Source organism: Neovison vison, chromosome 2 (assembly GCF_020171115.1).
Source record: "Neovison vison isolate M4711 chromosome 2, ASM_NN_V1, whole genome shotgun sequence".
In the NCBI taxonomy this organism is placed as follows: Eukaryota; Metazoa; Chordata; class Mammalia; order Carnivora; family Mustelidae; genus Neogale; species Neogale vison.
In genome coordinates, this window is record NC_058092.1 from 157,254,636 (window position 1) to 157,326,724 (window position 72,089).

The 72,089-nt window shown below is 43.2% G+C and overlaps 1 protein-coding gene across 1 annotated transcript; it reads right to left on the reverse strand.

Moving 5' to 3' along the window:
* Positions 1 to 20,882: 20,882 nt before the first annotated feature.
* Positions 20,883 to 55,685, reverse strand: LOC122899230 (ERO1-like protein beta). Its single transcript, XM_044236814.1, has 3 exons — positions 55,632 to 55,685; positions 24,443 to 24,562; positions 20,883 to 21,050 (listed from the first exon to the last, which is right to left on the reverse strand). Exons 1-3 carry the CDS (start codon positions 55,683 to 55,685, stop codon positions 20,958 to 20,960), a joined length of 267 nt encoding a protein of 88 aa, XP_044092749.1. The 3' UTR covers positions 20,883 to 20,957.
* Between the last annotated feature and the right edge of the window lie 16,404 nt (positions 55,686 to 72,089).

Consider the following 72,089-nt stretch of genomic DNA (forward strand, 5'->3'; position numbering starts at 1 on the left):
ATACTAAACTAAACTAAATTTTTTTTAAAAAAGGAATTCAAAAAATAAAAATGCAAAAGAAAAACATAGGTGTATGTATCAAAAAGTCAGGTTAGAAAGGTATTATGGAATTTGATGTACTTTACAGCTCGCTGTGATGGTAAATAGGTTAAAAAAATTACCTATGAGTAAAAAAAAAAAAAAAAATATGAACCGGAATAGTGGAAACGAGTGAACAATACAAGCTTTCCTATGAAGTAGTGGTGGTTCTCTTGTAGTCCTTTTTTTTTTTTCTTTCTTGGTTTGTTTTCTGGGGGAGGGGCCTGCCACGTGGGTGGTCAGTCAATGATGTTTCCTGAGTTGAGTCCCCCCGCCCCCCTCAAGGGGGTGGGCTCTGGGGAACCTGTTTTTTTTCAGGCTTTTGTTCTCTGGCGGTTTTTTTGCTTGTTCACTTTTTTCCCTCTCACCTTGACCGCCTTTGATGGTTTTTAGTATTAGAAGAAATCAAACCGCACCCTGATCTCCATCTCAGTGAGAAGCCTCAGTCTGGGTTGAGAAGCTGAATAAATTCCCCCTTGGCCGCTGGCAGAGCAGGTTCCAATTTGCAGACCCTGGGGACGCAGGATCTTTTGCTCGTCCCCAAAGCCAAGGCAGTGGCGGCTGTCTGGGAGCTCCCGACCACCAGAGAGGTTCCATGCAGTGATCGCACACTGAGATTTTGCCACCGGCCTGGGCTGGGAGTGCCTGGCTTGCGCGCACCTCTTTTCAGAGGGGCTATGGGTCAGGCGCACGTCTGGGGCACTGAGAACGGGGCGCGGGTCCGTGAGCCCCAGCCTGGGCTTTTGTGCGCCTCTGTCTGGGGAAGAGTTACGCGCGCATGCGCGGCTTAGGCTTTGAAACAATGGCGCGGTTCAAGGAGCGCCCGCCAGGCCTCAGTAATTCAGGGGTGCTCGAGGGAGGTGCGCGCGTATCTCGAGCTTTGTGGTAGGGCTGGCGCTGTTCCGCAGACCCGCGCAGCTCCCAACCCCTCACATGAGCCGGAACCCACGCGCTCGGGCGCACTGGCGGCTTAGGGACCAGGAGCGGTTTCTCCTCCGCACTCTCTGCCTCAGCGCCGGGGAGGCCGTCTGGGATCGGGGACTTAAGCCCCTCTCCCTAGCCGCCCTGATTCCCACAATTTCCCCCCACGATCCTTTGCTCTTTTGGAGTGTTTTCAACCAGTCTCCGAGTTACTGCTGGTCCCCAGACGCAGGGCACTCTTGCTCGGATTGGGGTATTACTTTCCCACCAGTCGCCACTGGTGGCTCCCTCCCCCTTTGGTTTATCTTCCGATATCAGTCTGCCATTCCCATTCCTCTTTACCTGCTCACTGGCGTCTTCTGCCCCTGTAGAGATCCAGACGTGTATAATTCTGATCTCAGGCTGATTTCATGGGTGATCGGAGTTCTTTGGTAGGTAATCAACTCACTTTGGGGTACCAGCTGAAAAGACGCCTCTTCCTACTACCCCGCCATCTTGTCCCCCCCTATTATTTTAATTTTTAAGGAAATTTTATTTTTAAATTCTGTGGCCTTGGTATTCTTCCTCCTTCTGGTGGTAATAGTTTTGCTAATACTTTCCCTCTCCTGACCGTCAGTAAGCTGAGTCGTATGGGAAATGGTGAAGCCACTTATAATTGCTCATTTAATCTCATTGGCTATGTATGATTACTGCCGTGTTATTGTTGAGAAACTGTACCTCAGAAAAGATCAGCAACCTTTGGCAACGAGGACCTTTGGGGTTGGTCTTTTTAGAAAGTTAACCAGGGACCTGAAATCTCTTTAACATTTCTACTGATACTACCATTGAGCAGGGACTCCTGACAACACCTTCAGGATCTTCCTTCCTTCTCAGGGTCTGGTTACTCTTTGTAGGTCACAGGTGATTATCATAAAAGACACCCCCACATACACACATAGGGCAAGTTGGTTCCGGTTATTCTCCAATCTCTGGCTTTCCCATGCCTCTATACTTTTAGAATTTCTGTGAGCCTGTTCACATGGCCCCATATCTATCCCTCCCTACCTAGCCCCACCTATCATTTCCTCATTCTCCCTGGAACAGTAACCCTAACTGCCCTCAGCGAATGGGACGATGACCGCTCCGGTTGCTTCCTGCTGAAATGGGGTGGTGAGCTCTGCCACAGTTAGAGTCTGTCCTGGGCTAGGTCCGGGGATCCAAGGGATGGCTCCAGGGGTCATGATGGGCAGCAAACGGTCCGTGCATCAGCACATACAAAAGGATGAGCATAAAGCAAGTATTAGGCCCTAAATTATGATCACATCTATGAGATAAGAGCCCCAATTTCCAATTTTGTCAAATAGATCTGTGGACATCTTGATCTTAATTGATCACAGATGTCCCCTATTAATTGGGACACAGACCAGGAGTTAATTGTAATGTTAAAACAACATGTGTAGGTACCTGGGGGCTCAGTCATTAAGTGTCTGCCTTTCGCTCAGGTCATGATCCCCAGGTCCTCGGATTGAGGCCCACATCAGGTTCCCTGCTCGGTGGAAGCCTCCTTCTCTCTCTCCCACTCCCCCTGCTTGTGCTTCCTCTCTTTCTGTGTGTGTGTGTGTGTGTGTGTGTCTGTGTCTGTGTCAAATAAATAAATAAAATACATAAAAAAACAAAAACAAACACATGTGAGGAAATTTTTCACATCCAAAATGGTGGAGCAATAGTAGACAGTCTCCAGAATTCCTTCTCTGACTTCATTTAACTCTTGGCTGTGTGCATCCAGGACCTGAGAAGTACCATTTTGAGTCCTTCTGAGCAAACATCTGGTTTTGCCTATTATATGCTCAGTCCTAAGTAGGTTCTGGGAGCTAAGTAAGCTCTGAGGCTCTCTTTAACCTGGGGAGCTGTTAGATACATGGTTAAAGCCTTTGTTTGCAATTGTAGGAGGTGGCTTCTAGGGTAAATGACTATCAGAGATGGAACCATCCAGGATCCCTGCTAGTTTAGAAAGTTTTTACCCATTTTAGTTTTGATCTTAAAGATACTGAACACATGTATTTGTCCTAGAAGTCCTCTTTATGAGACTCCTGGAGGATGAAACTTATTTTGCAAGCAAATAAGAACAATTATAAATGACAAAATTCAGAAATGGACATTGTTAATGAGAACTCATTAGGATGCAATTGACAAAGGAACTCCATTATTTCTGTGTCACATAACACTTCAATAGCCAGAATGTCCAGTGATGACCTTATACCCAGACTGTAACTACCAAACAAGTCTGATTAGTCAATAAGACTGTGTTCACGACTTAAATCTTGGAGAAGTTTGTTAAAACATTAGAAAGTTTTAAGGCACCTGCCTAATAAATAGGATTAGGGATTTCAAAGACCTGATAAAGGCAAAACATAGAAACTGGTTTTTCTCGGCAGCCAAAGAGAAAATAGCTGTTTACATTCTACCAAAAAGAGCACCAACAACTCAAGAAAATGTTTGTGTTTTAACAGGGATAGCAGAATTTCAGTCTTACACTGATGTACTTATATCATCTATTCCAATCTTAGTCTGTCCTGACCACACCGAAAATTCCTTTCCAAAGATTTCCCTTCACAAACCTATAACTTTGTTTTGCATTCTGAGTTTATCCCAAGCCATTTCTCTGCAAACAACCAGTTTCATTTAGGACAGAATTGCTTTCTTTTACCTTCAACACAAATGCATTCCCATGCCTTATATCTTTCTTACACATCTCCTACTTTTCTACACACAGAGTGGCCAAATTTTGCACTTTTAGAAATCTTAGTTTCCAGGGGCGCCTGGGTGGCTCAGTGGGTTAAGCCACTGCCTTCGGCTCAGGTCATGATCTCAGGGTCCTGGGATCAAGTCCCGCATCGGGCTCTCTGCTCAGCGGGGAGCCTGCTTCTTCCTCTCTCTCTCTGTCTGCCTCCCTGCCTACTTGTGATCTGTCAAATAAACAAATAAAATCTTAAAAAAAAAAGAAATCTTAGTTTCCAGTAAAACACTAAGTAGTAACCAATGGTGAACCATTACACCAGAATTCTTCAGATGGCAAATTTATGAACCCATTGAGCATAAAACATGTTAACCAGAGATGTAAATATCCTCAGTTTCTTCAGAGTAAGTAGTTAGAGGCACAAACCTACATCCAGTCATCAGTGACTGAACACCTTAATCTATTGGGAAAAGACCTAGAGATCCAATGAATTTAATCCCAAAGACCTTGAAAGATATTTTCACAATTTCCTATGAAAACTTTGATGAGACATAGAATTAACCATCATTTTAGCCATCTTTTTGCTAACAAATTAGAACAGAGATAGCACGAGCTTATTTGACCTTCAGCAAACCTTGGCAGAATATGAGCTTCACATTTAATGATGATAACTTTAAAGACATGTAGTTTAAATCCCAAGTTTTGTTCCAGCTGGGTCCACTTTTCAAAGTGTGTTTGTTCCCCATTGTCAAGTTTCACCTGAGACACAGGAGGGGAGACCTGAAGTGGGCCTGTATGCAGGCCGCTTCCAAGGTACAGAAACAGGAGGGGGGTGGGGCAGACAGACGGGGCAAGTGCTGCTGGGAGACAGAGCAAAGGTTTCCCAGTTCTAAAGCTCATCCATTTGGACAGATGCATAATTGCCTTGTTATCCCACCAACAAGTGGGGTTAGGCAGTCTCTGTCTGACCAGAGAATACAGGGAACAAAACAAAGGGAATTTCAGCAACTGCTTGGAAATATTCCTCAAAGTCCAGGACCTGAGGCCAACTAACCACAGTTGGCTCCAATTATCGCCATTAACCTGAGAAAAAAGAAGCCTTCACATCTAGTAGTAGGAACAGTGAGGGGCAAGGGGAGAGTCAGCATCCCCTTGGTGGGAGGCCTGTGTTTCCTCCAGCAACCTGGGTTTATTGGGAGGAGGATTATTTAGACACTGATCCAGTAGGTCAGGAGGGAGTTTACTAGCCAACATGTTTGGGTAAACACCTTCTGCAAGAGGCTGTTATGTCAGGGCCCTGATTTGGAGTCCTGAAAGCCTGGATAGATCCAGGATTCCTTAGTCTATCTGCCCAGTTTCCCACTGTGGCCATACAGTGAGGCTTACAGGAACTCAACCTTTTCCTAAACTTGCAATGCCAGTTGTCTCCAGTGGGTTAAAAGTCACCTCAGAGGAGAATTCTTGGGGACTGAAGAGACCATGCATTGTCGCAAAGGTCACGCCTGATTTTACCTTGCCTTGAAGAACCTGTCCCGTTTAACCCCTGGAAAACACTAGAAAGTTTGTTTGTTTGTTTGTTTGTTTTAACCCTAGAAAGTTTTACAAGGGAATTACCCAGCTTTGCAGCACCTAATCCAGGAGTCTCCGTGGAGAATGGTTTCCCATCTTGCGATCCTAGTAGGCATTACCTGGTGCATGTTGGGAAGGTGACTGTGAAGGCATCCTTACATCCAGCTCTCCCCTGTGAACCAAGGCGTCCCCTGGTTTCCTACCCAGTGTGAAACAGTGGCTTAACAGGAGTAGCCACTCTGAGTCGTTCTGTCACCTGATCTTCCTTTTCTCCTCTGGATGTACCCCTAAAAAATCTGGCCTAATCATAAAGGCTGAGCGAGGTTAACAGTTTAAACTTGGATTCAGTTATGTTCCCTCACCTTACCCCTGGGCACTTTTTCTGTCCCTATACCTGAGGTCCCATCCATAAGCATGGCCCTATTGAGGGGTGCAGACCCCGAGATTTAGCATCATCATTTCATATTTCTCTTGTTGAAACAAGAAAGTCCAACTACATGACCCACTAAAGTTCCAGCCACTAAGGCAACCAGTGGAGGAATTGCTGGGGTCTGCAGCAACCTCCTTCATGCCGCGTGTTGTCCAGTAAATTCCCACGAAACATTGGGCTCCCTCTGACTTCTCATGTAAGGGAGATAGCTCTAATCTCGCTTGCTGATAACCTGGGTTTTGATCCCTGGTCATGATTAAACCTAAACTGTACCTAACAGAGAAAAGTATCTTACTAAGCAACAAAAATTGAGGAAAAGATTTTCCTCCTATGTTCTCACAAAAAGAAATTTTTAAATGAAAAACAAACAAACATACAAACAAAAACCCTTCCATCTACATAGGCAAAGTTCTTCCTCCATCTGACAAAGTCAGCGGGACCAGGGAACCCATAACATTCCTAGGTGCTTAGAGAAGGGATGGCGGAGGATAAAAGGACCCTGAATGGAGTCCCTGGCTGGAGTGGCCTGCTGATCCTCGGAGACTGGAAGGACCTGACACAACGTCCCTGAGGCAGAAGATCCTTTAAGAAAAGGCAATGAGCAGAAAGCAGGTGCGACAGGTGAGGCCAGCATTCCCTCCGTCGGGGGAAGGGGGACCGACCACACCTTTCTCCAGAAGCCTATCACCGAGGCCTAAGACCGGCGCCTGCGCGGTTCGCCTCCAGCCGGCCCAGAGGTGCGGGTTTTGCTGTTTATGGGAAGAGGTCGGCTGAGGGACAGCCCTCTCTCAGGAAAGAGTTAGCTATCTGCTCCTCCTCAGGTGGACGTGGTCCTGGGTTTTGGCACCAAAATGATGTGGGAGAGCGAGATTTTGTCTCGGGAGCCGAAGAATGAATCTCGAGGACAACAGAGTGAGTAAAGCGGTAGAAGTTTATTAAGTGAAGATGTAGAAAAAGCTCTCAAGAGCGAGAAGGGTCCCCACAGGGTTGCTGACAAAGGCCTTTAGGGTTGGTCTTCTTAAAAAGCTAACGAGGGACCTGAAATCTCTATAACATTTCTACCGATATCACCATTGAGCAGGGACTCGTGATAACCCCTTAAGTGGCTTCCTTCCTTCTCAGGGTCTGGGTGTTCTTTGTTTGTCCCAGGTGATTATCATAAAATATTCCCTCCTCCCCCATTTAGGGCAGGGTGTTCCTAGGGCAAGGTATCCGGGTTATTCCTCTATCTCTGGTTTTCCCGCACCTCCACATGTTTGGGATTTCTGTGAGCCTGATGGCCTGGCCTCGTCCATCTCTCCCTACCTAGCCCCACTTGTAACTTCCCCACTTACAGGTCCTATGTTAAGCTGAGCTGTAGAGAGAGCTGGAGTTTAATAGACACAAAAGAATTAAAACAATGTTTACTTTTTATTCTGGATGGAAACAGTGAGCTGAAAGTCCTAACCATTGCCTCCCAAAGCCTCTAAATGTATCAGTGCTGTCTCAACAAGATTAACGAGAGCTTGCCATACCAATGAAAAGAAACAATGTTGCAGTCTCAGCTTTTTTTTTTTTTTTTTTTTTGGTTAAAGTTTACAGAGAAACTTAAGTTCATTAAGTGTTCCTAATGGGAAAATATGTTATATGGATACAAAGCCAAACTTCAGTTGGTATTGAGAATATTACTGTTCCTGATTATCTCCCCATCACTGTTCTGGTAACATTGTCAATGTCATCATTTTCTTGACAAAAAGACTTATCCCCAAACACGTATATATTATAGTAATCCGAGTGTCTGAAGCCAATGGTTACAGGCAGTTATGTCCTTAATTCAGTGATTCACCTTGCAGCAAACAAATACACAAAATGTATGTTTTAGATACAAGCAATTAACATGTAAACGCTAATTAAATCAACTGTCAGAGCTCAATAACAAAAGTACTAAAATGAAACTCAAAAGATTTAATCTCTCCTGCCTAGCTACTGAAAATAGTGTGTATAAATATAACAAAGTACAATTCTTGCAGAGCAGAAAGCTGAAAACCGAAAAGGTAGTGGCTTTCCTCATGCTAATGTACTTAATAATTTATTTTTCAAAAGAGCCTGTAAATATATTGTATTCCTACAAATTCCATCTAATGAACAGAACAAAACCTATTTCTTCCATACTTTTCTCAAATAAGCCTATTTTTTAACTGAATAACTATCCATAAACACCTTAGTAAGATCAGATTAAGTTCTTATCTCAGATGATCCTTTTGTTCTTTTTTTTCCAATTTATTTATTTTCAGAAAAACATTATTCATTATTTTTTCACCACACCCAGTGCTCCATGCAAGCCGTGCCCTCTATAATACCAACCACCTGGTACCCCTACCTCCCACCGCCCCGCCACTTCAAACCCCTTAGACTGTTTCTCAGAGTCCATAGTCTCTCATGGTTCACCTCCCCTTCCAATTTACCCAAATTCCCTACTCCTCTCTAACGCCCCTTGTCCTCCATGCTATTTGTTATGCTCCACAAATAAGTGAAACCATATGATAATTGACTCTCTCTGCTTGACTTATTTCACTCAGCATAATCTCTTCCAGTCCCATCCATGTTGCTACAAAAGTTGGGTATTCATCCTTTCTGATGGAGGCATCATACTCCATAGTGTATAGGGACCACATCTTCCTTATCCATTCATCCGTTGAAGGGCACCTTGGTTCTTTCCATAGTTTGGCGACTGTGGCCATTGCTGCTAAAACATTGGGGTACAGATGGCCCTTCTTTTCACGACATCTGTGTCTTTGGGGTAAATACCCAGGAGTGCAATGTCAAGGTCACAGGGAAGCTCTATTTTTAATTTCTTGAGGAATCTCCACACTGTTCTCCAAAGTGGCTGCACCAACTTGCATTCCCACCAACAGTGGAACCTTTTGTTCTTAAACACTATTTAAAGAATCAGTCATTTATCTGGCACATAAACTAAGGCAGAAGAATGCCGAGGAAATTAACAGTAGTATAAATAACATAAATCCTCAGAGTCATTCCAAATAGTCCTTAGACTTATGAAATGACTTCAGAGTCTGTATTCTCCTATTATCTGTATTTTTTTGTTTTTTTCCAATTTATTTATTTTCAGAAAAACATTATTCATTATTTTTTCACCACACCCAGTGCTCCATGCAAGCCGTGCCCTCTATAATACCCACCACCTGGTACCCCAACCTCCCACCCCTCCGCCACTTCAAACTCCTCAGACTGTTTTTCAGAGTCCATAGTCTCTCATGGTTCACCTCCCCTTCCAATTTACCCAAATTCCCTACTCCTCTCTAACGCCCCTTGTCCTCCATGCTATTGGTTATGCTCCACAAATGAGTGAAACCATATGATAATTGACTCTCTCTGCTTGACTTATTTCACTCAGCATAATCTCTTCCAGTCCCGTCCATGTTGCTACAAAAGTTGGATAATCGTCCTTTCTGATGGAGGCATAATACTCCATAGTGTATATGGACCACATCTTCCTTATCCATTCATCTGTTGAAGGGCATCTTGGTTCTTTCAATAGTTTGGCGGCTGTGGCCATTGCTGCTATAAACATTGGGGTACAGATGGCCCTTCTTTTCACGACATCTGTATCTTCGGGGTAAATACCCAGGAGTGCAATTGCAGGGTCGTAGGGAAGTTCTATTTTTAATTTCTTGAGGAATCTCCACACTGTTCTCCAAAGAGGCTGCACCAACTTGCATTCCCACCAACAGTGGAAGAGGGTTCCCCTTTCTCCACATCCTCTCCAACACACGTTGTTTCCTGTTTTGTTAATTTTGGCCATTCTAACTGGTGTAAGGTGATATCTCAATGTGGTTTTAATTTGAATCTCCCTGAGGGCTAATGATGATGAGCATTTTTTCATGTGTCTGATAGCCATTTGTATGTCTTGATTGGAGAAGTGTCTGTTCATAACTTCTGCCCATTTTTTGATGTGTTTGTCTGTTTCGTGTGGGTTGAGTTTGAGGAGTTCATTATAGATCCTGGATATCAAACTTTTGTCTGTACTGTCATTTGCAAATAACTTCTCCCATTCCGTGGGTTGCCTCTTTGTTTTTTTTGACTGTTTCCTTTGCTGTGCAGAAGCTTTTGATTTTGATGAAGTCCCAGAAGTTTATTTTCGCTTTTGTTTCCTTTGCCTTTGGAGACGTATCTTTAAAGAAGTTGCTGTGGCTGATATCAAAGAGATTTCTGCCTAAGTTCTCCTCTATGATTCTGATGGATTCCTGTCTCACGTTGAGGTCTTTTATCCATTTTGAGTTGATCTTTGTGTACGGTGTAAGAGAATGGTCGAGTTTCATTCTTCTACATATAGCTGTCCAGTTTACCCAGCACCATTTATTGAAGAGACTGTCTTTTTTCCACTGTATATTTTTTCCTGTTTTGTCAAAGATTAATTGACCATAGAGTTGAGGGTCCATATCTGGGCTCTCTACTCTGTTCCACTGGTCTATGTGTCTGTTTTTATGCCAGTACCATGCTGTCTTGGTGATCACAGCTTTGTAATAAAGATGGAAATCGGGTAAGGTGATGCCGCCAGCTTTATTTTTGTTTTTCAACATTTCCTTAGCGATTCGCGGTCTCTATTGACTCCATACAAATTTTAGGATTATTTGCTCCAGCTCTTTGAAGAATGCCGGTGGAATTTTGATAGGAATGGCATTAAAAGTATAGATTGCTCTAGGCAGTATAGACATTTTAACAATGTTTATTCTTCCGATCCAAGAGCATGGAATGGTCTTCCATCTTTTTGTGTCTTCTTCAATTTCTTTCATGAGTGTTCTATAGTTCCTCAAGTATAGATCCTTTACCTCTTTAGTTAGTTTTATTCCCAGGTATCTTATGGTTCTTAGTGCTATAGTAAATGGAATCGATTCTCTAATTTCCCTTTTTGTATTTTCATTGTTAATGTATAAGAAGGCCACTGATTTCTGCACATTGACTTTGTATCCTGCCACGCTGCTGAATTGCTGTATGAGTTCTAGTAGTTTGGGGGTGGAGTCTTTGGGTTTTCCATATAAAGAATCATGTCATCTGCGAAGAGAGAGAGTTTGACTTCTTCATTACCAATTTGGATACCTTTTATTTCTCTCTGTTGTCTGATTGCTGTTGCTAGGACTTCTAATACTATGTTGAACAAGAGTGGTGAAAGTGGGCATCCTTGTCTTGTTCCTGCTCTCAATGGGAGGCTGCAAGCTTTTTCCCATTGAGGATGATATTTGCTGTGGGTCTTTCATAGATAGATTTGATGAGGTTCAGGAATGTTCCCTCTATCCCTATACTTTGAAGCGTTTTAATCAGGAACGGATGTTGGATTTTGTCAAATGCTTTTTCTGCATCAATTGAGAGGACCATGTGGTTCTTCTCTCTTCTCATATTAATTTGTTGTATCACATTGATTGATTTACGAATGTTGAACCATCCTTGGAGCCCAGGGATGAATCCCACTTGATCATGGTGGATAATCTTTTATTTATTTATTTTTTTAAAAGATTTTATTTATTTATTTGACAGAGAGAAATCACAAGTAGACCGAGAGGCAGGCAGAGAGAGAGAGAGGGAAGCAGGCTCCCTGCCGAGCAGAGAGCCCGATGCGGGACTCGATCCCAGGACCCTGAGATCATGACCTGAGCGGAAGGCAGCGGCTTAACCCACTGAGCCACCCAGGAGCCCGTGGATAAACTTTTTAATGTGTTGTTGGATCCTGTTGGCTAGGATGTTGTTGAGAATCTTAGCATCCATATTGATCAGTGATATTGGTCTGAAATTCTCATTTTTGGTATGGTCCTTCCCTGGTTTGGGGATCAGGGTAATGCTGGCTTCATAGAAAGAGTCTGGAAGTTTTCCTTCTGCTTCAATTTTTTGAAACAGCTTCAGGAGAATAGGTGTTATTTCTTCTTGGAAGGTTTGGTAGAATTCCCCAGGGAATCCGTCAGGTCCTGGGCTCTTGTTTTTTGGGAGATTTTTGATCACTGCTTCAATCTCGTTATTAGATGTCGGTCTATTCAGGTTGTCGATTTCTTTCTGGTTCAATTTTGGTAGTTTATATTTTTCCAGGAATGCATCCATTTCATCTAGGTTGCTAATCTTATTGGCATATAACTGTTCGTAGTAACTTCTATTGATTGTTTATACTTCCTTGGCGTTAGTTGTGATCTCTCCCTTTTCATTCATAATTTTATGAATTTGGGATGTCTCTCTTTTCTTTCGGATTAGTGTAGCCAGTGGCTTATCGATCTTATTGATTCTTTCAAAAAAACAGCTTCTAGTTTCATTGATACGTTCTACTGTATCTCTGGTTTCTCCCTCATTGATCTCAGCTCTAATCTTGATGATTGCGCTTCTTATGTGTGGAGTTGGTTTGATTTGTTGTTGATCCTCCAGTTCTTTAAGGTGTAGAGACAGCTGGTGTGTTCTGGATTTTTCAATTTTTTTGAGCAAGGCTTGGATGGCTATATATTTTCCTCTTAGGACCGCGTTTGCTGTATCCCATAGGTTTTGGACCGAAGTGTCTTCATTCTCATTGGTTTCCATGAATTGTTTCAGTTCTTCTTTGATCTCCTGGTTGATCCAAGCATTCTTAAGCAAGGTGGTCTTTAGCTTCCAGGTGTTTGAGTTCCTTCGGAACTTTTCCTTGTGATTGAGCTCCAGTTTCAAAGCATTGTGACCTGAGAATATGCAGGGAATCATCTCAGTCTTTTGGTATCGGCTGAGTCCTGATTTGTGACCCAGTATGTGGTCTATTGTGGAGAAGGTTCCATGTGCACTTGAGAAGAATGAGTATTCTGCTGTTTTAGGGTGGAATGTTCTGTATATATCTATGAGGTCCATCTGGTCCAATGTGTCATTCAATGCTCTTGTTCTTTATTGATTTTCTGCTTCAATGATCTGTCTAGTTCTGAAAGAGGCATTTTAAGATCTCCCACGGTTAGTGTATTCATATCAATATGACTCTTTATCTTGATTAACAGTTTTCTTAAGTAATTGGCTGCTCCCATATTGGGAGCATAGATATTTACAATTGTTAGATCATCTGGTGGATAGTCCCTTTAAGGATGATGTAGTGTCCTTCTGTTACTCTGACTACAGTCTTTAGTTTGAAGTCTAATTTACCTGATATGAGAATCGCTACCCCAGCCTTCTTCTTAGGCCCATTGGCATGAAAGATGCTTCTCCACCCATTCACTTTCAGTCTGCGTGTATCTTTAGGTTCAAAATGGGTCTCTTGTAGACAGCATATGGATGGGTCCTGTCGTTTTATCCAATCTGCAACCCTGTGCCGTTTTATGGGTGCATTTAGGCCATTCACATTGAGAGTGATTATTGATAGATACGTTTTTATTGACATCGAGTTACCTTTGAAGTCTTTCTTTCTGTAGAATGTCTCTATATTTCTGTTCCATGCTATTCTTGGGATTTTTCCTCTTTTATAGAACCCCCCTTAATATTTCCTGCAGTGTCGGCTTGGTGGTTGCATAGTCTTTTAAGCCTTGCCGGTCTTGGAAACTCTTTATCTCTCCATCCATTTTGAATGTCAGTCTTGCTGGATAAAGTATTCTTGGCTGCTTGTTCTTCTCATTTAGTGCCCTGAATATATCTTGCCAGCCTCTTCTGGCTTGCCAGGTCTCTGTGGACAGGTCTGATGTTATTCTGATGGGCTTCCCTCTGTAAGTAAGGAGCCTCTTTGCCCTGGCGGCTTTCAAGAGATTATACCTACAATTATAATTTCTCAATTTGACTATCAGGTATCGTGATGTTTTTTTGGAGTGTATAATCTTGGGTGGAGACCGTTCAGCCTCTAGTACATGAACGCTGGTTTCATTCGCGAGATTCGGAATATTTTCATGAAGGTCTTGTTCCACGATATCTTCTAGACTTCTTTCTTTCTGCTCCCCTTCAGGAATTCCAATAATTCTGACGTTGGAACGCTTCATGGCATCATTTATTTCCCTAATTCTGCTTTCGTGGGATCTAAGCTGTTTGTTCCTGGCTTCCTCCTGATCCTTTATCTCTATCTGTTTGTCTTTCAGATCACTAATTCTATCTTCTGTCTCAATTACGCTAGCTTTGAGAGAGTTTAGATTGGATTGGAACTCATTGAGAGCATTGTGGACCTCCTCCCTGGTAGCTTTGAGCTCCTCCCTAACATTGTGAACATCCTGTCTGGTCGCTTTCAGTTCGGCCCTAATCAATTCTGTTTGGTCATCCATGGCTTTCTCCAACCTAGCTATTGCCTGGATAATTGTTAGCCTGAATTCTCTTTCCGACATATTGTCTATGTTGATAGCCGTTAGCTCTATTGCAGAAGGTCCATCCTCTGTATTTTTCTTCTGTTGGGCATTCCTCCTCCTAGTCATTTTGGTGGGAGAAGACTGAACAGATGTAGCTGGATGTATCAACTCTGGTGCAGTCAAGGTGCACCCTGGAACACTTCCTGATCTCCGTCTCAGAGAGAAGCCTCAGTCTTGGTGCAGAAGCTGAATAAATTCCCCCTTGGACGCTGGCAGTGCAGGTTCCAAGTTAAAGACCCTGGGGGCGCTGGATCTTTTGCTCGTCCCCAAAGCCAAGGCAGTGGTGGCGGCTGTCTGGGAGCTCCTGACCGCCAGAGAGGTTCCAAGCAGCGATCGCGCGCTAAGATTTTGCCGCCGGCCCGGGCTGGGAGTGCCTGGCTTGCGCGCACCTCTTTTCAGAGGCGGCTGTGGGTCGGACGTGGGTCTGGGGCACTGAGAACGGGGCGCTTGTCCGTAAGCCGCAGGTTGGGCTTTTGCGATCCTCTATCCGGGGAAGAGTTTCGCCAGTGCGCGGCTTAGACTTTGAAACAATGGTGCGGGTCAAGAAGCGCCCCAGGGCCTTAGAAACCCAGGAGAGCTGGAGGGACGTGCGCGCGCATCTCAAGCTTTGTGGTAGGGATAGTGCGTGTTCTGCAGACCGGCACAGCTCCCATCCCCTCACAGGACCCGGAACCCCCGCGCTCTGGGGCGCGCTGGTGGCTTAGGGACCAGGAGCCGGTTTCGCCGCCGCACTCTCTCTGCCTCCGCGCCGGGGAGGCCGTCTGGGACCGGGGACTTAAGCCCCTGTTCCTAGCCGCCCCGATTCCCACAATTTGCCCCGCGATCCTTTGCTCTTTTGGAGCGCTTTCAACCAGTCTCCAAGTTAATGCTGGTCCCCAGATGCAGGACACTCTCGCTCGTATCGGGGTATTACTTTTGCACCGGTCGCCTCTGGTGGCTCCCTCCCCCTTTTGTTTATCTTCCGATATCAGTCCGCTGTTCCCATTCCGCTTTACCTGCTCACTGGCGTCTTCTGCCCCTGTAGAGATCCAGACGTGTATAATTCTGATCTCAGGCTGATTTCATGGGTGATCGGAGTTCTTTGGCAGGTAATCAGCTCACTTTGGGGTCCCAGCTGAAAAGACGCCTCTTCCTAGTACCCCGCCATCTTGTCCCCCCCTTTTTTAAATTCTTGATTGAATTTTTAATTCAATCTCTTTTTTTAATTCTTTTTTCTTTTTTTTCTTTCTTTCTTTTTGAACTTCTTTTTATCCTCAAATCAGAAGAGATCCCAATCAGAAGAGATTGGGAGATCCCAATCAGAAGAGATCCCTCACCCAATCGTGAGGGGGGAGAAATCCCCCCTCACGATTTGGGATCTATTCTGATTTGGTTAAAGCATATTTTCCTGGAATTGTTGCCACCCTTTTAGTATTTTACTTGCTCCTTCATATACTCTTAGCTGGACCAAATGACAAGGCGGAGAAATTCACAACAAAAAAAAGAACAAGAGGCAGTATCGAAGGCTAGGGACCTAATCAATACAGACATTGGTAATATGTCAGATCTAGAGTTCAAAATGACAATTCTCATGGTTATAGCTGGGCTTGAAAAAGGCATGGAAGATATTAGAGAAACCCTCTAAAAGAAAGCCCTTTCTGGAGAAATAAAAGAACTAAAATCTAACCAAGTTGAAATCAAAAAAGCTATTAATGAAGTTCAATCAAAAATGGAGGCTCTCACTGCTAGGATAAATGAGGCAGAAGAAAGAATTAGCGATATAGAAGACCAAATGACAGAGAATAAAGAAGCTGAGCAAAAGAGGGACAAACAGCTACTGGAACACGAGGGGAGAATTCGAGAGATAAGTGACACCATAAGATGAAACAACATTAGAATAATTGGGATTCCAGAAGAAGAAGAAGAGAGAGAGGGGAGCAGAAGGTATACTGGAGAGAATTATTGGGGATAATTTCCCCAGTATGGCAAAGGGAACGAGCAGCAAAATTCAGGAGGTTCAGAGAATGCCCCTCAAAATCAATAAGAATAGGCCCACACCGCGTCACCTAATAGTAAAATTTACAAACCTTAGTGACAAAGAGAAAATCCTGAAAGCAGCCCGGGAAAAGAAGTCTGTAACATACAATGGTAAAAGTATTAGATTGGCAGCTGACTTATCCACAGAGACCTGGCAGGCCAGAAAGAGCTGGCATGACATTTTCAGAGCACTAAACGAGAAAAACATGCAGCCAAGAATACTATATCCAGCTAGGCTATCATTGAAAATAGAAGGAGAGATTAAAAGCTTCCAGGACAAACAAAAACTGAAAGAATTTGCAAACACCAAACCAGCTCTACAAGAAATACTGAAAGGTGTTCTCTAAGCAAAGAGAGAGCCTACAAGTGGTAGATCAGAAAGGAACAGAGACAATATACAGTAACAGTCACCTTACAGGCAATACAATGGCACTAAAATCATATCTCTCAATAGTTACCCTGAATGTTAATGGGGTAAATGCCCCAATCAAAAGACACAGGGTATCAGAATGGATAAAAAAACAAAACCCATCTATATGTTGCCTCCAAGAAACTCATTTTAAACCCGAAGACACCTCCAGACTTAAAGTGAGGGGGTGGAAAAGAATTTACCATGCTAATGGACAACAGAAAAAAGCAGGAGTGGCAATCCTTATATCAGATCAATTATATTTTAAGCCAAAGACTATAATAAGAGATGAGGAAGGACACTATATCATACTCAAAGGGTCTGTCCAACAAGAAGATCTAACAATTTTAAATATCTATGCCCCCAATGTGGGCGCAGCAAACTATATAAACCAATTAATAACAAAATCAAAGAAACACATCAACAATAATACAATAATAGTAGGGGACTTTAACACTCCCCTCACTGAAATGGACAGATCATCCAAGCAAAAGATCAACAGGGAAATAAAGGCCTTAAATGATACACTGGATGAGATGGACATCACAGATATATTCAGAACATTTCATCCCAAAGCATCAGAATACACATTCTTCTCTAGTGCACATGGAACATTCTCCAGAATAGATCACATCCTCGGTCCTAAATCAGGACTCAACCGGTATCAATAGATTGGGATCATTCCCTGCATATTTTCAGACCACAATGCTCTGAAGCTAGAACTCAACCACAAGAGGAAGTTTGGAAAGAACACAAATACATGGAGACTAAACAGCATCCTTCTAAAGAATGAATGGGTCAACCGGGAAATTAAAGAAGAGTTGAAAAAAATCATAGAAACAAATGATAATGAAAATACAACGGTTCAAAATCTGTGGGACACAACAAAGGCAGTCCTGAGAGGAAAATATATAGCGGTACAAGCTTTTCTCAAGAAACAAGAAAGGTCTCAGGTACACAACCTAACCCTACACGTAAAGTAGCTGGAGAAAGAACAAGAAAGAATCCCTAAGCCCAGCAGGAGAAGAGAAATCATAAAGATCAGAGCAGAAATCAATGAAATAGAAACCAAAAAAACAATAGAACAAATCAACCAAACTAGGAGCTGGTTCTTTGAAAGAATTAATAAAATTGATAAACCCTTGGCCAGACTTATCAAAAAGAAAAGAGAAAGGACCCAAATAAATAAAATCATGAATGAAAGAGGAGAGATCACAACTAACACCAAAGAAATACAAACTATTATAAGAACATACTATGAGCAACTCTACGCCAACAAATTTGACAATCTGGAAGAAATGGATGCATTCCTAGAAACATATAAACTACCAAAATTGAACCAGGAAGAAATAGAAAGCCTGAACAGACCCATAACCAGTAAGGAGATTGAAACAGTCATTAAAAATCTCCAAACAAACAAAAGCCCCGGGCCAGATGGCTTCCCGGGGGAATTCTACCAAACATTTAAAGAAGAACTAATTCCTATTCTCCTGAAACTGTTCCAAAAAATAGAAATGGAAGGAAAACTCCCAAACTCATTTTATGAGGCCAGCATCACCTTGATCCCCAAACCAGACAAGGATCCCATCAAAAAAGCGAGCTAAAGACCAATATCCTTGATGAACACAGATGCGAAAATTCTCACCAAAATACTAGCCAATAGGATTCAACAGTACATTAAAAGGATTATTCACCACGACCAAGTGGGATTTATCCCAGGGCTGCAAGGTTGTTTCAACATCCGCAAATCAGTCAACGTGATACAACACATCAATAAAAGAAAGAACAAGAACCATATGATGCTCTCAATAGATGCTGAAAAAGCATTTGACAAAGTACAGCATCCCTTCCTGATCAACACCCTTCAAAGTGTAGGGATAGAGGGCACATACCTCAATATCATCAAAGCCATCTATGAAAAACCCACTGCAAATATCATTCTCAATGGAGAAAATCTGAAAGATTTTCCACTAAGGTCAGGAACACGGCAGGGATGTCCATTATCACCACTGCTATTCCACATAGTACTAGAAGTCCTAGCCTCAGCAATCAGACAACAAAAGGAAATTAAAGGCATCCAAATCGGCAAAGAAGAAGTCAAATTATCACTCTTCGCGGATGATATGATACTCTATGTGGAAAACCCAAAAGACTCCACTCCAAAACTGCTAGAACTTATACAGGAATTCAGTAAAGTGTCAGGATATAAGATCAATGCACAGAAATCAGTTGCATTTCTCTACACCAACAACAAGACAGAAGAAAGAGAAATTAAGGAGTCAATCCCATTTACAATTGCACCCAAAACCATAAGATACCTAGGAATAAACCTAACCAAAGAGGCTAAGAATCTATACTCAGAAAACTATAAAGTACTCATGAAAGAAATTGAGGAAGACACAAAGAAATGGAAAAATGTTCCATGCTCCTGGATTGGAAGAATAAATATTGTGAAAATGTCTATGCTACCTAAAGCAATCCACACATTTAATGCAATTCCTATCAAAGTACCATCCATCTTTTTCAAAGAAATGGAACAAATAATTTTAAAATTTATATGGAACCAGAAAAGACCTCGAATAGCCAAAGGGATATTGAAAAACAAAGCCAAAGTTGGTGGCATCACAATTCCGGACTTCAAGCTTTATTACAAAGCTGTCATCATCAAGACAGCATGGTACTGGCACAAAAACAGACACATAGACCAATGGAACAGAATAGAGAGCCCAGAAATAGACCCTCAACTCTATGGTCAACTAATCTTCGACAAAGCAGGAAAGAATGTCCAATGGAAAAAAGACAGCCTCTTCAATAAATGGTGTTGGGAAAATTGGACAGCCACGTGCAGAAAAATGAAATTGGACCATTTCCTTACACCACACACAAAAATAGATTCAAAATGGATTAAGGACCTCAATGTGAGAAAGGAATCCATCAAAATCCTTGAGGAGAACACAGGCAGCAACCTCTTCGACCTCAGCCACAGCAACATCTTCCTAGGAGCATCGACAAAGGCAAGGGAAGCAAAGGCAAAAATGAACTTTTGGGATTTCATCAAAATCAAAAGCTTTTGCACAGCAAAGGAAACAGTTAACAAAACCAAAAGACAACTGACAGAATGGGAGAAGATATTTGCCAACGACATATCAGATAAAGGACTAGTGTCCAAAATCTATAAAGAACTTAACAAACTCAACACCCAAAGAACAAATAATCCAATCAAGAAATGGGCAGAGGACGTGAACAGACGTTTCTGCCAAGAAGACATCCAGATGGCCAACAGACACATGAAAAAGTGCTCCATATCACTTGGCATCAGGGAAATACTAATCAAAACCACCATGAGATATCACCTCACACCAGTTAGAATGGCTAAAATCAACAAGTCAGGAAATGACAGATGCTGGCGAGGATGCGGAGAAAGGGGAACCCTCCTACACTGTTGGTGGGAATGCAAGCTGGTGCAACCACTCTGGAAAACAGCATGGAGGTTCCTCAAAATGTTGAAAATAGAACTGCCCTATGACCCAGCAATTGCACTACTGGGTATTTACCCTAAAGATACAAACGTAGTGATCCAAAGGGGCACGTGCACCCGAATGTTTATAGCAGCAATGTCCAAAATAGCCAAATTATGGAAAGAACCTAGATGTCCATCAACAGATGAATGGATCAAGAAGATGTGGTATATATACACAATGGAATACTATGCAGCCATCAAAAGAAACGAAATCTTGCCATTTGCGACAACATGGATGGAACTAGAGCGTATCATGCTTAGCGAAATAAGTCAAGCGGAGAAAGACAAATATCATATGATCTCCCTGATATGAGGAAGTGGTGATGCAACTTGGGGGCTTAAGTGGGTAGGAGAAGAATCCATGAAACAAGATGGGATAGGGAGGGAGACAAACCATAAGTGACTCTTAATCTCACGAAACAAACTGTGGGTTGCTGGGGGAAGGGGGGTTGGGAGAAGGGGTATAGGGTTATGGACATTGGGGAGGGTATGTGCTTTTGGGTAAATTGGAAGGGGAGATGAACCATGAGAGACTATGGACTCTGAAAAACAATCTTAGGGGTTTGAAGTGGCGGGGGGGTGGGAGGTTGGGGTACCAGGTGGTGGGTATTATAGAGGGCACAGCTTGCATGGAGCACTGGGTGTGTTGAAAAAATAATGAATACTGTTTTTCTGAAAATAAATAAATTGGAAAAAAAAAGAGTTAGTCAATTGTAGGTCCAGTCCTAGAACAGGCGCCCAGGCTTCCACCTGGCTTAGAACCATACTATACTTCCTCAACCAATCAATACTACTGGGTACAAGAGCTTCTTCAAACCCATTTTGGTGACAAGTATAAAATAAACCTTCAAGAATGTGGTTAAAAAGAACTGACAGCATATGAATATGAGGACAAGTCTAAATCCATTAACAGTGGCCTAAAATATAAATTCATGCTTATCTAAGAGCCCAAGAGGAAGCAATGTTTTCCTTATTATTATTTTTTTAATTTACTTTACCTCTGGACAGGGCTCCACATGGCAGTCTTTTATTGAACAATGGCCATCTTCTGCCCAGAAAGGACATGGTCGCTTCAGATTGACCTTGAGAGAAAGATTGGATAAACATTAGCACACATATGACACAGTTCTTCAACACTCTCTAAGTGTCCCTGTGCTGCACACCACTGACGTGTTGGTGGGAAGAAGAAAAAGTCCTACCCTGTGGCATCTATAGGGTTCAAAATTTGAAACTGCAGTTTTTCAGACACCCAGTTGTAATATTAATTAAAAAAAAATAACTGTTATTAGTCCTCTGACACTTCAAAAAAGGAATAAAGTCCAAGTACACTGCTCCCCTTCAGACCTTGAGCAGCATTTTACTCTGATATCTTTCAGCACCTTACCCGTTAGGGTTCTCCCAAGCACCCACCCGCTTCAGTGTGCACTGAGCATCCACTGTCTGCACTGTGTAGGGTCTAGGGCAAAGAAGATATATAAAAAAGTACTTCACCTACCTGGAGTCTACTGGAGGGAATAGAAATTATACATGTCTGTTTAATTACAAATTATAGTAAGTGCTACAAAGAACATCCAGAGTTTCGTGATGGAAAATAATGGGACTGGTGAACAGTGACCTTCTTGACTGCTCAGTGTAACTGGGGATTTTGTTTGTTATATCTTATTGTTGTATCTTGTTATATCTTATTTAGGAAGATATGGGATTTTGTATATTAAGTTTATAGCCTGCTATCTTAATGCATCTTTTTATCATTTTTGTTCATTATTTTTCTAGTATTATTTTATCATTTATAAATGGAGATCATTTTCCTTATTCTTCAAAAATGTTTATGCCTCTAGTTGCTCTCTCTTGTTTGGTATGCTAATTAATATCTCCACCAGTAAAGAACAGTGGGTACCCTGGGTCCCTCACCTAAGTGAGAATTCCTCAACTATTTCCCAACAAGCAAGATGGTGGCAATGCTAATGTTAGGATTAAAATGATCATGTTAAGGAAGTATCCATCATTCCTATTAATTTTTTTAAAAATCAGGAATGTGTGTTGAACTGTGTTGAGGACCTAAAAGCCTTGTTCCCACATTCTTAGAATAAGGTTAACTTGGTCAGGATATATTTTTCTGTAATATGCTCAAAACTCCACATCATCTTCGATTTCACTTCTACTCTCACAGCATACAATCACCCCATCAGGTAAGTCTGTTGGTGTTACCTCTTATATATGACGTTCGTTTGCTTATTTTTCACCTCTTCCAATGCTACCGCCCTATTCCAACTCCACTTTCCATCTGGTCTCATGCAAAAACCTACATGGTTTCTCTATTTCCTATCTCACACACTGAGAGTCTGTTTTGTACAAATCCCCCCAAAAGCTTATTACACTTACACTAAAATTCAACATCCTTACATAAGATTTTCTCATCTGGCTCTTACTTTCCAACTCTCCATATCTCACTCACCTTGCTCCAGCCAGACTGAACTTATTCCTCAAACACGCTTAACCTTTTTGCCTGCACTCAAGACGTTTATACCTATAGCTCTACTCTCCTTCCCTGGAATGTTCTCTCTCCACATCTTGTCATGGCTTTCACGTTATGTAGGTCTTTACTCAAATGGCACAGCACGGATACCTTTCTTTCCTGATCATCTTCTTTAAAAGTAAAGCTACCTAACTTCCCCACCCCATTAATTTATTCTGTCTCCTACTTTATTCTTCTCCATACCATTAACCTTAGTAAGCATATGAAATTATATTTCACTGTTTATTGTTTGCCTTCCTAATCTGGATAAAGCTTCATGAATCAGAGTCTTTGTGTTATTCACTATTGTATCCACAGCACTTAGAATAGCACCTATTGTGGGATGCCTGGGTGGTTCAGTCAGCTAAGCATCTGCCTTCAGCCTAGGTCATGATCCCAGGGTCCTGGGATCAAGCTCTGTGTCAGGCTCCCTGCTCAGCAGGGAACCTGCTTCTCCCTCTGCCTGCCACTTCCCCTGCTTGTGCTCTCTTTCTCTCTGACATACAAACAAAATCTTTAAAAATAATAATAATAAAAATAGGAAAACTCTTAAAAAAAGAGCGCCTACTGCAAAGTAGTTATTCAATAAATATTTGGTGAATAAAGAAATGGAATAGATAGTATAAGAAACTGTAAATACCAACTAAGCAGCCAACTGAGCAGTTGACAGGGATAGACTGGCTTCCACCTAGATATCCTTGCTCAATCATAAATATGTTTGCACATGTTTAAAATTAACCTATTCTCTTTGCTTTCTTTTTCTGCCACTAGTGTATGAAAAGTATACTGATGGTGGTTAAATGTCCTTTTTGTTTAATTTGTAGGTTGGCAGAACTAGAGAAAGGAATAATCATCATCAGAATATCCTTGACTTGGAGACAAATGCATTAACTAGATCAGTGCATACCCTCCCTTGGGAAGTAACTGGATATTTCCATTACATATGGGATAATTTCATCAAATTAGAACGTTTTCTTAGAACACTGTTATGTTTGCCTATCCAACTTCCATTTTTCCTCCTCCTGTAAACCCTAACATTCCTTTGAGAAACAATCACTCCCCCTTATATTTATGTAAATAGAATTGTTAACCAAAGTGTCTTTCCCTCTTTTGGTCAATTAGAAACATGTGTAAGTGTTTTTCCAGAAATTAGGGAGGAATTTCTTCCAGAAATTTGATATAGAGTGTTGCAAAAACAAGGGAAATGGCTACTGCATTTCTTGGTAGGCACACGACATAATAAAATTTTTTGTCACCTTCAAAAAAAAAAAAAGGCAATGACTAATGGTGCCAAAATTTTGGTGGTGACATAAAAATAATGGCTATTATTTCCTGCTCTAATTTCCTTTTTTATCCTCAGAAATATTTAAAGACTAAGATAGCTATATAGAATCAGGATAAAAAAAAATCATGCTCAATTTTTAAAATAAACTAAAAATGAGTATCAAAGAAATTATAAACCCAATCGAATACTGAGAGCAAGAGCAAAACAAAGCATAACAGCAGCTTTTAAAATACTGTTCTTCAATTTAAAATACTGCTTTTGAATATTGCTTATTGTTGCTACCTTTAAACTAGCATTGGTTATTCTGTAAAGGTCTAGAGCAGAGCGCTCAATTTAAGAATCAGTTGCTCAGTATTACTACGAAGGCTGTTCTGCTTGTGCCCTCAGCCTGGTTCAGCAGACCCTCCAGTGAGCTCCCCAGGAACCATGTGCTGCCCAAAATTGAAAGAGGAGGAATTTCCCAAACATGGGAAGAGGGTTCAGGTTCTTAGTGTTCAAAAAGACAATCAGGTTTTACTACAGTACTTAATATATTCCAGTGATTAAAAAAAAAAAAAAAACACAGAGCGTTCTGAGAAGTCAAAATGGGTTTTCAAAAGGGTCATAAAAGTCACATCTGTAGAGAGCTATGTAAAAATTTTTGCTCCTAAAGGAATAAAAAATTATAAATCTACCTTGTAATAAGGGAAGTAGTCTTGCTCTTGCAATTTTTTTATTTTGGGGAAGATTTTGAAGGTGTTAAAGTTATCGATGCTATCGATATCGCACAGGCAGTCATCCAGGACTCCGGTTACCTGGGGGTGGGGAATATATACATATAAAATTTAAAATATGTAAATTATATATATTGCAACCTTAACAAATCTGTACTATTGTATAAAAAGATAGTTTATTCATTTGAGGTAACTAGTCTTTGTTAAGATACATAACATTAAAGGGGTGCCTTGGTGGCTCAGTTGGTTAAGTTGATTAAGTTGTTCTAAGCTGGTTAAGCCTCTGCCTTCAGCTCTGGTAGAGATCCCAAGGTCCTGGGATCAAGAGCCCTGCTCAATAGGGAGCCTGTTTTTCCCTCTCCCTCTGCCACTTGCCCATTCATTCCTTTCCTCTCTCAAATAAAATCCTTTAAAAAAAGATACATAACATTAAAACAATCATTTACTTTTTACTATGGCCAATTAGGTAAAGAACAACAGAAGGATTAGATAAATATACCTATTCTGAAGAACTGAGCATTATTGTTTAGTGGCTAGAGAAATATATTGAATGTTCCTCCCTTCCCCAAACATACATAAAATCCAAATGTAGTAGGTATGCTAAAGCATTTCTTCCAAGACTAACCTAAACGTCACAGACTGTAATAATACTGCTGTAGTAACCCCATCTTATTTTTCTACTGCCATTTATGGAACACTTATGTGATAGGCATAGTGCTAAAAACATTACATGTTACCTCATTTATTCTTTAAATATTCTATGAAATAGGTATTATTATCCTCATTTTACACATAAGAAAATTAAGGCTTAGCATAGTTAAAATAATTTTTCCAAAGTAAAAATGAGACTTAGTCCCAAATAATCACACTTAAAAATACATGCTTTATCTACTACCCAAAGTATACATTAACTGAACAGAAAATGATATTTACAAAATGAGTTCAGAATCCAAAATTTCCATAAAACATTCTTCAGCTAAATTTAAAAATGGGACTCGCTGACATCCACATATCAGATGAATCTTCAGGGAATCAGGTTGAGTGAAAAAAAGCCAACCTCAAAATGTTACTTATTATGTGATTTCATTTATACAACACTTTTTTTAAGATTTTGTTTATTTATTTGACAGAGATAACAAGTAGGCAGAGAGAAAGAGAGAGAGGAGGAAGCAGGCTCCTCTCTGAGCAGAGAGCTCGATCCCAGGACCCTGAGATCATGATCTGAGTCAAAGGAAGAGGCTTACCCACTGAGCCGAGGCACCCCTACAACATTTTTCAAATGGAGAAAAGTTTGTTGGTTACCAGGGCTTAAGGACTGGAGTAGGGAGAGGAATTGGAGTCAGGGAGAGGGGTAGAAAGGAGGGAGAGTGGTTATAAAAGGGCAAGAAGAGAGGTGCCTGAGTGGCTCAGTCGGTTGAGCTTTTGACTCTTGGTTTCAGCTCAGGTCACGATCTCAGGGTCATGAGACTGAGACTCGCAATGGGCCCATGCTCAGTGGGCAGTCTGCTTGAGATTATCTCTCTCCCTCCTCTGCCCCTCTCCAATCCCTCTCTAAAAAAATTAAATTATTTTAAAAAGGGCAAGAGGAAGGATCCTTGTGATGAAATTGTTTGGCATCTTGACTACGGTGGTGGACACGTAAAAGTGGACAGAATACGTACAGATGCGAGGGAGTGTAGCAGGATCTCAGTAAGATCAGCAGGTGCATCAGTGTCAATGTCCTGGTGATAATACCGCACTGTATGTTTGCCAAATGGTACCAGTGTGTTAAACTAGATACAGTGTAGGTGGCATTTCTTTGTATTATTTCTTACAACTGCATGGAACCTGCACTTACCTTGATTAAAATTAAAAAAAAAAAAAACAGACACATAGACCAGTGGAACAGAGTAGAGAGCCCTGATATGGGCCCTCAACTCTATGGTCAATTAATCTTCGACAAAACAGGAAAAAATATACAGTGGAAAAAAGACAGTCTCTTCAATAAATGGTGCTGGGAAAACTGGACAGCTATATGTAGAAGAATGAAACTCGACCATTCTCTTACACCGTACACAAATATCAACTCAAAATGGATACAAGGCCTCAAAATGAGACAGGAATCCATCAGAATCCTAGAGGAGAACATAGGCAGTAATCTCTTCCATATCAGGCACAGCAACTTCTTTCAAGATACGTCTCCAAAGGCAAAGGAAACAAAAGCGAAAATAAACTTCTGGGACTTCATCAAAATCAAAAGCTTCTGCACAGCAAAGGAAACAGTCAAAAAAACAAAGAGGCAACCCACGGAATGGGAGAAGATATTTGCATATGACAGTACAGACAAAAGGTTGATATCCAGGATCTATAATAAACTCCTCAAACTCAACACCCACGAAACAGGCAAACATATCAAAAAATGGGCAGAAGATATGAACAGACACTTCTCCAATCAAGACATACAAATGGCTATCAGACACATGAAAAAATGTTCATCATCATTAGCCCTCAGGGAGATTCAAATTAAAACCACATTGAGATATCACGTTACACCAGTTAGAATGGCCAAAATTAACAAAACAGGAAACAACATGTGTTGGAGAGGATGTGGAGAAAGGGGAACCCTCTTCCACTGTTGGTGGGAATGCAAGTTGGTGCAGCCTCTTTGGAGAACAGTGTGGAGATTCCTCAAGAAATTAAAAATAGAGTTTCCCTATGACCCTGCAATTGCACCCCTGGGTATTTACCCCAAAGACACAGATGTCGTGAAAAGAAGGGCCATCTGTACCCCAATGTTTATAGCAGCAATGGCCACAGTCGCCAAACTATGGAAAGAACCAAGATGCCCTTCAGCGGATGAATGGATAAGGAAGATGTGGTCCATATACACTATGGGGCATTATGCCTCCATCAGAAAGGATGAATACCCAACTTTTGTAGCAACGTGGACGGGACTGGAAGAGATTATGCTGAGTGAAATAAGTCAAGCAGAGAGAGTCAATTATCATATGGTTTCACTTATTTGTGGAGCATAACAAATAGCATGGAGGACAAGGGGTGTTAGAGAGGAGAAGGGAGTTGGGCTAAATTGGAAGGGGAGGTGAACCACGAGAGACTATGGACTCTGAAAAACAATCTGAGGGGTTTGAAGTGGCAGGGGGTGGGAGGTTGGGGTACCAGGTGGTGGGTATTATAGAGGGCATGGATTGCATGGAGCACTGGGTGTGGGGAAAAATAATGAATATAAATAAATAAATAAATTGAAAATAAATAAATTGAACAAAAATTTAAAAAGGGGGGTACCCAGTTTGTTAAAGATCATTCGTATGATCCATTGGAGGAATCTATGCACAGATGATCAGAAAATGGAAACCAGAAATTCCCTGTTGTTTCCTTCTCATGTTTTCCCCCTAGGAATGCAAATGTGTCCCCAAACTCCCTACAACACAGAGTCAGAGGTATATTATCTTTAAAGAACAAAGGATCGTTCACAACAATTTTGGCTCTAGAATTCCAGATGCTTTACTATCCTAGTTACTAAGATCCTGTCACTAACTATTGAATTTTATTCCATTTTTCTAGCTTACTATTTGTAGAACTTCAAATTCTAAGTAATTGTGGAGAGAGGGGGGAGGGAGTAGAAATATCAGCTGACAACGTTCTAGGTTTTAAAAATACTTTATCCAGTGACTGCTCTTTCTTACAAATATTTCTTAAATTGTTCCTTTTTAGTAAACCACCATATTTTTAAAAAAATATTTTCATTGTGGTAGAGGCTAGGGTAAGGTATACGAAATTATCATGTACTTATTTCTAACTCTTAAATACTAAGACAGAAGCCTGCATATCACCAATTTTTTAAAAAACAGAAATAGAGAGGTGTCTGGGTGCCTCTTGGCTGAGCATCTGACTCTTGGTTTCAGCTCAGGTCATGATCTCAGGGTACTGGGATGGAGCCTCAAGCTGTTCCTGCAGGCTCCCTGCTTGGCAGGGAAGCTGCTTCTCCAGCTCTCCCCACCCTCCACCTTCCACCCCTTCTCTTTCTAAAATAAATAATCTTAAAAAAAATAGAAATAGAATACGGCTATTATCTTTTAAGTCCCTTTCTAATTATAGCCATCTTCCTCCCCCTGGAGGTAGAATAACTTATTTTTGTTAATTACCATTCCTTGCAATTTCATCACATATGATATATCCCTAAACAATAAGGAGGGTTCTTTTTGTTTTTGAACTTTAATATTAATGACATGTTTCTTTTGCTAATATTTTGCCAGCTACCCACCATAATGAGTTTTATGGTCATTCATTTTCCCTGCTGTAAATGTTATATTATATGAAAATATCACAGTATATTTATTCTATTTTTGACCTGTAAGGTCGGCAGAATAATGGTCCCCCAAGATACCCATGCCATAATTCCAGAAGCCAGTGAATATGTTACAGTACATGGCAAAAGTGACTCTGCATATGTGATTAAGATCTTGAGATGGTAGTTAATACTGGATTATTTAAGCAGATTCAGTAATAAGATCCTTGTAAGAGGAAGACAGTGTCAGAGTCAGACTGTAAGGTGCTACATTACTGGCTTTTAAGACAATGGAAAAGGACACAGGCCAGGAACACAGCAGCCTCTAAAAGCCCGGAAAAGGGAAGGAATGATGATTCTCCCCTAGAGCCTCCAGGAGAAATGCAGCTTTGTTGATACCTTTATTTTATCCCTGTAAGACCCATTTTCAGACTTCTGGCCTACAGCATTACATGATCATAAATTTGTATTATTTTAAGCCTCTAAATTTGTGGTAATTTGTTAAAGCAGCAACAGGAAACCAATGCAATCCATATTTAGGTTGTTCCCAGATTAAGTTAAAGAACAATGCTACACAAACACTTTTTTCTTTATCTCCCTATATATATTTATAAGAGTTTCTCCAGCTTATATGCTTACAAGTGAAATTACTAGAGCTCATTTCCAAAATAGGTATACCACTTCACAATCCTACCAACAGCAGATAGAAGTTACTGCTAAGTCATATATTTGCCATTATTTGATATTTTTTAAAAAAGATTTTATTTGGAGGGGGAGATGAACTGTGAGAGACTATGGACTCTGAAAAACTATCTGAGGGTTTTGAAGGGGTGGGGTGGTGGGAGGTAGGGGGAGCCTGGTGGTGGGTATTATGGAGGGCAGGTATTGCATGGAGCACTGGGTGTGGTGCATAAACAATGAAATCTGTTACACTGAAAAGAAATTAAATAAAAACAAACAAAATTTTAAAAAAAAAGATTTTATTTGGGGCACCTGGGTGGCTCAGTGGGTTAAGCCGCTGCCTTCGGCTCAGGTCATGATCTCAGGGTCCTGGGATCGAGTCCCGCATCAGGCTCTCTGCTCAGCAGGGAGCCTGCTTCCTCCTCTCTCTCTCTCTCTGCCTGCCTCTATGCCTACTTGTGATCTCTCTCTGTCAAATAAATAAATAAAATAAAATCTTAAAATTTTTTTCCAGTATAGTAAGCAGGAAAGAGTATCTGATTTTTGTACTGATGAAGTATAATGTTTTATGTTCCATAAGACATGTGTATTTCTTGTGTGAAATACCGGTTTTTCATTTTTCTACTAGGTTGCTTTTTTCATAATAACATGCAGGAATCAATACTTTTTCCCTATTCTGGTACATTCTTCTGGAACTCCAACCTGACATATTATATTAGACTGTGTCTCTTAAGCTCTCTTTAAAATTTACTAACCCATTATCTCTCTGAGCTTCCTTCTGAATAATTCACGCTTTTAATTTCCATTCATTCATTCATTCATTCATTCAACATATTTGAGAATCTACCTCACATAAGCCTTGCACTGTTGTTCTACCTGCTGGGAGTGCAAAAAGAGAAGAAAGAAAGAAAAAACAGACAAAAATCTCTGCTCTCCATGAGTTTACATGCTCATAGGAAAGGGGGGAAAAAAGAATAAGCCACATACAGAGTCTGTCAAATGGTAATAAAGTAACAGCGAAACCAGGGAATAGGAATTGCAGGACTGAGTTGCTACTATTTTCAAAAGGAGACTTACAAAAGGTCTCAGTCAAATTTTGGCAATGCTTGAAGAGGGAAAAGGAACAAGCCACAAAATTTGGTAGAGTGGGGAAAAGCACTCCAAGCATTGGGAACACAAACTATAAATGCCCCGAGGCAGTCAGCTTGCCCAATGTTTCTGAGGAAAAATAAGGGGGACTATGTAGTAGGTGAAAGGAGAAATAGGAGTCCATTATAAGACTTTGGCTTTAGTGGCTCTCCAACACCAAGTGAGTGCCCAAATCAGTTTTGATACCACCTGGAGTCAGAGAAAACCTCACGGAATTAAGGGCTCAGACACACAGACTGTCCCCACCTTAGATATCAGCCCCAAGTTCCAAGCCACCTGTACTTCTGACTGACCAGCTATAAATTGAGGTTTTCATGACTCTCTTCTCTGGTTCAGTAATTTGCAATGGCTCACAGGACCAAGGAAACGCTTATGTTTACTGTAAAGGATACAACTCAGGAAGTACCAAATAGAATAGATAGGGACATAGGGCAAAGGTATTAGGAGGTGCAAGTACAGACCTTCTCTGCCTCTAACGCACCTCCCAGCAAGGGTCTATTCGCCCACCTGGAAATGCGTCAATCTTGTTTTTTTTTTTCCAATTTATTTATTTTCAGAAAAACATTATTCATTATTTTTTCACCACACCCGATCTTGTTTTAAGAGATTTTACAGAGCTCCATCTCTAGCACCCCTATCCCCATCCTAGGGGTCATGGGTGGGGCCCAAAGAGGAGAAACAAGCAAAAGTTACCAGAAAGACTAGCCAGAAAGGCAAGACAAAATGAGAAAGGGACAGCATCCTGGAAGCCCAGAGAAAATATGTATTTCAAGGAGAGTAAGTGATGAACCATGGGGAAAAAAACTGCTGTCTATAGGCAAAGCTAAGGTTTAAAAACTCACTATTGGCTTTAACAAGAAAGACACTATGGACCTTGCCAAGAGCAGTTTCCGAGGAGCTGGAGTAGGTTGAAGAGAGAACCAGCATGGACGGAGTAAAGATAATTCCTTTGATGAGTTTTTTTGATAGAGAACAGAAAAATGGAGCAGAGCCAGGAGAGTTGGGCAGGTTGAGAGGAAACTGTAAACTAGAATTAACACCATGTTTTAGAATGACAGTAACAGTCCATCAGAGAAGGAGAAACTAATGATCCAGGAAAGAAAGGGAAGAGTTGTTGAGCCATGTGCTTGAAAGAGGGAATGGGACCTAATGCAGATGAGGCAGGGATTGACCTTTGGTAAGAGTTTACAGTTCAAAGAAAAAAAAAAGTTTACAGTTCATCTATGATAATCCATTGGAAGTCATGACATGTGGATTCAAAAACTAATAGGTAAACACATATGGATTACTCCAATTTTGTTAGTGAAATTCGAAGATAAGAAAAGGGGAAATGTTGGAGGATTAAGTAGAAAAAGACATAAATGGTAGCAAGATTCAGTAATCCTTTCTTCTCCTGAACATAATCAGCTATCTAATCCACCCATTGAGTTTTTAATTTCAGCTCTAGAAATCACAGGTCTTTTTCCATAGTCTATATTTCTAATACCTCATTCATGGTGCCTAGTGTTTGGTGATTTTGCCTATTAGTTGCTTATTCTCCTTGACACTGTATCTTCAAGAATTCTTTACGGTCTGGGTTGAAAATAAATTTTTCCAGAGGAAATGAATATTTGCTTTTACCAGTAAACCAGCCCCACTTCTAGGAGACAGATCCAATAAAATGAGATAATATATACTGAAACACATTGGAGATTAAATACTATGTATAATATGCTCCAATACTGCATTAGAAAATACCACTGGAAACAAAAACCAAATGTATCCACTTTTGAGGACTGTTTCACAAAATGTTTCTTTGAATATGCACAAATCTTTAATTTTTGAACTATATGTATTCATTTGGACATGATAAAATGATACATATTCATTTGGATATAACAAAAGTAAACGTGCAATTATAAAACAGTAACACATGTAATTAGTAGATTACAAAAACCTAAAGTGAAGTTTCCAGATTGATGACAAAGTATACAATTCACATAGGCTATAAAAAGAAAAAAGTGAAGGAAATCATTGATGTGTGGTTCCAAATGAAAGTCAAGGTAATGGGGTGGAAATTTAATAACATCAGTAATTTTCACTCCTGATAGCAAGCTGAATTGTGATTAATGAGCCTGCTGAGTAGAGGCAATCTGTTGTGTTTAAACAAGTGTATTTGCAGATAGTACTGCTGTGTTAACAACCTGCCAATGGCATTTTTTTAAAGTGAATTTCCACCTGTAACTTAGTTATAAAGGGAATTTTGGCTTGGTGATAGGATTTCTTGAATTTTACTGAGGACATCTCTTCTCCTGTTCTTTTGAAAAGGGATAGGGATTAAAATTAAAATGAAAGACCTTGGCTGGCCTGTGGCTTGCTCTTAGTTATCTATATGAAGCATTCACTGTTTTTCTTTAATATTTACTCAGCTCTGACATGCTCAAGTATTTTCACTTAACAGCATTAAAGCTGATAAACTTGAGCCCGTTAGAATTACTTCCATTTCTAAAAGAGTTTACCTGGAGATATATGCAGTTTGCACAAAACTTTCTTTTACGTAATGAACACGGGGCATTATGTTAGAAGTTAATATATAATGCGATCACAGGGGAAATCTATTAAATGTAATAACTGGGAAAATGAGAATCATTATTTTGCCAATTTCACTCTCCCACCTAATGTCTATAATGCAAAAGACTTCACATAATCCCAAAGTTCTATGGCACTGGCTTGCATATTGGGACTATCTGACTTTGGTCCAGCTCTCACTGCAGTCCACTCTGCATAGGATCCAGGACACAGCATGTGAGGGTGACCGCCGCGGATGTTCTTACGATGTGAAGATGAACGTTACAGGAAGTAGAGAGGGCCAAGGTCATGGGGACAGTGAGGTCAGAGAGGCAAAGGCAGGGAAGGCCGTTGGTAGCCATCAGTGATGGCTGGAGGTGTTTCTGGGTTGGCCCCAACTGAGTTCCCTCCTGTCAGTACGTTCCCATGCAGTCATTGGAATCTTAAGAAGTTGCATTTTTTTCCAGATCCCATGTTTTTTTTTTTTTTTCCTGAGTTCAGTTTCATATGTATATAAAGTCTAGCCAGTTGCCTCGTCCTTGCTCGGTGCTGCTGCTTGTTTTCTGAGGCTCACATTCACGCTTGCCCCTAGACTGCTGCCCTACAGCTCCTCTTCCCCATTCCCTCCAGCCCTAGAGTCTGGTTTCTATTGTGTAGGCTCCCTACCTCTTGTGCCTTAACTTCTCTCACTGGCCAACATCTTGATTCAGATTTGGATTCCATTTGGCCTTAACAGAATCGCATACTTGCTGGCTTCCATTTTGTGTTATTTTCTTTCTCCTGTTTAGGAACTTTTGACGATCTCTCATAGATACAGACTTTAAGGATCTTCTCCTTCTACGTGAGCAGGATGTGCATCTTGCATTTAGAATCTTACATAAAACCTCATGCTTTTCTCTGAAAAAAAAAAAAAAAGAGGAGCATAGCATATACTCCTCAAGGCACTATAAGTGCCTTTTATGTGATTCCTCTTAGGGATGGAATCCCAGTGGGATTCTCATTGTTTGTGACTATCCACAGTCCCCCACAGAAGCAGGATGACCCACCACATTATATGACCATCCTTGGGACTCTTCTAGTCCCCCAAAAATGAAATGGGTCATTTATGCCTCTCCTTTCTTCCATGATCCCAAGGATTCACTATATTGCTATATAATAAAATAAACAGGGATACCTGAGTGGTTCAGTTAAGCATCTGACTCTTGATTTCAGCTCAGGTCATGATCTCAGGGTCCTGGAGTGGAGTCTCCAATTACACTCTGTGCTCAGCATGGAGTCTGCTTGGGGTTCTCTCTCACTCTCCCCCTTCCCCCCCATAAACAAATCTTTTAAAAAATAAAATCAATTACAATTTCTTAGAAAATGCTACCAATTTTTACAAGGGTGCAATTGCCACTGGGTTATAAAACAGTCAGAAAACACAGAGAAATTATTCAGTTATTTTAAAGATAACTTTACAATTACTTGAGACAACCTTTTCCCCAATTTTCAGGTTCTGTTTTTAAAATGTCTTAAAATCTCATGCTCCTAGTCTGTGATGCTTTATCCCAGACGTCCCTGGGCTTATCATACCACTAAATTACCATAATTCTTCGCTGTACAAAATTATTTATCAAAGAAGTCCTCTTTTCAAATGCCTTCATTGTGCTATTTTAATTGCCATGTATAGAAATTTACTAATTTATCAAGAATGACTCTAAGGTTTTTATTGACAAGAGAAGGCTTTGGAAATGAGAGGTTCTAGTTCTTCAAAAACCTATGTTTGTATCTGAAATGTTTGCAGAATTATTTTTTAATAGAGTAGTTTTACGTTCACAACACAATGGAGTGGAAAATACAGTTCCCCTACACCCCTCCCATCAACCTGCACAGCCTCCCGAATAATCAACATCCCCCACTAGAATGGTGTATTTGTTATAATCAGTGAACCAACATTGATACATCATTAACACCCAAAGCCCATAGTTGATATTAGGGTTTGTTTTTGTGTGTTATACATCTGATGAGTTTTTTTTTTCAATTTATTTATTTTCAGAAAAACATTATTCATTATTTTTTCACCACATCCAGTGCTCCATGCAAGCCGTGCCCTCTATAATACCCACCACCTGGTACCCCAACCTCCCACCCCCCCTCCACTTTAAACCCCTCAGATTGTTTTTCAGAGTCCATAGTCTCTCATGGTTCACCTCCCCTTCCAATTTACCCAAATTCCCTACTCCTCTCTAACGCCACTTGTCCTCCATGCTATTTGTTATGCTCCACAAATAAGTGAAACCATATGATAATTGACTCTCTCTGCTTGACTTATTTCACTCAGCATAATCTCTTCCAGTCCCGTCCATGTTGCTACAAAAGTTGGGTATTCATCCTTTCTGATGGAGGCATAATACTCCATAGTGTATATGGACCACATCTTCCTTATCCATTCATCCGTTGAAGGGCATCTTGGTTCTTTCCATAGTTTGGCGACTGTGGCCATTGCTGCTATAAACATTGGGGTACAGATGGCCCTTCTTTTCACGACATCTCTGTCTTTGGGGTAAATACCCAGGAGTGCAATTGCAGGGTCATAGGGAAGCTCTATTTTTAATTTCTTGAGGAATCTCCACACTGTTCTCCAAAGAGGCTGCACCAACTTGCATTCCCACCAACAGTGTAAGAGGGTTCCCCTTTCTCCACATCCTCTCCAACACACGTTGTTTCCTGTTTTGTTAATTTTGGCCATTCTAACTGGTGTAAGGTGATATCTCAATGTGGTTTTAATTTGAATCTCCCTGAGGGCTAATGATGATGAGCATTTTTTCATGTGTCTGATAGCCATTTGTATGTCTTGATTGGAGAAGTGTCTGTTCATATCTTCTGCCCATTTTTTGATGTGTTTGTCTGTTTCGTGTGGGTTGAGTTTGAGGAGTTTATTATAGATCCTGGATATCAACCTTTTGTCTGTACTGTCATTTGCAAATATCTTCTCCCCTTCCGTGGGTTGCCTCTTTGTTTTTTTGACTGTTTCCTTTGCTGTGCAGAAGCTTTTGATTTTGATGAAGTCCCAGAAGTTTATTTTCGCTTTTGTTTCCTTTGCCTTTGGAGACGTATCTTGAGTTTTAACAAATGTGTAATAACAAGTATCCACCTTTGTCCTATCAGATGGAATAGTTGCACTGCCTCAAAAATCCTGTGCTCGATTTGTGTCTCTCTCTTCAGTGAAATCATTTTTTCATCAACTTTCCTGCCCTGAGGTTCATGTCATAAATGGAAAAATCTGTATCAGTTGGAATTAATTCTAACCATATAGAATAAAACAAAGCAAAACATCAAATTCAACTAAACTGAAATAAGGTTTCTCTTCACTCTACATGATGTGATTTCAAGGGAAAAAAAAGATGTGTAGTGGTGTCCAGTTATCTTACTAAATGTTAATGATCATCAGTTCAATCTTCTGACCACAATTATGACACAGGAGGGTGGGATTTTGAATGTAGCAATATGGATATCTTGTACTAAGGCAGAGACAAGAGATATGTCTATAGCACTGTCAAGGTTATGGAAGAAATTGAAGGTATAGGGCGCCTGGGTGGCTCATTCAGTTAAGCATCTTCCTTCAGCATAGTTATGATCCCAGAGTCCCAGGATGGAGTCCTGCATGTGGTTAGTTCCTACTTGGTGGGGAGTCTGCTTCTCCCTCTACCACTGCCTGCCCCTCCCCCTGCTTGTGCACACACACACATTCTCTCTCTCTCTCTCTCTCTCTCTCTCTCCTCTCATCAAATAAACAAATAAAATCTTTAAAAAAAATAAAGGAAGAAAATGAAGATAGCCTTCCTTTGGGATCGCACCCTACAGCTCAGACTCCGAATACCCCTGTGTACACTCACCTATGAAAGGACTAGCACTTCATACCAGGATTAGCTGGGTATTCTCTGCACCTCCCCCTACTCCACAAGATATGTATGCCAGCTGCACATCCCATTTTGTATCTACATAAAAATGCCTAATTCTGATTTATGTTTTTTGAGTAACAAATAGAAAATCTCTTGATTGTTCCAAAAAATAATTTTGAATAGAAAGCTACTAATGTGTTTTTGTTGATGAATTTCTATGACGTAGAGGAATAAAGTAGTCACTTCCCTGGAGCTGGAGCTAAGGGCATGCCACCACTCAGCTGGCGGGGGTTGGGGGGGATTATAAGGGAGCATACGCATCAAATGAATGATGAGACCAGGTGATTTTTTAGAGTTTTTCAATCCTGACTTTCAGTGATTCCACTTAAAAAACAGAACACACTACTTGGACCTTTTTTTTTTTTTTTCATCCAATGATCATGCAAAAAGCCTTTTCCTAACATTGTTTAAACATTTTAGAATTATCCTTTCCCATTTGCAGTATGAGCATCAGTATCTGCAACTCAGCAAATGGCCCATTATCCCGTGTTCCCACATTAATAGCTTGAACTGGAAAGTAGCTACAGATTGCAAACTGAATGACTGGAGCAATCAATAGCCATATATTGCCAACTTTTGAAATAGACTAGACTACACATACTAATGCCCAGGACACAGGAATGTAACACACTTTGAGAAAAAAGAGATAGCAAGAAAAACTTTCTGACTCAAAGATCTAAACTAACAACTGGCTGATGTTTAGATAAAAAGAACTAATTATTGTGGGATTATTTTAATACAGTTGTTAAAAAAAACACTTTAAAATGTCCGTATAACAGTGTCAGAAAGAATTATTTAGGAGAAAAGCCACTGGGCTGTCTTGGAATATTAGTACACCATTGTCTCACTGTTCTTGGTGACCTCACTAGCAATGTGCAGACTTTTCAGATTATAAAGATACTCTTTTCATCCCAGGGTCAGTACCTCTGCCATGGCTATCTTTGTATTTAAAAAAGAAGTACATTAGCCAGAAATTGTATTTCATTTCCAAAAAGCATATAGAAACCAAAGTATAGCCATGTCTCCCACTCCCTCACCTACCCACTGACCTCCTTCTGCTTTTTCTCCTGTGCCTACACCCTTACACCCAGCTCTTCTCCCTTTGCCAACCAAAAGACATTTCTCTAACAATTCCCTCATTGTGTTCTGCATGATGGATTTCCCACTCTGCTGATGGATTCCATTAGTATTAAAAACATGTCGATTGGAGGGGGGACAAGATGGCGGGGTAGTAGGAAGAGGCGTCTTTTCAGCCAGTACCCCAAAGTGAGCTGATTACCTACCAAAGAACTCTGATCACCCATGAAATCAGCCTGAGATCAGAATTATACACGTCTGGATCTCTACAGGGGCAGAAGACGCCAGTGAGCAGGTAAAGCGGAATGGGAACTGCGGACTGATATCGGAAGATAAACAAAAAGGGGAGGGAGCCACCAGTGGTGACCGGTGGGAAAGTAATACCCCCGAGCGAGAGCGCCCTGCGTCTGGGGACCAGCAGTAACTCGGAGACTGGTTGAAAGCACTCCAAAAGAGCAAAGGATCGCGGGGGGAAATTGTGGGAATCGGGGCGGCTAGGGAGAGGGGCTTAAGTCCCCGGTCCCAGACAGCCTCCCCGGCGCTGAGGCAGAGAGTGCGGAGGAGAAACCGCTCCTGGTCCCTAAGCCACCAGCACGCCCCAGAGCGAGTGGGTTCCGGCTCCTGTGAGGGGATGGAAGCTGCGCCCGTCTGCGGAACGTGCGCTAGCCCTACCACAAAGCTTGAGATACGTGTGCACGTCCCTCACTCTCCCCTGAATTACTGAGGCCCGGCGGGCGCTCCTTAACCCGCGCCATTGTTTCAAAGCCTAAGCCGCGCACGCGCGCGAAACTCTTCCCCGGACAGAGGCGCGCAAAAGCCCAGCCTGGGGCTCACAGACCCGCGCCCGTTCTCAGTGCCCCAGATGCGCGCCCGACCCATAGCCCCTCTGAAAAGAGGTGCGCGCAAGCTGGTCACTCCCAGCCTGGGCCGGCGGCAAAATCTCAGTGTGCAATCGCTGCTTGGAACCTCTCTGGCAGTTGGGAGCTCCCAGACAGCCGCCACTGCCTTGGCTTTGGGGACGAGCAAAAGATCCTGCGCCCCCAGGGTCTGCACCTTGGAACCTGCGCTGCCAGGGGCCAAGGGGGAATTTATTCAGCTTCTGCACCCAGACTGAGGTTTCTCTCTGAGACGGAGATCAGGGTGCGGTTTGATTTCTTCTAATACTACAAAAACCATCAAACGCGGTCAAGGTGAGAGGGAAAAAAGTGAACAAGCAAAAAAACCGCCAGAGAACAAAAGCCTGAAAAAACCAGTTTCCCCAGAGCCCACCCCCTTGAGGGAGGCGGGGGTACTCTACTCAGGAAACATCATTGACTGACAACCCACGTGGCAGGCCCCTCCCCCAGAAAACAAAGAAAGAAAGAAAAAAAAAGGACTACAAGAGAACCACCACTACTTCATAGGAAAGCTTGTATTATTCACTCCTTTCCACTATTCCGGTTCATTTTTTTTTAATTTTTTTTTTTTTACACATAGGTAATTTTTTAACCTATTTACCATCACAGCGAGCTGTACAGTACATCAAATTCCATAATACCTTTCTAACCTGAACGTTTTGATACATACACCTATGTTTTTCTTTTGCATTTTTATTTTTTAAATTCCCTTTTTTAAAAAAAATTAGTTTAGTTTAGTCTAGTATATTCCTTTATATTTTTATCCTCAAATATTCATATAGAGTTAACTTCAAAGTTATCCCCTTTTCCCAATTATTACTACCCATATAGGTAAGCCAATTTTTAATCCCCTTTATCTTAGGAAAGTTGAGTCCTTTAACAAAGACATCAAGATACATCCAGGAAGAATCAAAACAACCTTCCTCGCACACACTGAAATTTATAAGAACTCTCCCATCTTCTTCCACCAGTGTTTCTGTGTTTTTTGTGTTTGTCCTGATAGCATATAAATTTTACACTTGTGGTTCTTTTTGACGAGGTTCTTTCTTTATTTGCATATATATATATATATATATATATATATATATTTTTTTTTCTCTTGCCATATAATTGTATCAGTATTTTATCTCTTTTTCTTTGTCTATTTCATAAATCTTACCTTGGGGCCCATCTGGGCTGAAACTTCTCTTTCATCTTCCCTTTCTTTCCTGTCTCTCTCTCTCTTTTCTCTTTTTTGTTTTTCTTTTTCTTCTTTTCCTCTTTTTCTTTTCTTTTGTCTCTCATTTGGGTGGGGAACCCTGATTGCTCAGAAGTGTTCTGGGGTGCACCTTGACTGCACCAGAGTTGATACATCCAGCTACATCTGTTCAGTCTTCTCCCACCAAAATGACTAGGAGGAGGAATGCCCAACAAAAGAAAAATACAGAGGATAGACCTTCTGCAACAGAGCTAACGGCTATCAACATAGACAATATGTCGGAAAGAGAATTCAGGCTAATAATTATCCAGGCAATAGCTAGGTTGGAGAAAGCCATGGATGACCAAACAGAATTGATTAGGGCCGAACTGAAAGCGACCAGAGAGGATGTTCACAATGTTAGGGCGGAGCTTAAAGCTACCAGGGAGGAGGTCCACAATGCTCTCAATGAGTTCCAATCTAATCTAAACTCTCTCAAAACTAGGGTAACTGAGAGAGAAGATAGAATTAGTGATCTGGAAGACAAACAGATAGAGAAAAAGGATCAGGAGGAAGCCTGGAACAAAAAGCTTAGATCCCATGAAAGCAGAATCAGGGAAATAAATGATGCCATGAAGCGTTCCAATGTCAGAATTATTGGAAGGGGAGGAGAAAGAAAGAAGTCTAGAAGATATCGTGGAACAAGTCCTTCATGAAAACTTTCCAAATCTCGCGAATGAAACCAGCGTTCATGTACTAGAGGCTGAAAGGTCTCCACCCAAGATTGTACATTCCAAAAAAACACCACGACACCTGATAGTCAAATTGAGGAATTATAATTGTAGGAATAATCTCTTGAAAGCCGCCAGGGCAAAGAGGTCTTTACTTACAGAGGGAAGCCCATCAGAAAAACGTCAGACCTGTCCACGGAGACCTGGCAAGCCAGAAGAGGCTGGCAAGATATATTCAGGGCACTAAATGAGAAGAACAAGCAGCCAAGAATAATTTATCCAGCAAGACTGACATTCAAAATGGATGGAGAGATAAAGAGTTTCCAAGACTGGCAAGGCTTAAAAGACTATGCAACCACCAAGCCAACACTGCAGGAAATATTAAGGGGGGTTCTATAAAAGAGGAAAAATCCCAAGAATAGCATTGAACAGAAATATAGAGACATTCTACAGAAAGAAAGACTTCAAAGGTAAATCGATGTCAATAAAAAAGTATCTATCAATAATCACTCTCAATGTGAATGGCCTAAATGCACCCATAAAACGGCACAGGGTTGCAGATTGGATAAAATGACAGGACCCATCCATATGCTGTCTACAAGAGACCCATTTTGAACCTAAAGATACACGCAGACTGAAAGTGAAGGGGTGGAGAAGCATCTTTCATGCCAGTGGGACTCAAAAGAAGGCTGGGGTAGCGATTCTCATATCAGATAAATTAGACTTCACACTAAAGACTGTAGTCAGAGATACAGAAGGACGCTACATAATCCTTAAAGGGACTATCCACCAAGATGATCTAACAATTGTAAATATCTATGCTCCCAATATGGGAGCAGCCAATTACTTAAGAAAACTGTTAATCAAGATAAAGAGTCATATTGATATGAATACACTATCGTAGGAGATCTTAACATGCCTCTTTCAGAATTAGACAGATCATCGAAGCAGAAAATCAATAAAGAAACAAGAGCATTGAATGACACATTGGACCAGATGGACCTCATAGATATATACAGAACATTCCACCCGAAAACAGCAGAATACTCATTCTTCTCAAGTGCACATGGAACCTTCTCCAGAATAGACCACATACTGGGTCACAAATCAGGACTCAACCGATACCAAAAGACTGAGATGATTCAATGCATATTCTCAGATCACAATGCTTTGAAACTGGAGCTCAATCACAAGGAAAAGTTCCGAAGGAACTCAAACACCTGGAAGCTAAAGACCACCTTGCTTAAGAATGCTTGGATCAACCAGGAGATCAAAGAAGAACTGAAACAATTCATGGAAACCAATGAGAATGAAGACACTTTGGTACAGAACGTATGGGATACAGCAAAGGCGGTCCTAAGGGGGAAATATATAGCCACCCAAGCCTCGCTCAAAAGAATTGAAAAATCCAGAACACACCAGCTGTCTCTACACCTTAAAGAACTGGAGGATCAACAACAAATCAAACCAACTCCACACATAAGAAGGGAAATCATCAAGATTAGAGCTGAGATCAATGAAGGAGAAACCAGAGATACAGTAGAACGTATCAATGAAAGTAGAAGCTGCTTTTTTGAATGAATCAATAAGATCGATAAGCCACTGGCTACACTAATCCAAAAGAAAAGAGAGACATCCCAAATTCATAAAATTATGAATGAAAAGGGAGAGATCACAACTAACACCAAGGAAGTAGAAACAATCATCAGAAGTTATTATGAACAGTTATATGCCAATAAGCTTAGCAATCTAGATGAAATGGATGCATTCCTGGAAATATATAAACTACCAAAATTGAACCAGAAAGAAATCGACAACCTGAATAGACCGATATCTAATAACGAGATTGAATCAGTGATCAAAAACCTCCCAAAAAACAAGAGCCCAGGACCTGACGGATTCCCTGGGGAATTCTACCAAACCTTCAAAGAAGAAATAACACCTATTCTCCTGAAGCTGTTTCAAAAAATTGAAGCAGAAGGAAAACTTCCAGACTCTTTCTATGAAGCCAGAATTACCCTGATCCCCAAACCAGGGAAGGAACCTACCAAAAAGGAGAATTTCAGACCAATATCACTGATGAATATGGATGCTAAGATTCTCAACAAGATCCTAGCCAACAGGATCCAACAGCACACTAAAAAGATTATTCACCATGATCAGCTGGGATTCATCCGTGGGCTATAAGAATGGTTCAACATTCGCAAATCAATCAATGTGATACAACAAATTAATATGAGAAAAGAGAAGAACCACATGGTCCTCTCATTTACGCAGAAAAAGCATTTGACAAAATCCTGCATCCGTTCTTGATTAAAACGCTTCAAAGTATAGGGATAGAGGGAACATTCCTGAACCTCATCAAATCTATCTATGAAAGACCCACAGCAAATATCATCCTCAATGGGAAAAAGCTTGCAGCCTTCCCATTGAGATCAGGAACAAGACAAGGATGCCCACTTTCACCACTCTTGTTCAACATAGTATTAGAAGTCCTAGCAACAGCAATCAGACAACAGAGAGAAATAAAAGGTATCCAAATTGGTAATGAAGAAGTCAAACTCTCTCTCTTCGCAGATGACATGATTGTTTATATGAAAAACTTGTTCTCTCATTAACCCCCTTAAATTATATGTTTTCCCCCACTGCCCCACCAAAACTGCTCTTGGGGAAGCTCCCCCTGATATTTTTATTGCTATAGCCAACGCCAGTTCTCAGGACTCATTGATCTGACCTAAAGCAGCATTTTGCACTGCTGAGCACCTTCTCCTTGAAACACTTTCTTCACATGACTTCCCTGGTCTTGCTCCTATACCTTAGTTTTTCTTTCCTCTCAGTCCTTTTGCTGGTTTGTCCTCAATTCCATGACCTCTAAATAAAGCCTCCTTGGGACACCTGGTTGGTGCAGTCCGTTAAGACTCCAACTCTCGGGGTGCCAGGGTGGCTCAGTCAGTTAAGCACTTGCCTTCGGTTCAGGTCCTGATCCTGGGCCCTGGGATTGAGACTCATGACAGGCTCCTTGCTCAGAGGGAAGCCTGCTTCTCCCTGTCCCTATGCTCCCTGCTCCCCCTGCTTGCACTCTCTCTCTGTCTCTCTGTGTCAGATAAATAAGTGAAATCTTAAAGAGAGAGAGAGAGAGAGAGAGCACACTCCAACTCTTGATTTCAGCTCAGGACATGATCTCTGCACTCAGTGGGGAACCTGACATTTCTCAGTAAAGTGTCATTATGTCGGATTGGTGGGTCCCCAGGAGAAATTTGTTCTTCAAGCATACTGCTGTCAGACCTCCGCCTCCCCCCTCCCCACTCTGTGGTTGGTATAGACGCTACTCAAAGATGGGGCTGGAACTAATGGTGGCCCCATCTTCCCTGGACCACTCGGGGACAACGGTCTCATCCTTCTCAAGACCAGTCATCACAGCACCTCTGCTCCAGGTGAAAGGAAGCACAGCTCGTCCTCAGCAGTGAACTCTGCCTTGGTGAAAAGACTTGCAGAGGGGGTGCCCGGGTCAGTCCATAAGCATCTGCCTTCAACGCAGGTCATGACCCCAGGGTCCTGGGATCAAGCCCCGCAACTATGGGGCTTGCAGCTTAGTGGGGAGCCTGCTCCCTCTCCCTCTGCCTTTACCCCCACTTGGGCGTCTCCTCACTCCCCCCCTCTCTCTCAAATAAGTAAATAAAACATTTTTTAAAAAGATTTTATTTATTTATTTGATAGGCAGAGATCTCAAGTAGACAGAGAGGAGGAAGCAGGCCCCCTGCTGAGCAGAAAGCTTGATGCAGGGCTCAATCGCAGGACCCTGAGATCATGATCTGAGCTGAAGGCAGAGGCTTTAACCCACTGAGCCACCCAGGCGCCCCAATAAAATATTTTTTTTAAAAAGCTCTGGGATCCCATCTTTTATAAGTGGAGACAGTCATATCAGAGGAGAGAGGAGAAATCAGGGCACTTGGGTACTGGATGTGGCTGCTGTGAAGACCTCAAATCCTTTAGTTCCAAATAGGGAATTATGGACAGACCAAGATCACAGAAACAGAGGGTAAGATGGTGCTTCTTAATGTATAGCACAGAACCTCTCAGGGTGCAATTGGTGTCAGTGTTCTCTTCTGAGGGGGACAGGATCAAACCGTTTTATTGAGGGGCTTCTGGGAAAGGTCAAAGGGCTAGGAGGAAAATGAGATCCAGTATCCTCAACCTGGCCAGGATCTCCTCAGTGTCACAGTTTCCCAAAAAAGTCCAAATGTCCTCTTAAGGCCTACATTCTAAAATGTCTTTTTGAGGGGTGCCTGGGTGGCCAAATGGGTTAAAGCCTCTGCCTTTGGCTCAGGTCATGATCCCAGGGTCCTGTGATCAAGCCCTGCATCCAGCTCCACATCAGGCTCTCTGCTCAGCAGGAAGCCTGCTTCCTCCTCTCTCTCTTCCTGCCTCTCTGCCTACTTGTGATCTTTGTCTGTCAAATAAATAAATAAAATCTTAAAATAAATAAATAAATAAAATGTCTTTTTGGCATTTGGCCTGCTGGTAACTATTCACTCGAGAACCACCACATGGTGCCAACAAGGACTTGGCTTCCCATAGCGTAGGACTCCCAAACTTCTCTACCCTGTGCGCCACCTTCCCAGCTCTCCTTGCCTAAATTCATATCTTCCAAACCGCAAAACAACAAGACAGACTTTCTAGTTTTTAGTTGGGGAAAAGCAGCCTATCTCAGATCTCAGGCCAGAGAAGGCTGTGGTGTACGGCTGGGGGACGCCCAGCACTGGCTGGAGGGCTGGATTCAGCCACCTCAGTCACCTCACTTGCCAGTGTTTTTTTTCTCCATCATAGTGGGGCCACCATGCTACGTTCTAGGTGCTTGCCCTGAAGTCAGGAAATCGTCCCTAGACGGAGCGCTAGGCAATTTTAGAAGCCACTCCTGAGTGTTCCTTCTCTCAGGACTGTAGTCTGTGTCACTTTGGCATGGTGCCTAGAAACTCTGTCTCATTTATTTTGTCTGTTTTAATAGAATTTCCTCTTTGTGGCAAGACAAAATGGAATTTCTAAAAAGGAAAATACTACGTTTTTAAAATCTTGGTGAGACTAAGGGCTCAGTCAGTCAAGTGGCTGCCTTCAGCTCAGGTCATGAACTCAGGGTCCTGGGATTGAACCCCACATCGGGCTCCCTGCTCAGCATGAGGGTGGGGGAGTCTGCTTCTCCCTCTCTCTTTCCTTCTCCCCCTGCTGTGCCCTCTCTCTCTGTGTCAAATAAATAAATAAAATCTTTTTAAAAAATCAGATACGTAACCAACTGACTCACCCAAACACCCAAAGCATATTTCAATTTTATGTGGCTTCAGAGATTCACGGTCAATAACATGGTAGGATCAAAACTAATAATTCATTTCATCAGCATTAAGAGATTTTTATTTGAAGGGTTGTTGTTACCAAAAACTTTGAGGAAAGATAGATGATCCTTCTGTTGCTAGTTTAAGTATCAGTTGTGAACTAGAAAAGAATATTCTCTGAGGTCATCTGAAGCCTACATTTTATCTACAAGATGACGTAAAAGAAATCAATTCTTTATATATTTAACAGCACAAAGTATTTTTTTTTGCCTAGCAGTTTCTCTTAAAAAAGTGATGTCTAATATGTTGTACACTTTTATTTGATATTCCTGTAATATATGCCGGATTACTTCTCAGTTATGAAGAGACATTAAAAATGCCAAATTCTTTGACACATCCAATCACCCTATCATCGCCATGACATAAAGATGGGGAAAGAGAACTTCAAGGTTTCATGGCTCACTTGGAGCCAGGCAGTAGCCTGGGACTGGTCCGCCTTCAGGCTCGAGCTCCTCCCACCACAGCCTCCGTGGTGTGGAGACTAAGACCTCAAGTTACCAGCGACTCTCAAGTCAGGTTTGTTAATAGCCAACACTCACTTACCTCTGAGGAAAGACCAGCATTGTGAAAGAGAGATGAAACCCTCTATAAACAGGTCATCTTTTAACCCTGAATGCAGCTCTAAAATACCTATAGGTAATCTCTTTACTGGCTAAGAGACAATGGCACGTGCAGAAAATAGAGGAGGGAGAACCTAGGCTTAGGGTTAGTGGCTATGGGCATGGCTGCACTGATCTGTAAGCACTGTGGCAAGGCTTACAGGGGCCTGACTTGAGAGCATAGTTCAGGGTCAGTGTCAGTGTCAGGTTCCAGGTCTATGTCCATGGGACTGCTGAATGTGGGCCTCTCAGGACAGAAACCTCAAAATAGAACCTAGGGTTAGGGTAAGGGCCTAGGGGCCTAGCAGGTCTGGGACAGCATGCTCTGTCCATCTTTATGGGGGACTGTTTTGGGGGCATGGTTCGGGGGAGTGTCAGGTTCCAGTTTGTGTCCAGTGGCCCGCTGAATGTGTGGTGGCTAGAGTTGAACATGCAATTTTTTCCTCCACCGAATCCTTCCCAGAGTTCCAAATGGCATGGTTTTCCTCCGGGGGGCAGGCTCAGCCATCTGGTCTTGCTCAGGTATTCCCAATATCTTGGGTTCTGTAGCCAGGCCCTTGGGGATGGACCTCTCTGTACCCAAACGGGGGTGAGGCTTAAGGCCTAGGGGCATGGCAGGACTGATTTGGAAGTGCTTTGGAGAGCCTCCTAGGTGGCTGAGATGAGGGCATGGGTCAGGGTCAGTGTCTGGCTCTGGGTTGGTGTCCAGGGGTCTACTTATATGGGCATGGCCTCAGGTGGGCATGCAGATTTCTTCTGCTGTTCATTCTTTCCGTACTTCCAAATGGCACTGTTTCTTTCTGGGGTGCATTCTGAGCCCTCTAGGATTGCTCTGGTCTCCTCAGTCTAGACAGCTTATGTCACAGGCCTCTGGGGACAGAAGCCTCAGAACTGAACCTACAGTCCAGTCAGGATTATAACCCAGTGGCATGACAGGTGTGGACTGCCAGTGCTCATTGCATCTTGATGGGAGGCTGAGTTGAAGGTCTAGCTCAGGTTGGGTCTCAAGCTCCAGGTTTGTGTCCAGGGGCCCCCTGAACGTCAGGGTGACCAGATGTAGGCAGGCAGATTTCTATTATTCAGAATGCTTTCAAGAGTTCCAGATGGAATGGTTTCCTTGTGGATGGCAGGCTGAGGCCACTGGTATTCCTCAAGTGTCTCTAATCCTTGGGTCTTTGGATCCAGGCTCTTGGGGATGGAGGCCTCAGAACCCAACCTAGGGTGCGGGTTAGGGACTAGGGGCATGGCTGGCCTAATCTGCCAGCTTTGATTTGACCTTTCTAGAGGGAAGATTTGATGGCTTACTTAAGAATGAGTGTCAGACTCTTCATTGTTGTCCATGGGGCTGCTGAATGTTGGGGTGGCCTCAAGGGGGGTTCCATATTTCTCCTACTTGGAATCCTTTCCATAGTTCCAGAGACCACAGTTTCTTTCTTGGTGGCAGGCTGAGTCCTCTGGTGTTGCTCAAGGCCCCCAAACCCTGGGTCTTTGGATCCAGACTTTTGGGGTTGGACCCCTCAGAACCCAATATGGGGTTAGGGTTAGGGCCTGGGGCATGGCAGGACAGTGGAGAATTTCCTGGGGGGACTGAGACGAGGTCAGGGCCAGGGTGAGTTTCAGACTCCAGGTTTCTACTAGGGACACTGAATGTGGGGGTGGCGTCAGGTGGGCATGAAGATTTCTCCTGCCATTAATCCTTTCTGGAGATCCAAATGGCATTGTTTCCTTCCAAGTCCTCTGACAATGCCCCAGTTCCTTCTCTTTGTTACACATCATGGGGATGGGATTCTCAGGTGCCAAATATGGTTATGGCTAGGGCCTAGGGGCATAGCAGGCCGCATCTCCTGGTGGTGTTTTGATGTTTTCAGAGGGATAAGTTGAGAGGGTGGGTCAGAGTGAGTTTCAGAATCTGGGATTATGTCCAGTGGGCCACTGAAATTTGGATGGCCTCATATGGGCATGCAGATTTCTCCTACTCTGAGCCCTTCTGGAGTTTGAAATGGCACAGTTTCCTCCAGCTGGCAACCATTTGGAACTCCAGAATGGATACAGTTAGTAGAAATCTCCATGCCCATCAGAGGATATGACTAAATTTAGTGCACCCTTGGACACAAACCCAGAACCTGAAATTAACCCTAAAGCACACACTCATAGGAGACCCCTGTGAATTTTGCCACATCACTGCCAGTCCAAGCCTGCCATGCCACTAGACCTGAATGCTAACCCTAAGTTGCATTCCTTAGAGGTCTGTCCCCTGAAGAGCCAGCCTTCAAAGCCCCAGAGACTGGGGACAGCTGAGCAATACCAGAGGACTCTGCCTGTCACCCAGAAGGAAACTGTGCCATGTCAAACTCTGGAAGGGCTTCAGAGCAGGAGAAATCTGCATGCCAACAGGGGCAACCCCCAATTTCTGTGGTCCCTTGGACACGAACTCAGAGTCTGACACTCACGCTGACACAGGCCCTCAACTCAGCATCCTGGGAAGCTCACTTCAAAGACTGCAGATTACTCAGCATCCTGGGAAGCTCACTTCAAAGACTGCAGATTGGGTCTGCTATGTCCCCAGGTCCTACACCAAATGATCGGTTTAGCTTTGAGTCTTCCATCCCCAGAAGCCTGGCTCCCAAGCCCTACACACTGGGGACAACCTTTGCAAACCCAGAGATCTCCACCTGCCACACAAAAAGAAAATCAAACCAAGAGCATGACACACACCCTGACCCAAGCCCTCAACTCAGCCCCCAGGAGTTTGCCTCAGCTGTGGCTGATCAAGTTTGCCATGCCCTTCGGTCCTACCCAAACCCTTAGTGAGACATTGAGAATTCTGTCCCCAGAGGCCTTGCAGCCCAGCTCTACACACTGGGCCATCAGACATCAGGGATATCTGAAAAATACCAAGGACCCCACGAGGAACCCACAAAGAAATCATGGCATTTGCAACTCCTAAGAGGATTCAGAGCAGAAGAAATCTGCATGTCCACCTGAACCAATCCCCTCTTCAGAGGCCCGCTGCTACAAACCACAGAGTCTGACACTCAGCCTGACCATGCCCTCAACTCAACTCCAAAGGAAGCTGGACTCGGTGCCAGCAGATCAGGCATTTCATGCCCTTAGGCCCTAAACATAACCTTAAATTGGGCTTTGAGTGTTTGTCACCAGAGCCCTGGCACCCAAGCCTTATGCATTGGGGATACCTGAGCAATACCATAGGACTCCGCTAGCCTCCCAGAAGGAATCCCTGCCATTTGGAACTCCAGAAAGGCTGCAGAGGAGGACCAATCTGCATTCCCACTGGAATCCACCCCACACTCAGGGGCCCCCATTCACAACAGCAGCCTGACTCTCCTCTGACCCAGGGCCTCAACTCAGTCCCCAGAAGCAACAAGACCTGCAGGTCTCTGCCATGCCTCTAGGCCCTACACCTAACAATAGCTGTAGCTTTGAGTCTTCTGTCCTCAGGGACCTGTGTCCCAAGCTTTAGGGACTGCAGAGACCTGAGCAATCCAAGAGGACTCCACCTGCCACGCAGAAGGAAACCCAGCGAGTTGGAACTCTGGAAAGGATTCAGAACAATAGAAATCTGCATGTCCACCTGAGACCATTCCCAATGACCATGGCCTCCGGACACAAACTTGGAATCTAACACTCCCCTGACCCAGGCCCTCGACCCCACACCCCAGGAAGCTCACCTCACCTCCTGCTGAATGAACCTGCCATGCCTCTAGGCCCTTACCCTAACCTGAGGTTGGACTTTGAGGCTTCTGTCCCCTGAGGCCTGCTCCCAAGCCCTACAGACTGGCGGCATCAGAGCAAAGCCAGAGAACTCTGTCTACCCCCCACAAGGAAATCATGCCATTTTGAACTCTAGAAAGAATTCAGAGAAGTTGAAATCTGCATGCCAACCTGAGGTCACCCCCACATACAGTGGCCCCTGGAACTTGAACCAGAAGCCTGCCCCTCACTCTGACCCAAGGCCTCAACTCAGCTACCAAGAAGTTTGCCTCAGCTCTGGTATATTTGGTATGCTATGCCCCTAGGCCCTATCCCTAACCCTCAGTTGGACTTTGAGGCTTATGTCCCCAGCGGTCTTGCAGCCAAGCTCTACACATTGGGGATATCTGAAAAATACCACAGGACTCTGCCTCTTACCAGAAGGAATCCCTGCCATTTGGAACTCCAGAAAGGATTCAGAGCAGGACACATCTGCATTCCCACTTGAATCCACCCCACCTTTAGGGGCCCCTGGACACAACAGGGAGCCTGACATTCCCCTTAACCATGCCCTCAACTCGGGCCCCAGGGAAGCATGCTTCAGGGTCTCCTGACCTCTGCCATGACCCTAGGCCCTAACCCTAACAATTAGTTTAGTTTTGAGTCTTCTCTCCAAGAAGCCTGGCTCCCAAGCCCAAAGACCAGGCACACCTGAGCAAACCCAGAGAACTTTGCCTGCCACACAGAAGGAAATTGTGCCACTTGGAACTCTGGAAAGGATTCAGAGCAAGAGAAATCTGTATGCCCAAATGAGACCACTCCCAATGACTACAGCCCCAAGACAGAAACTTGGAGTCTGACACTCCCCTGATCCAGGGCCTTGACTCCGCACCCCGGGAAGCCTCTGAGGCTTCACCTCACCCCCCCCCCACATCAGGCCTGCAATGCATCTAGGTCCTTACTCTAACCTGAGGTTGGACTTTGAGGCGTCTGTACCCCAATGCACAGATCCCAAACTTTACAGACTGGAGACACCTGAGCAAAGCCAGAGAACTCCACCGGCTACCCACAAGTAAACTTTGGAAAGGATTAAGAACAGGAGAAATCTGCATGCCAACCTGAGGCCACCTCCCCATATTTGGTGGCCCTGTGCACTCGAACCAGAAGCCTGCCCCTCACCCAGACTCAAGCCCTCAACTCAGCCCCCAGGAGTTTTCCTCAGTTCTGGCTGATCATATCTGCCATGCCCCTAGGTCCTAACTTTAACCTTCAGTTGGACATTGAGGCTTCTGTCCCCAGAAGCCTGGCAGTCAGCTGTACACTTTGGGGATACCTGAGAAATACTACAGGACTCTGCCTGCCACCCACATAAAAACCATGCCATTTGGAAATCCAGAAAGGATTCAGAGCAGTTGAATGAACTGCTGAGACCAACCTGAGACCACCTCCATGTTCAGTGGCCCTCTGCACTTGAACCAGGAACTGGCCACGCTCCCTGACCCAAGCCCTCAATTCAGCCTCCAGGAAGTTCACCTCAGCTCTGGCTGATCGAATATGCTATGCCCCTAGGCCCTAGCCCTAACCCTTGGTTGGACTGTGAGACTTTGGTCCCCAGAGACCTGGCAGCCATATCTGAAAAATACCAGAGGATTCTGCCTGGCACCCAGAAATAAACTGTGGCTTTTGGACCCATGGTAAGGATTCAGAGCAGGAGAAATTTGTGGACCCACCTGAACCCACCCCACCTTCAGAGGCCCCATCTGATGAGGGAACAGAAGGCAGTCTGAGGACAAAGCAGAAGCCGGCAGCCTTTAATAGCCCCCGCCTTGGGATATGTGTGACGGTCCTCAGGCATTCCTGCTACCCTAAAGGAAAAATAAATAGCTAACTGGTAGAGATCACAATTCTACCAGACCTGAGTCTCCCTCGGTGTACAAATGTCCTAGTGATTTACAAGGAAGAATTGTTATCAATAGCTTAACTTCCAAAGACACATACCTCAGTTCTTGAAGCCCTAACACTATCTTTCCTACCCTAAAATTGAGGGAGGCGGAGGCAGAGGGAAATGTAAATAAAGTTAAATTTCTTCTAAACCTAAAGTTCACTGATAAGAATGTGTGATAGCAGGAATGTGCCATTCCTCCAGGAAGCTCCCAACTATTTTACTGTTAATGTCTTACTAAAAGGAAAAACACCTTAACCTGACAATGGCAGGGCCTCTGATATCTTACAGTCCTCTTTAGCATATGAAAGTTCTTTTGAAACTTCCCTTTTCCTTACCTCCCCAACATCACAGTCTATAATCAACCACCCCCCACAACCCAAGTGTGAGAGCTCTTTCTGCCCACGGGTCTTGTTGCTTGAATAAAATCACTTTTTTTAAAATTTATTTTCAGCATAACAGTATTCATTGTTTTTGCACCACACCCAGTGCTCCATGCAATCCGTGCCCTCTCTAATACCCACCACCTGGTTCCCCCAACCTCCCACGCCCCGCCCCTTCAAAACCCTCCGATTGTTTTTCAGAGTCCATAGTCTCTCATGGTTCACCTCCCCTTCCAATTTCCCTCAACCCCTTTCTCCTCTCCATCTCCCCTTGGCCTCCATGCTATTTGTTATGCTCCACAAATAAGTGGAACCATATGATCATTGACTCTCTCTGCTTGACTTATTTCACTCAGCATAATCTCTTCCAGTTCTGCCCATGTTGAACAAAAGTTGGTTATTCATTCTTTCTGATGGAGGCCTAATACTCCACAGTGTATATGGACCACATCTTCCTCATCCATTCGTTCGTTGAAGGGCATCTTGGTTCTTCCCACAGTTTGGTGACTGTGGCCATTGCTGCTATGAACACTGGGGTATGGATGGCCCTTCATTTCACTGCATCTGTGTCTTTGGGGTAAATACCCAGTAGTGCAATTGCAAGATCATAGGGAAGCTCTATTTTTAATTTCTTAAGGAATCTCCACACTGTTTTCCAAAGTGTCTGCACCAGCTTGCATTCCCACCGAGAGTGTAAGAGGGTTCCCCTTTCTCCACCTCCTCTCCAACACATGTTGTTTACTGTCTTGTTCATTTTGGCCCTTCTAACTGGTGTCAGGTTGTATCTCAATGTGGTTTTGATTTGAATCGCTCTGATCACTGGTGATGATGAACATTTTTTCATGTGTCTACTAGCCATTTGTATGTCTTCATTGGAGAAGTGTCCATGTCTTCTGCCCATTTTTTGACATGATTATCTGTTTTGTGTGTGTTGAGTTTGAGGAGTACCTTATAGATCCTGGATATCAGCCCTTTGTCTGTATTGTCATTTGCTAATATCTTCTTTCATTCTGTGGATTTCCTCTTTGTTCTGTTGACTGTTTCCTTTCCTGTACAGAAGATTTTGATCTTGGTGATGTCCCAAAAATTCATTTTCGCTTTTGATTCCTTGAGAAGTATTTATTTAAATCACATGATGAATATTTTTACCACCTAGGTTTTTGTTAGAACAAATTTACAATATTCCTAAAGAATTATGGAATGTATTTACTTGGAAAATAAGTAAAACAAGGTAATATTGTATTTCTGGAAAGGCTACAAGTGCTTTCCTCCTTGCAAACTTCCCACTTGGTTAGGTAGACTTCTTTAAAATCCTTGAAGTGAGTCGCGGTGCAGATCCTCTTGGCAAACAGAGTGTTTTTTACTGAGTGTGTAATCTTACTACTTTGGCAATTTCACATTTGTTACCATAGCAAAATCTCAAATTACTTTTTGTTCTACCTAAATCTCAGTACATAAATGAAAAAAAATATCATAGACTGTTTTGCCTAAAACTTAGAGGTAACTTGAAGTAGTGACTTTCCGTTTAAAAGAAAATACGTTTTGCCAGTACCAAAATCCAATTTTCTTTAATCATCTCTTCCAGTGCAATGTCTTTCCATTGCTAATGTATTTCACACTTGTAACTATTGACAAAATTTTTGCAGTTCATGACTGAAATTACTTTCAGGGACCACAACAATTTTAACTTTGTGTTTGCTTCATTTATTACTGAAAATAAATTTCATTAAACATTTAAAAATGTTCTTATATGATATCATAATCTACATGGAAAGGGTATAATCCTGAGTCCAAATGGTTTATTAACCAGATCGAAAAGTCAGGTAATAGAAATGGAAGAAATTCACTGAAGTTTATTCCTCTGGGTTATAAAATCATAAAAGCAGGTATATCTTGATTACAGATTATTGTATAATTCCCTTCAGTTTGCAGAGGTCTTACTAAATTTAGCAGGTACTTTTTAATTTTTGTTCAGTGAGTGATTTAATTGGCAATCATTGGAAAGGCAAGTTAGAAAAGAGAGATAAGGGTTTTCAAGACCTGAAGATGTTGATTAAAAAATAAGCAAAATTGGGGGTCCCTGGGTGGTGATGTTTTGGTTTTGGCTGAGGTCGTGATCTCAGGGTCATGAGATGGAGCCTTGTGTCAGGCTCCACATTCATTGGGGTGTCTGCTTAGGAATTTTTCTTCTTCTCTCTCTCTTTCTGCCCCACCACCACCTCTTTCTCTCTCTCCCTCTCTCAAATAAATAAATAAACCTTCAAAGAAAATAATCACAACTGATTTGTCTGAGAAATAAGGAGCTTAGAAATTGTCACTCCATCCCAACAACTAAAAAGCTGAAGAAACTGAAAAATAAGCAATTCTCCTTAGATATTTCAGAGAGTGAGTTCATGGACAAACCACTGCTTCTAAAACTGGAGAGACAGACAGGCAGAGACAGAGAATTACAACTTTCCAGAGCAGAAACTTCCACAGAAACCAGTCCTGGGGTTGGGAAACCTGAGCTGTAATTATTGAATTGCTTTAAGGTTTAGTGTGGATATGACTCTGATAAGAACTCTAAGTGGGGACAAGCCCTGAAAAACAAAAACAAACTCCAAGGGGACCCAGCCATAGGGGGCCTCTATACATTTGTGAGTTTTACCTCCAGGGGATCTACCAGGTCCTCATAGTTAATAGTGGAGAAAAATTTCCTCATGCCTCTAGCAGGAGAAAGGGAAACATCACCATTTATCTATATAAGAACAACTCAAGATGCTGATGGAAAGTAAAGATGAGCAAAAGAATGGAGAAAGTCTCCTTATTCATGCATAAAAAGATTCAATACGGTCAAGATGCAGGTTCTTCACAAATTGGTCTGAGGATTCAAGACAATCCCAGTCAAAATACTATCAAGTTAATTTATGGATATCAGCATACTGATTCTAAATTTACTTGAAAGAAGAAGACCAACAATAGTCAACATCATATTAAAGGAGAGGAACAAAGTTGGAACACATATATTACTCTTTGTCTGAAAGGAAAGGCATTCAGGAACCGGTAGTTGGGAAGAAGAAATAGCCTGGAGATGACCTCTTTTCTCTTTCAAAGATAAGTTTATGGATATAATAAATAATAGATAAATTAACAGAGATATCAGAATGAGACACGTTTGTTCCCGAGGGTGCAAAATTTAAGGAGTCACTCACTTAGAGAGTGACTCACTTACAGACTTACAGAGTCTGTTTACAGAAAACAAAATCTGGACACAGATGGCCAGTTTTGTCATGACAAATTTGCAACCATTTGTCCAGAAAATCAATTTTTATTTTTTACTTATAGATTTTCAGTTAAATTTCCAAACTCTTTTACAATTTCACTTTCCTCATTTACATTGTTTATTCATCCAAACGTGTTTATGGAGTTCCTACCTAATGTGTCATGGGCTAGGCGATTGATTATATATTGGTGAAGAAAACAAAAGCTGACTGCCCTTTTGGAGTTAATGATAAGTGAGAGATCAAGAGATATTTAACATGTACATAACTAAGTTAATAAGGACATTGTGGTAAGGACAATAAAAGAAACAAACATAATTCAGGAATGTCTATTATTACTGGTTCATGTTAGAGAAAATAATGATCATCTCCAAGACCTAAGATATGGTGGGGGATCAACCATATGGAAAAACTTTGGGGATGCAGTGTTGTTGAGGAAAATTCCTGCCTAAAGTCCCAAAATATATCTTTGAATGTTAAATATTAAACTTAAAAATGAAATAAAAAATAGGAAGATATTTTTTCAAACATATAGAATAAAAACAAACTACATTTGGTCATACCACTAAGATACTACTAATGAAGTTACTTCTTTCTTTATAGTTTTGTCCCATGCCAGCTTTAGTAAAATTCATATGACTCCTTGACTACTCTTCTTCTGCTCTTGTCTTTCTTCTTTCTCTTCTTTCTCCTACTCTTCCTTTTTATTCTTACATATTTAAGATTGATCTAATTTTAATTTATTCTCATTTAAAGCTACTCTTGAAGGGGCATCTGGGTGGCTCAGTTGTTGAGTTTCAGCTCAGGTCATGATCTTTTCATTCCTGGGATCCAGCCCAGAATTGGGCTCTGTGCCCCGCAGGGAGTCTGCTTGAAAATTCTCTGCCTCTGCCCATCCCCCCTCTCTCTTTCTCTCTTTCTCTCTGTCTCTCTCTCACACACACACCCACACATTTTTTCTTTCTAAAATAAAAAAAAAATCTTAAAAAAATAAAGCTACTCTTGGATATTTTTCCAGTTTTTGTTGCTGTTGTGAATGAGGTCTGGTCTCTATGTTCCTTTTCATAATCTATGTAGTCTTGATGTTTCACTGTAGATAAATTTTAAACATAGAAAAAATTCTAAGGAGTAAATAAAAATATCTCACAGTATGTTATCTGATTGATATTTGTAGCATATTTCAGGTTTATGTTTATATTTATAAAATCAAGCCTTTTTGTTGGTCATATGTAATGATTACATTTTGTAACTATCATTTACTTATGTAAAAGAAATTATGGAGTTTTTCTATATGTAGCTTGCATATGCCATTTTCCATTGTATCTAATTACTAACACTTTTAACCAAATGCTTTATCTTCATCTGTTGAAATAATTGTTATTTTCATATTTCACCAATTGATGAATAAGAGTAGATTTATATATATATATATATTTTTGGAATGGGAATGCCCGTGTGTTCCTGGAACAGAATTTATCTATTCATGGTATGTTACTTCTATTTATTTTGTGTCAATTTACATACATATAATACAAAATTTACTACAACGACTCATTCCATATGCCTTATATATCAAAATTCTTCCTCTACTTATGAGAATATCCTCTGGTAGAAAATAATAATTCTTCCATTTTCATCACTTTCTTTCAAGGATTGTTATTTCATTGACTTTTCCATATCTCACTCTGAAGTCCACTTATATCACATTTAAAACATGATTTTATACTTTTAGCCATTTTAATAACAGAATTGTATAGAATTCACTATTATGAAGAGTGGTGTGATAGAAAATGTTTATCTGTTGATTGTTCAGAACAACAACAAAAAGTAGCCTTAATTTGTAACATTCGTTTGCTTCCATGGGGATGGGAACAGCCCCAGGCAGCAGTGCCGCAACGGCGGGGGGCGGGCGTGGTGGGCGGGATCATCATGCGTGCCAAGGGGGCAGGACAGTGAAGCGCCGTAGAGGCCTGATGCACAGGGCCGCAGCGGATCCGGGGCAGCTGAGGTAAGGGGGGCAGGGTGAAGGACACACCAGGGTAGCAGGATGCATGTGGGCTGTAGCAATGTGGAGGAGGCGCGGGGAGGGGGGCAGATATTCAGAGCGGAAGTAGCGGTAAAATGCCTGGTAGCAGGAAGGCAACGGAGCAGGGGGGAGGGGGAAGCCATCAGGCAGTAGTGGGGGGTTGGGGGCGGGACAAGCCGGGCATTAGTGGGTCGTCAACGTCAGGGCGTGGTGGGCCGGGCTGCATGGGCCTGACGGGTTTGCAGCTGGGAGAGAACACTGAGGTAGGGGAACGGGATCACGGAGGAGGGAGCATGGGTCACCAGAGGCGGGGAAGGGGACAGACAGTAGTAGTGGCACAGGGAGGGATGGGAGCTGCATAGCACCTGTAGGGGATGGTCAGAATCTAGGCGGCAGCAGAGGAGGTGAGGGGGTGAGAGCAGCGCCAGGCAGCAACAGTTAGGAGGGGGTGGTGGGCGGGCCCATCGTGCACGTCAAAGGGGCAGGACGGCAAAGCACCGCAGAGGCCTGGGGCACAGGGCTGCAGTGGAGCAGCGGCAGCTGAGGTAAGGGGGTCAGGGATGTATGGGGGCGGTAGCAATGTGGTGGAAGCACGGGGAGGTGGTGGATAGGGCGCTAGTAGCATGGTAATGTGGCTGGCAGCGGGGAGACAACGGAGCCAGGGGAGGGGGAAGCAGCTAGATGGTGGTGGTGGGTGGAGGGGAGGGAGCAGCCTGGCACCATCGGGAGGCCAGTGTTTTGGCGTGGTGGGCGGGGTAGCAGGGCTGCAAGGGTGCCAGGAGGTTTCAGAGAGATGAAAACGCTCAGGTATGGGGGCAGGACCAGTGGGGGAGAGAGCTGGGGTCACCAGAGTCGGGGGAGGGAGCAACCAGTCAGTAGTGGTGCTGGGAGGGGTAGCGGCCGTGTGTCAGGAGCTGTGTGCCATCTGAGGGGGTCAGCAGTGTGGCACCTGGAGGGGTTGGGTGGATTAGGGGCGGCAGGGCAGCATAGGGATGGTGGGACCATCCCTGAGGCAGCAGCACAGAGACAGCTTGGCTGGCTTGCTGGGCCTGCTCATAGTGCATGCCAACGAAGTGGAGAAACGAAGCGCAGCAGAGGCGGGGGCACAGGACAGAGTCCGCCCAGCAGTGAGGGGGCCTGTCGGGGGGGCACAGCACGGTGGCAGGGGTGCATTTTGGGGGGCAGCAACCTGGTAGCCACATGGGGGGGTGGATGTGCTGGGCAGACACATGCTTGGCAGCCAGGAGGCATCGGAGTCGGCGGAGGGGAGTAGCTAGGCCGTAGTGTCCTTGGGGGTGGGCAGGACTAGCCGGGTATGAGTGGGGTCTCAATGTCATGGTGTGGTGGGTCAGGCAGCAAAGCAAAAGGCCTGGCTTTGCTGGGCTTGGTGCATGTCTACAGGGCGGGACCACTGTTAGCAGCAGCAGCAATGTGGACCCAGAGTAGCAGCAGAGAGGCAACGGTGGTTGTAAGTGGGGGCGCTGTGGATGGTGGTGCAGCGCGGTGGGAGCGGTTCACGTTGTGGGGGCAGCCTGCTGGTACCAGTGCGGGGAAGGTAGAGTAGGACTCATGGGGTGACAGCAGCACGGCAACAGGGGTAGGGAATCGGGAAGGCTCCGGAGTGGGGGACAGGGGTAGCATCCAAGTGGTAGCTGCAGGGAGGGGTGGGCAGGAACAGCAGAGGGGCAGCGTGGCAGGTGGGGCAGTCATGCAAGTCAACAGGGCAGGACTATGAAGACCAGCAGCTGCAAAACACAGGGAAACAGAAGGACATAGGGTAAGAGTGGGACCCAGGGTGGCAGCAGATCAGAAGCAGGGTAGCGGTAAGGGGGCAGTGATGGCGAGGGGCAGGGGATTTGTAGTGGGGGTGTGGGGAGAGCAGAGAGGGGTGGTATCAGCAATGTGGTGGGGCATCAGGACTGTATTGAGCATGGTGGTGGGTGGGGTGGGCCAGCACGGCTGCACGGGTGCATATGGGGTGGCAGGCGGTTGGTGGTGGCATGCGGAGAAGGGGGGACGGAACCAGCTGGGAGGCAGTGGCACAGCAACTGCACAGGTAGGGCACGAAGGGCAGGGTAGGGCCTTAGTGCCTGTCAATGGGGCTGGACAGTGAAGGTCAGCAGTGGCCTGGGGCACAGGGCAGCAGCTTAGCTGCAGCAGCGGTGGTAAGGTGGACAGTATGAGGGGTGTGCTGCGGACGGCAGGGTCACGAGGCGGGGGCACCCAGGCAGTAGCAACATTGGGAGAAGGCTGGTATGCGTGGGGCAGCAGCAGCAGGTCAACGGGTAGGGAATCTGGAGGCACTCGAGTGGGGTGGGGGGCTGACAGGCGGGAGCAGTTCGGGGGTGTTTGGTGGGACCAGCAGGCAAGAGCATCAGGTTAATAGCTGTGTGGGCAGGGCAGGGGCTCTGCACAGCCGCAGCAGCAAGTGGAGAGTATGCAGTGAAGAAATGGCGGGGGGAGGACAGTGAGGCAGCAGTGATTTGAGGAAGGCAGTGACTTGAGATGGCAGCAGATGGGGAGGCAAATCAGGGAGGCGAAGTGGGGAGGGATTGGCCTGGATGTGGTTGGGAGGGACCAGTGACGCAGCAGCTACATGGCAATGGCGCAGCATGGCTTGGGGGCTGGGTGGGGCAGTGGAGATGGGAAGGAGTAGGGTGACCACAGTAGCAGTGGTGGTGCTGTTGGAAACACAGGTACCAGGGCAGTAGAAGCACTGGAGGGTGGCGCAGCAGGGTTGCAGAGTCCTGGGGAGGTGCACAAGGGAGTGGTAAGGGCACTGGGGGTGGCACAGCTGAGCATCAGTTGCAACGGGCAGGGCAACAGGGCAGCTGTGGTGAGGGTTAGCCATTGTGGAACAAAGGGGCACTGCTGTGGAGTACCAGGGTGGAGGGTGGCAGTGCTGGTGGCAGCGGCCTGTCAAGAATGGTGGGGGGGTGGAAGGGACAGCGGTAGGTGTGTGGGGTGCAGCATGGTGGCAGTGGGGAATGGCACAGTGGGGTGGCAGTGGTATAGGGTGTGGGGACCTGCCAGGCGGCTGAAGCACAGGTGGGGGGGGCAGTGATTTGGTAGCAGCTATCAAATGCTTTTTCTGCATCTGTTGAGATGGTCCTATGATGTTGATCCTTCGTTTTGTTAATGTGGCACGTTAGTTTGATTTGTGGATGTTGAACCGCCCTGAAATACATCTTACTGGATCATACCTCTTCCTGTATTGTAGAATTTGGTTTGCAGATATTTGGGTGAGGATTAGTATGTTTACGTTCATCACAGATACTAGTCTGTAATTTTCTTGGGGCACTTTGTGAGTTTTCGATAAGGGCCGTGCTGGCCTCATAAAATGAGGTGGGGAGCATTCCTTCCTCTTGATTTTTTGGCAGAGTTGGAGAAGGATTGGTATTCATTTTTTTCTGTGGATGATTCGTAGAATTCACCGGTGAAACCATGGGGTCCTGGACCTTTGCTTGTTGGAAGTTTTTGATTTCTTATTTAATCTCTCTACTGCTCATTAGTCTGTTCAGATGTCTGTTTCTTTAGGATTCAATCTTGGTAGGTTGTATATTTCTGGAAATGTATCCTTTTCTTTTGGATTATCCAGCTTGTTGGGGTGTAATTGTTCATAGTACATTCTTTTGAGCCTTTGCATATCAATGGTTTCAGGGAACGTCTCATTCATTTCTGATAATGAGTCCTCTTTCTTTGAGTCTGGCTGAGATTCTGTCAGCTTTGTTCTTTTCAAAGAACCAGCTCTTTGTTGATCTGTTATTGTTCTTGTTGGTGTTTTTTTTTTTTAATATATATCTTTCTGTTGTCTTTTTCATCTGTATTTCATTTATTTAAGTTCTGATGTGTTCCTTCTACTAACTTTGGACTTTATTTGTTCTTTTCTGTTTCCTTGAGGTATCAAGTTAGGTTGCTTATTTGAGATGTTTCTTGAGTTAGACCTGTATCACTATAAACTTCCTTCTTAGAACAACTTTTTTTTTTAAGTTGGCTCTAAGGGCTGCCTGTGTGGCTTGGTCTGTTAGGTGTTGGCCTTTGGCTCAAGTCATGAATTTAGGGTCTTGGAATTGAGCCCTGCATGAGCTCCCCGGTCAGCATGGGGAGCCCCTTTCTCCCTCTTCTACTGCCTGCTGCTCCTTCCACTTTGCTCAGTCTGTCTGTTTGTCTCTCTCTCCCGCTCTGTGTCAAATGAATTAATGACATCTTTAAAAAAATAAAGTGAGCTCTATGCACAGTGTGGGGTTGAAACTCAAAGCCACAAGATCAGGAGTCCCAGAGCTCCACCGACTAATCGACTAGACTAATCGGGTGCCCCATTTCAGAACCTGTTTTATTGCATTCTGTGAAGTTTGTTTCATTGTATTATTTTTTCATTTACCTCAAAGTATTTCTGTGTTCCTATTTTGGTTTGCCCATGAACCCAGTTGGTTGTGCAGTAGCATGTTGTTTAGTCTCTGTGTTTATGAATTTCCAGTTTTCTTCTTGTAATTGATTTCTAATTCTATACCACTGTGGTTGGAAAAGATGGTTGATTTGATTTCAGTCCTCATTTGGGAAAATTCTAGGCTTCTGGAATTTATTGACTTGTCTTCTGGCCTTACATATGACCTAAGGTGGAGAACGTTCTAGGGGCACTTGAGAGGAGTATATTCCATTTGCTGCTTTTGGATGGAGGGTTCTGTGTGTATCTGTCAAGTCCATCTAAGTAACGGGTTGCCTGAGGCTGATGTTTCCTTTGTGATCTTCTGTCTGGATGGGGGATCATTGAGAGAAGTGTGAGGTATTAAAGTTCCCTATGGTATTGGTGCTGATTGCTTCTCTTAGGTTTGTTCATATATGCTCTACATATTTAGTTGCTCCACTGCTGGGTGGGTAAATATTTATAAATGTTGCATCATTTTACTGCATTAATTCCATTATCAGTTGTAGTGCCCTTCATTGGCTCTTGTTGCAGTGTTTGGATTTTTTCTTGTTCTACTCCATTGGCCTGAAAATCAGAAGATCATCTGTTAGTTCTGCAGCCATGAACAAAGCACACCCCTGCTCTAAGTCTGGTTTCCTTATTTTTTCCTCTGTAAATAAACACAATAAATCCTTCTCCCATGACCATATCCTGACTCCAATACGAGAATGTGTATAAAAGTGCTTTATAAACTAGGAGATACTGCCCAATTATGAAAATGATTGTGAAACCACCAAATGTTCAGGATAAGATTTTTAAAGACATAGTTATTTATTGTAGAGACAGAAAGAGAGTGCACAAGCATATGATAGAGAAGGGAGGGTCAGAGGGAGAGAGGGTATCCTCCAGCAGCATCCCCGCTGAGTGTGGAGCCTGGTGCAGGGCTCTCTCCCAGGAGCATGGGTTCTTGATTTGAGCCAAAATCAAGAGTCAGCAGCCTAACTGACTGTGCCACCCAGGTACCCCCAGAATAAGATTTTTTACAACATTTTTTGAGGGCTTACTCTCATAGGTACTATTCTAAGTGATCTCTATTTCACTCAATTCTAAAAACTAGTTTTAAATTTAAATAGAAGCTATTCTAAAAGCAAATATTCATAATATCTTCAGAGGTGGGCAAACAGGCAGAAAAGAGGTTAAGTAGGGGCACTGGGGGTGGTTCAGTCATTGAAGCTTCTGCCTTTGGCTCAGGACATAATCCCAGGTTCCTGGGATCGAACCCCAGGTCAGGCTCCCTGCTCAGTGGGGAGTCGTTTTCTCCCTCTGTCCCTCCGCCTGCTTATGTCCCCCTGTTTATGTCCCCCCCCCGACTCTCAAATAAATAATTAAATTAAAAAGGTAAGGTACTTGCTCAGTGTCTTGATAAATGTTAGAACTAGATATAGTCCTGAGTGTGTGACCCTGAAGAATGTGTTCTTTACTTTTACATTTACCAAAAAATACCTAGCCTTCAAAATACCATAGATTAAATTAGTTTCCCCTTTCTCCATACATTGAGTATCCGAAGATGCTACAATTCCAGGACCCTGGCTGCCTGGGTCGGTGGAGTGTCTGACTCTTGATCTCTGGCTTATGAGTTTAAGCCATGTTGGCAGTACAGATTACTTAATTGAAAAAAAAAGATGCTGTATTTGGGATTGTTTTCTTTTTTCCTTTTGACCCCTTCACCCATTTCTCCCACCTCAAACCCCAAACTTCTGCCTCCCTCCATCTATTCTGTCTGTGAGCTCATATTTTTGTTTTTGTTTTGTTTAAGGTTCTACATGTGATTTCTAGTATTTGTCTTTCTGTCTGGCCTGTTTTACTTAGCATAATGCCTTTAAGGACCACCATGTTGTAAATAGAAAGATTTCATCTTTTTTTATGGCTGAGTAGAATTCCACTGTGTTTATCGACCACAGTTTCCTTATTCATTCATCCACTGATGGCATTTAGGTTGTTTCTTTATTTTCACTGTTGTAAATAATCCTGCAGTGTACACAGGGGTGAATATACCTTTGTGAGTTAGTGTTTTCATTTCCTTCAGATAAATACTCAGAAAGGGAATTGCTGGCTCCTTTGGTTGTTCTGTTTCTCATTTTTTGGAGGAACTTCTGTACTGTTTTCCATAGTGGCCGCACCCTTTTATACTCCTAGTAATGTTGCACTAGAGTTTTCCTCTACTCCACATCTTCACCAAAACTTGCTATTTCTTGTGTTTTTGGTAATGGCCCTTCTGACAGGTGTGAAGTGATGCCTCATTCTGGTTTGATTTGCATTTCCATGATGATTAATGATGTTGAGCATCTTTTCGTGTTCGTGTAGACCATCTGTATTTCTTCTTCAGGAAAATGTCTATTTGGATCTGCTGCTGTTACATTAGATTACTTGTGGAGTTTTTGGTGCTTGTGTGTGTTTTGTTTTGTTTTGCTGTTGAGTTTCATGAGTTCTTTATATTTTAAGCATTAGCCCTTACTGGAGATATAATTTACAAATGTTTTACCTTAGGTTACCGTTTTATTTTGTTGATGGTTTCCTTTGTTGTTTGGACGTTTTATAGTTTGATGTAGGCCCACACTTTGCTGCTTTGTTTGTTTTTACTTTGGTATCAGCTTAAAAGCACCACTACCAAGACCTATGTCAAGGACCTTTCCAAATCCTGTGTTTTCTGCTACAAGTTTTATAGTTCCAGGTCTTATATTCAAGTATTTGACACATTTTGAGTTAAATTTTGTGTATGGTGTACGAGAATGGTGCAGTTTTGTTCTTTTGCATGTGGCTCTCCAGTGTTCCCAGCACCATTGATGACAGAGACTGTTTTTTCCCCCTTGTTTATTCTTGGCTCCTTTGTCATAAAGGTCCCGGACCATAGATGTGTGTTTTACTTCTGGGCTCTCTCCTGTCTTCTGGTGATGTGTGTGTCTGTTTTTATGACAACGTTAGATTGTTTAGATTCTCAAGCTTTGTCATTAGTCTGAAATGAGCAAGCGCAATGCCTTTAGTGTGGCTCTTCTTTCTCTAGATTGCTCTGGTATTCACAGTCTTTTGTGGTATCATACAAATTTTTAGATCCTTCTGTTCTCTTTCTGTGAAAAATGTCCTTGGAATTTTGATAGGAATTAGAAAGTAGATGGTTTAGGGAAGTATGGACATTTTACCACTATTAATTCTTTTCACCCATGAATATGTGATATCTTGGTTTATGTGTGTTGCCTTCAGTTTCTTTCCTTACTGTCTTGTAGTTTTCAGTTATACAAGATTTTACCTCTTGGTGAAGTGTATTCCTGGGTATTTTATTCTTTTTGATGCAACTTAATGTGGGATGATCTTCCTAATTTATTTTCTGATGATTCGTTATTAGTGTATAGAAATGCAGTAGGTTTTGGGGTAGTAATATTGTATCCTGTCCCTTTACTGAATTTAGTCATAGTTTGAACAAGTTTTCACTGGCTTCTTTGAGGTTTTCCTCATATTCTGTATCATCTGCAAATAGTGACCATTTTACTTCTTTCTTTCCGGTTTTGATGCCTTCTGATTATCTTCTTGCATAATTGTTCTGCCTTGGATTTTTAATCTTGTGTTCAGTAAAAGTGGCAAGGAAAAAGTGTCAGTGTTCCTAACTTCGGCAATCTTAGAGGAAATAGAAACAGTTAAAACTTTTCAGTATGGGATGTGACATAATCTGTTGTCGCATAAGGCCTTAAAAAAAGATTTTATTTATTCATTTGAGAGAGAGAGAGATCACAAGTAGGCAGAGAGGCAGAGAGAGGGGGAAGCAGGCTCCTTGCTGAGCAGAGAGCCCGATGCGGGGCTCGATCCCAGGACCCTGGGCTAATGACCTGAGCTTAAGGCAGAGGCTTTAACCCACTGAGCCACCCAGGTGGCCCATATATGGCCTTTTTGGTGTTGAGGTATGTTCCTGGTCTACGTGCTCTGTTGAGAATTTTGATTGCAAATGGATATTAAAGTTTGTCAAATGCTTCCCTGCTTCTCAAGATGATCACATCATTTTTTTTCTTTATTTTATTAATGTGCTATATCACTTTGATCGATGTGCTCCTGTAAACCATAATTGCATTCCTGCAAGATTCCACTTGATCATAGTATATGATCATCTCAGCATATTGGTGAACTTGGGCTTTTAGTATTTTGTTGAACATTTTTGCATCTATAGTTATCAGGGATATTGGATTGTAAATTTCTTTTCTTGGGCTGTCCTCATTTATTTTTGTATCAGGGTAATGTTGGCCTCAGCAAGTGGGTTTAGAAGTTTTCTCTTCTGTTTTTTGGAAAAGCGGGCAAAGGACTGGTATGAATCCTTCCCTGAATGGTAGAATTTACCATAAAAGGCATCTGCTTCTGGAACTTGGTTTTTTGGGAGGTTTTAAATGGCTGATATGATGAGTACTGGTATTTTATGTAAGTATTGAATCACTAAAGATGAAACTGTTTCCGTATCTTGGTGGTGGGATGGATGAAGGGGAACGAGATTAATGGGGGGCCAGCACTCAGAGGCTCCATCTGCCACTGCGGCTGTGCCATTCCTCTCAGATGCTGGCAGAGGATGAAGGACATGGTGGAAACACGGCAGAGTGGTGGTGGCGGGAATGTGGGGTCCGAGCGGGGTGATGAGACTGATGTGTGGCCCTCCTGTCCCACCCATAGGTTATCAGACCGCCTACTGCCTGAACAACAGCAACTCCAGCACGTTCACCACGGTGGAGATGGGTGCTATTTTGAGGCGATTCATGGCCACCGAGCTGGACCCAGAGTCAGCGTACATCTTCAGGTTGATGATCAAGATGAGGCAGGGATGGGGGAGCCCCTAGAGGCCACCATCTTCACCACTGAGAAGAGAGGTAAGGCCAGAGGCCCAGGTCCATTGTCCTGGTGATGTGGGAAGACAGCTGGGCCCAAGGCTTCCTGGGGCAGGGCTTGCAGGGTAGTGCATCTACATAGCCTGATATTTACCAGATAGGCAGGAATGTCCCTGGAGAGGAGGTTGTGTAACTGGATCACGATGGCTCGAAGTCACCATGTTGGAGGGAGGCTCGCTGAAGCCAGGTGCTTTTTCTCTGATGTTCAAGACCACATGATCAGCTGAGCCAGGGGTTCCAAAACACGTTTCCTACCAAGCAATCCTAGGGAGATGTGTCTTCATGGACGGCACTTCTGTTCAAAGCCCTGGTGAGGTGCTTATTGTTCATTGTCTTGGTTTATCCTAAACTAAATTCTGGGGGACAAAGTGCTGTGAGGTCCAGTTCTACAGAAGACATGGGGTACAGACAGATGCAGTCATTTGCCAGGGACACAGCTGTTGAGGCTGTGATGTGGACACCCTCCACAGACACTGGGCTCCCTGTTCCCACAGCAATCTTCTGTGGGTTCCCATCTCAGTGAGCCCCTGATATGCCATCCATCCTCATCCTGGGATCTGCCTCAGGGGGTTCCCTTCCCAGGGGCACCCCAACTACCATAGGCGCTTTTTATGCCACCTGAACTTGGAGGGACCACAAGGGTTCCAGCTTAGGTCTGAGTCAGGACAGAGCAGGGGCAATCTGGAATGCAGAGCAGGCACTGGACCCCCATTCTGAGGCTGCCAGGAGCCTGCGTGGATCTCAGGGCAGCGTGGTGCCTGCCAGTTTCTGTGCTACCACTAGCCCACATGCATAGTTCCCTTAGTGTTCTGGCTTCAAAATGTGTGGCTCAGGGACTGCATCCCTGTTCTCTCCACATCCACGGAGCAGGCTGTGCTTTGGCCCTGCTGAGGCCACAGGGTAGCACACGGGTGGTAGCTTGACTTGGCCTGTCCCAGGAGTGATGTTGAGGGGAACATATGGCTCATTTACCACCTGTGCTCTTGAATGGGGAGCCCCATCCATGCCCCAGAGCTATCTCCCTGGACTTAGGAGCAAAATCAAAACAACAAAATGAAAGGATCCAGGATATATTTGGGCCCATTTACCTGCAGAGGTACTCTTGGTCTGTGGCTTGCTCATCAGTGTCAGAGCAGGGCTCTTACTGGAGCACAGGTAGACTGACAACCAGGCCTATCTGGAAATGTTGCCACCCTGGGAGAAACACATTTGCTCACTTCTCAAGCGTTAGTTATGCCGAATCCTCCTCTGACCCACCCGCGTACCGTGAGAAGCTGAGTGAAATGCAGTGCCTGGAGTATAGATTATGTTGGCTTCTCTATACATCTGTCCCTAGGGGTTATTCAACTGGTGGGGAGGGGGTTAGGGAGCAGGTATTTGGGGCTGACATGCCTTGCTTCCGAGGAGCCCCCTGTGTTTGAGCAGGAAGGTGGGGGGCTGCAGTCTGATCTGGCACCTGGGTCCATGTTGGTTACCACGGTGGTTGGGTTGAGGGGAGCACAGGGCCTGCCAGCCGGAGTCTGTGGTTCCTTAACTGCCTGTTCACAGCCTGCACCCAGGGCTCGGGGCACTGGAGCAGAGCCAGAGCCCCAGGGCCCAGGAAGATGCTCATAGGAAAGGACTGGAGCCAGGTAGGGAGGCAGGCAGGCCCATGCAGCCATGGAAGCCAGCCAGGTCACTGGGGGGCTGAAGCCCAGCTCTCTGCTCTCTGCTGTATTGGAGGTTTGGCATATCTCAGGACAAAAAGCACACAGTGGGAAGTCTGCCATCACCACAACCCTGAAGTAGACGGTGTGCTGTGGCATACATTCAGGCACCTGGGTGCGATGGGTGTGTCTCCTCATCCAGTCTCCTTTCAGATGCCTAGGTCAGCACCTGGGTGTTGAACAGAGAGCAGCTAGCTAAGGTGCGGGAGTTCTTTCTGAGGAGACTGGCAGGTGGAATGCTGCCCTGTGGCTGAGGTGGGCGGTGGGGGTAGAGACCAAAATAGCCTGCTAAGCGCTAAGGCTCAGGTTTTGTGCAAGGGGATTCTTGGAGGTGCCACAGAAGAAGAACCTCATCTGCCTGTTCCTGCAGAAACCTTGGTTGGGTGCAAGGAGGGAGAAAGGAAGAGTATATTTGCTCTTTCCACCACTATGAGCGTTACCTTCTTCCAAAGAGATCCATTGAGGGGATCTGTCTCTTCAGTGCAGATTCATCTAGAGCAAAGTATCCCGGGCATCTTTACAACCTCTCTGGTTTTCTCCTTGGGAGAAAATTCTAGAAGCAGAAACCTTAGCTCAGAACACATAAGCGTATTTGGCTTGGAGATACGGAAACTCATGGACACGCCATGCCCTGGCGATCAGGATGCAGGTCTTGTGGCCTCTCTGCTTTATGTTGATGTCTTGCCTTCTATGTTAGGTGAAAATATATCTCATTAAGTGTGTGTCCACAGGCCTTTTATCCCTACTCTGCCATTAAATGCCTGTGACTATACACGGTGATGTGTCTTGTAGGGTCTTAGTTTCCGATCGTGAAAATTCTCAAACTCAACTGGGTACGGATTTGCAGAACTCATGGAAAAGCTGCATTCAAGCCAATCAAGAATTAGTAAATGGGGACTGAGTGAGTTGGGGAATATAAGCCTACCTTTGTGACTCTTGTTTGAAATGTTGCTGGTTCTTTAATATTTCTTCTTCCAGATTTAGGGAAACTGTATCTGAAAATATCCATGATCTACAGAAATGTGATGAAATATTTCTGTGTGAACAAATGGGAGAATTTAACTTCTCTCCCTTCCTGAACCCTCCATCATTCAGAAACTCTCAGGAAGAATTCTTTCTTCCAAGGTACTTAGGATTATTGGCACAAGTTCAGCACAAGGGCCTTTTTCTTGTTAACAGGACACCGCTGGAAACATTGGTTATTTTACCAAGGGATTGAGTGGAATGTCCAATTTGATAGTAATGTGTATAGACTCAGATAATGACCAGACAATTTTCAGGAATTAAGGGTGACTTTGTGGACCCCCTTGGAAATAGCAGCTTCACACCTCCATGACACAGTACTCAGGAGCCTTGCCAGATGAGTAGGGAATGTTACCTGTTGGCAGGTATAGGAACCTCAGGATATTTGGGAGACCTCAAGAAGAGGAATCCACCCAAATCAACAGGTATTGCAGTCAAGTCTGATGGGAGTATTGTGCTGGCTTTGGCCTGGACACACTACTGAAAGTTCATTCTAGAGATTCCTCATGAGAAGTTCCAACACAGCAGGGTTTCAAAAGCTGTATGGAATGGTCCGTCACTGTGCCTGCCAGGCTTAGTTAGAATAGATGCTAAGAAACCAAGTGTGCTTGCGGCTGCCTTCTTGCATCTAAGAAACCATCCCAAATCTGTTGAACTGAAAGCCATCACCTATGTGGACTGGCACCTGCTGCCACCACCGCCAGGCGTTTCTGTGCCTCACAATGGGTCCTGTGAAGCTCTGAATCTCTTTAATTCAAAATCAGGTTTGGGGGACCTCACTTTGTAGGGTGGCAGTGTTTTCGGATTGGGAAAATCCTATCAAAACTATACCCAAAATTGTCCCAGAATCCTCTAGAAGCTGGTTGTTGGAGGGCTTGCCCTTTAGGTCAGTTGCATAGTCTCTGGTTAAGAGTGAAGCAACTTCGATCTCCAAGGTAGAGGTTACATTCATATTGGGTGGTGATTAGTTGTTGGTTTTTTATTTCTTTTTTTGAGTTCCAGGGTCCATGAGAGACATGTCTTAGAAAGGAAAGATCAGAGGCTCATTTCAGCCAAATAGAGTTGTGAGGAAAGAAAGGAAGCAAGACTAACAGAGTCACTCACATAGAGTTGAAAAGACATTGAGGAGGTAGAGTATATGCATATCTCCAATGGGAGTTCCGTGTTACTGAAGTTACAGGGTAGAGGAATAAGAATACATGTCAAAGGTGAACGAAGATTCAAGGAGAAGTAAGCAACCCTAGGACAGTCATGCAAAATGCAGTTGAAATAGGGTTTATGCAGACCTTCTGTTCGATTTATGGGAGCAGCAGAAACTTTATTTAGACTCCTGTCAAAAGTTGCACATGGTGGTTGACCTCTGGGCCATTTCCTGGCCCACATCCTCCTGCTTGGGTCTGGCAAAGATATCGTGGAACTCCCGGTAGCCAGTTGACCGTGCATGTATCATTTGAAGGTCTGCCAGCAGCAATGCTAAATCTTTAAATTTCGGGATTCTGTGGTTTTGGCCTCTTTGAGCTTGTGCTCTCTGCTGGAAGGGAGGGGCATGCTTTCAGTTTTGTGTGACATTGTGTCTTCCCGAGTGCGGGTCCGGAGACCTCAACTAATGCTCTCCCTGTTTTTACAGGTGGTGCTTCAAACCTCAGGTGACTTGACCTCATTGGCTGCATCCAATGCGTCTGGTCTCTGTCTCTTCAGTGCAGATTCAAGTGCAAAATATACAGGAATGTGACCTCTGTCATCTCCCTGGCGGATGTATATCACAGTCG

Coding starts and splice junctions, on each gene's coding strand:
- LOC122899230 (XM_044236814.1), bottom strand. CDS start 55,685: ATGAGGAAATTTTTCTCCACTATTAACTATGAGGACCTGGTAGATCCC. Junction 24,563..55,631: donor ACCTGGTAGATCCCCTGGAG/GTAAAACTCACA, acceptor CCCCACCCCCAG/GTAACCGGAGTCCTGGATGA. Junction 21,051..24,442: donor ACTACTTCCCTTATTACAAG/GTAGATTTATAA, acceptor CTTTCTCTCAAG/GTCAATCTGAAGCGACCATG.